Raw genomic sequence first — 71,327 nt, forward strand, 5'->3', positions numbered from 1 at the left:
ATTTTGAATAATTTAACTTCCAAGTCTAGGACATATTCACTGCATATAAATTGAATTGGCAAAGTGTCATAACCTCATATTGGTAGTATTTTTGCTCTTCAATTGTATGTTGTGGTTGTATGTTTAAACCTCTTTTCTTTTGAGGTTCTTTTACGCATCCGTTCAATGCTCTTTTCATTTATTGAGTTCTCTAGTTGAATATTATGACCTATTATAATAAGTGTGTGACAAACATTTGGAAAGGACCGAAAAGGTTGAAAATCTGTCATGCTCTGTTAACATGTCCAAAGGATGTAGTTTGAGAAATTATTATTGTTTGGTTTGTCATTTTGTTTTTGAAATATCGTGAGACTTCTTCACACACTGAAACTATTTTACTTTCTTTTTGCTTAAATACTGTCACAATTTATCTATTACTGTTCTTCCACACATTTAGACCTAATTTTGTTCCCATGTTTATTTTGCATTTGCTTCTCTTATCTGTTTACAGCCAAACCTTTATACTCTTGTTATCACCCTCAGAGATGCTTCAGGTGATGTAATTGACTGTGAATCGTGCCAAGTTGGTATACGTCAAATATCAAAAGCCCCAAAGCAGCTACTTGTAAATGGGCATCCAGTAATAATAAGAGGGGTAAACAGACATGAACACCATCCACGTCTCGGGAAGACAAACTTGGAGCCCTGCATGGTTAAGGTTAAGCCTTGTAATTGCTCGCTGCATGCTTACGTTGCAGTTGTTTATTTTGGTTCTGTTTTACTTATGAGATTCTTTTTATTCTTCTGCTTGTAGGATTTGGTTCTAATGAAGCAAAACAATATCAATGCTGTCAGAAACAGCCATTATCCCCAACATCCCCGTTGGTATGAGCTGTGTGATTTGTTTGGCATGTATATGATAGATGAAGCAAATATCGAGACACATGGTTTTAATGAATCTGGACATGCTAAGCATCCAACACTGGAGCCAAGTTGGGCTTCTGCTATGATGGATCGTGTGATTGGCATGGTGGAGAGGGACAAGAATCATGCATGCATTATTTCTTGGTCCTTGGGGAATGAGTCAAGCTATGGACCTAATCATGATGCTCTTGCAGGTCTCAGTTTTTTCATTATTATATCTTTTAGTTTGGACATAGATTAATGAACTGCTAACCACCACATTTTTTCGTAAAGATTTAATAATAGTGTCTGTTTATTTTTCAAGAAATTTATCTGGTGACAAAATAGTTAAACAGCACCATCTGTTTTTGGGAGAAGTGGAAAACAGATCATTTAAATTATTTTGTCGAAGTATGATGTTGAAGCTTCATGCCCATGCCCTTTTGTTGCACTTTCACCTTTATAACTGTCATGGAGAGAATGAATTTTATATTTTGCATTAGACTATATATAATTGTGGTGTTTATTGAGGTATTCTGCATTGTATATTGAAGTCATAGTCATAGACCTAGGCTTCCAAAATCATCCCAAATTTCAGAATTATTGACAAAAAATTAGGAAAAATGGTAAAATGTTCGAAGAAAACTTTAGGTAACGGGAGTCAGAACGAATGAAGCATGCAATGCGGTATTGTAATTGTTCTGGATATAAATTTTACTAATAAATCCAAACAATGCTCAATATTGGGGATATATGTGAGTTATTAATAATGAATTGGATTTTATTTGCTTGTCAACAGTCAGGTATGGGTCATATATTTTCTCAATTATTTAGAATATATAAATTGCAAATTGCTTCCAAGCACACTGTTTTCTTCTCTGGAGTCATTTATCGGTCTGACTTCAAAATTTCAGGTTGGATTCAAGGAAAGGATCCATCAAGGTTATTGCACTATGAAGGTGGGAGGTCCAGAACCTCATCAACAGATATTGTATGCCCTATGTATATGCGGGTTTGGGACATGGTGAAGATTGCAAAAGATCCAACTGAAACACGACCTCTGATATTGTGCGAGTATGTTCCTCTTTCATTGGTTACATTATATTACAACACTAAAACCCATCCTACTTAATTTCTTGGCGACGCGATTCGGTTTGCTCATGGACACTTGACGGACAACTGGCAGGTATTCACATGCAATGGGAAACAGCAATGGAAATATTTATGAATACTGGGAAGCAATTGATTGCACATTTGGCCTCCAAGGAGGCTTTATCTGGGAGTGGGTTGATCATGTTAGTTTTAAAATAGCCTGTAGTTAACAATTTAGAATGTTTCTTGAATTCACTTGATAAAGAGCGCCATAAGCTTATTGTTTAGCCTTTCCAATTTCATTTTTGCACAAACGTCATAAATCATGCAATTTTTTTTTTAAATCTTTGTAGTTGAATGTCTCCAAGTTTTCACAGTATCAGGCCCAGTAAGGTAGGTTTTTCCCATATCTTGATACTGGATGGTGTAGTTTTTTTGCTTTAAAGAACAACCTTAAATAAAATAAGATGAAAGTAGAGTAGATTTTCATTGCAAAGAAGAAAGATAAATAGATTCAGAGATTGCAATGAAATGGTTCTTGCACAGACACCTTACTGACTTTGACCTAAACTAAATATATATTAAGCCCTTCATTGCTTAAGTTTTTTCTGTTTATTCTTTTCTTTCTGCCTGAAAGTTTTACAGATCTCACCTTGTTTTATTTATTTTAATTTCTAAGTGTGTGTGTTTCACTTCATGTGGTTGGGGTGCGGACTCATTGGAAAGTCTATATTTTGCACTTTGCATTCAGGGGCTACTTAAGGATGGTGCTGATGGTAATAAGCATTGGGCATATGGAGGTGATTTTGGTGATACCCCCAATGATTTGAACTTTTGTCTGGATGGCCTTATATGGCCAGATCGAACTCCCCATCCCGCACTACATGGTAACTTGAATACTCCTCTCATATTTTCATAAACCTCCTTCTCAGATAGTGACTGTAGCCCATTCATGGTTCTTTGTTACAGTTGGTATTTATTTTTTTCAGAGATCAAGTATGTCTATCAACCAATTAAGGTTTCATTCAGGGAAGGCATAATTAAGGTACTATCGTATTTCATTCTGCTGTGCTATCTCCTTTATTGAATCCTTGTTATATTGTAACTGGATTTATACTTCGTGGATCATCTACAATGGTTTGTGGATTTTATTTATACAGATCACAAACACACATTTTTTTGAAACAACACAAGCATTGGAGTTTGGATGGACTGTTCATGGCGATGGATGCGAACTTGAATCTGGAATCCTCTCTCTCTCGTCAATAGAACCTCAGGGCAATTATGAGATAAAGTGGGAGTCGGGCCCATGGTATTCTCCTTGGGCTGCTTCATCTGCTGCAGAAATATTTTTAACAATAACTGCAAAGCTTCTGCAATCTAAACGCTGGGTTGAATCCGGTCATGTCATTTCGTCTACACAAGTCCAGTTGCCTGTAAAAAGAGAATTTGTTCCTCACGTAATTGCTCTCAACATATCCCTAGCTTGATATCTGTCAGTCTATCCCTGATTTACAAACAATTATGGTTTTCAGGTCATCAAATCTAAAGATGCCACCTTCCTCAGTGAAATTCTTGGGGATACAATTAAAATCAGCCAGCAAAACGTTTGGGAAATTAAATTTAATTCTCGAACAGGAGGCTTTGAAAGCTGGAAGGTATATTATATCATTGGGTTTTATAAAATTGGCTACTGTTAAATAAAATTTACTGATGGAAAAACTACATGTAAAATGCGTTTCTGATGTTACTTCAAATTAAGCTATGGTAAAAGTTTTGCCACTATTTCTGTCTTCAAATATTATGATATTGTGATATATTATAGGTTGAAGGATTTCCCGTGATGCATGAAGGCATATTCCCGTGCTTTTGGCGAGCACCAACAGATAATGACAAAGGGGGAGATGCAAATAGTTATTTCTCGAAGTGGAAAGCTGCCCATCTTGATAATGTGTTTTTTCTTACTGAAAGTTGTTATGTTCAGAATATGACCGATGATCTTGTGAAGATAGCAGTTGTCTATCTTGGTGTGCCAAAAGGTGAAGAAAGTTCTTCTTCATTATCAGAAAACTTAAATGTCCTCTTCCATGTTAATATGACTTTCTCAATCTATAGTTCTGGAGATGTCATTATAGAATGCAATGTAAAACCAAGTTCTGATCTTCCGCCTTTACCACGCGTCGGGGTTGAATTCCATCTGGACAAATCAATGGACCATATTAAATGGTATGGTAGAGGACCATTTGAATCTTACCCTGATCGAAAGGCCGCTGCCCACGTGGGGGTGTATGAGCAGAATGTCAGTGACATGCATGTTCCTTATATTGTTCCTGTAGAATGTTCAGGTAGGGCAGACATAAGGTGGGTGACATTTCAAAATAAGGAAGGTTTTGGAATTTATGCTTCCATATATGGTGATTCTCCACCTATGCAAATGAATGCAAGTTACTACTCCACTGCTGAGCTTGACCGTGCAACACACAATGAAGAACTTAACAAAGGAGACAATATTGAGGCAAGTGTTTCTTTAAAATTTTGGTTTTTGTCAAACTAATTTTTTTCATTTTGAAAGTTTCTGCACGAAATATCCTGAAAAAGAATAGAATATCTTGGGTATGAGGTTCAATTTAACTTTATAATTAGAAAATTTGTAGTTGTTTAAGATCTTTAATTAGGAAAGATGCCGAGTAGAGAGCAGAGAGCTTTAGGCCAATAGTAGGCTTCACAAATTTGGATCTTATATATTCTGTTTTTCTTTCTAATACTACATAAAGGAACACTGCCCAGTTGTGGTCTGGCTACAGCAGGCTTTAAGATGACAGAGTTCAATTGATGGACCGATACAACTTGAATACTGGAGTGAAGGTGACACAATTTGTTTACCATAAGCTCTTTTTGAACTCGTACAGCAATGGCATGGTTTCCCAAAAGAGTCTCCTCATTTTTTATGGCAAACTGCATATGCACCCTACCATGAATGTTCTTGTATCAAATGCTTTTTCATTTAGATACGTCTGTGGCTTAATTAAAGCATCTAAAGTTGATGAATCTCACCTTGTCACTCTGATCCATGGCATGTAGCTGGATCCTGATTAAATTGGGGGTAACCAAAAATCCACCAACTTTATGTTGCTTCTGAGGTAAAATGAATTGCAAATAAGCAAAAGATGGAGCAGATGCAACAAAAAGTTAATAAGGCTACCTTTTCATTATAGCCAAGTTTATGCTTGCTGGACGACCTAATTTAGGCTCCTTAATTTGACCGAGTATATGAGTTGAAATCCTTGTAAAATAATATGGATTCGAGGGAGAAATAATAGAAGGTAACTCATTATGGCATCCTCTTAGCTCTCTTTATTCAATACAGGGTTCTTGCAATGGTACTGGAACACTCGAATATTTGGGCATATTATTGCAGAAGCATGCTTATACATTACTAAGAGCAGAATGTCTCTTGTCAATGGAAGGTGATAACTTTAAAAGGATTGAAACCCATCTTACCAATTGAAAGAAAAAGTATCTGATCATGATAGAAGAATTGCTACAATATTAATCCAATCCAAAAGCATGCTAACTTTCCCATCTAAAAACCTTCGTGGAATAATTGTGGTCAATGTGGGGAACACTAGGATCATCTGGTAGATTGGCAACTGTGTCTTGCATTAAGACTTGGGGGGATTAGGTATTGGTAGTGGTTTTCCTTAAAAGAAACTTTGCTCCAGCTGGCAAGTGGTTGGAGAGATTTTTGAGGGAACCTTATAGCCTATGGAATTTGGTGACCAACGGCTTATATTGTTCCCACCCAAATATTGAGATGCTAAACCTGGAGAAAGGGACTCCAACCAGGTAGCTGCCTTTTTTATCCTGTGTTTTGCTAGATGTTAGCTCCAGTGATTAAGAGTCAGATCATGGGAGAAGCAGTAATGCTGCGATAGCCCCATTTTTTATTTTGTTTTTTCTGCTTTTACTGTCCTTTGTCCATATTGAGGAAGAGAAGGTGATCAGAGGAAAGGTTGACGACACACTACTGAATTGGTCTGCTCCTTCACGGTTTCACCTTGTCATATATTTATCAGACATAAGACAAATACAATAATACCTCGAGGGTAGTATAACCAAAGGAAATAATAACTCTAACAGATATAAAGGGGGACTCTCTTGTAATTTCTACTATTTCTATAGGGATACTCATGATCTGAAACATCCCTCAAACATTTTTTTTTTTCTTGAAGATGCTTAAATTTCCCTCTCAGGATTGTTTAACCACCTAAACCTGATGCAAATTTGTAGTGATTATTTGAAATAGTCAAACTTTCCTTTCTTTTCGGTGTTACCCTAATTAAATGCTCTCACTTGGCTGGTCGCTTATGAGAGATTAACAGGATATATGCTTCAAAAGGAGGAAATATGGATTCCTAATCCATTGTATTTTCTGTATGGAAGGCGGAAAAAAAAAATAAAAAAAAATAAAATAAAATTTAACAGTGCATTACGTGTTGTATAACAGTAATTTGGATGTATTTCTCTACACCTTGTCCATCAAGATTGGAGAAAATTACTATCATCCTCCCCATGATTCTGTTGTAAATTTGGTTTTTGGAACCCGGAAAGTTATAATTTAATGTTGATGGTTGTCTCTAAGAAATCCAGGGTATATGTCAGGACGCATAAGGAGGGAAACATCTTTGGTTCTTTTGGCCCTTTATATTTGTAACACAGTCGAGGCAGCGGTAGAGATTTATGAATGGACCTTAAGGAGTTCCATTTTAGGTCTTTTGAGGTTGGAAGATGACAAAGCTAACATCACCAGGTGCACAAAGTTCCATACCACCTGTCATCTCTTATAAAAGAAGCCATGAACGTTTTGAGTGTGGTGGTTGTTCCTTCACATGGTTACTTACATCAGGCAACTCTATAGTGGATTCAAAAGCTAAAAGAGGAGCTACTTTAAATGAATTCTACGTTAATGGCTCATGCTTGTGATGATTATTGCTAGTTTCAGGCTATTTATTTTGTACCTCAAGATAAAAAAAATTTACAAGGAAAACATTCTTCTCCATTTGCTTCTTATTTTTGCTTGAAACTCTTCACCTTTTACTTTAGTTTCGCTCATTTTCTTAAGATTGTCAAACTTTTATCGCTATTTCAATGCTCCTGTTGCCTTTTCTTTGGTTGGTAAGGTTGTCGGTTGTTTCAGTACTGTTTGTTCAATGGCCTAGTTTTCTTTATTTCTCTATTTCTTTTTCTGGTCATCTAGTTGGTACTCTCCATCTTTCTTTGTGACCTAGGTATATTGTCATCGCGGTGTTGCAGGTGCATCTTGACCACAAGCACATGGGTTTGGGCGGAGATGATAGCTGGACCCCCTGTGTCCACGAGAAATATCTGATTTCTGCCGTGCCATACTCATTTTCTTTCAGGCTGTGTCCACTCACTGCAGCCACCTCTTGCCATGACATCTACAAATCACAGCTTGAAAAGAAAACAGCATGATGTATGAGCCTCATATCAGCATATTATCTATGTATCTCATGTTGTTTTCTGAACTCTCTATGACTTGCACCATTCCAAGGTTTCCGAGGTTCACATGTAAGGCTTCTTCTTTCAGGATTCATATAGGAGTTCGAATCCCCCCTGGGGCCATCCCCAAGGAATTTTCCCGGTGGTACATGTGGGACAAGGAGACTATATGCGCCCGGTGGTGCATTATGGGTGTTCTAAGAGGCCTGATGTAATACCCCGATAATTTTAAAAGATTTATTAATTAGGATTAATTATTTTATTTTATTTTTCAATGATTTATTTTATTTTATTGAGTGCTAGATTAATTATCTTATTTTAATTAAGTTATATTTCGTGATTATGTATGATGATTGATTGTTTGTGTGGTTGATTATTGATTGAATTATTGGTGTGTTGATTTTATTGGTATTATATGACTTAGTTGTAAATTCTTGTTTGTTTATGTGCTTCATGTAATTAGTTATTTTAATTTCTGTATTTAATTAATTATCTTATTTATTTAAATTAATTGGATTGGGCTTAAGGAAAGTTGGACCAAAAGATGTGGTCTTGGGCTTGTATGAAACCTTATTGGGTTAATTAATGAAGGTCCGTGGTTATTTAATTATTTAAATGATCACTTTTGTATCAATTATATATATATATATATATATATATATATATATATTTATTGATATTTATAAGTATATATGATTTAATTAACTAATGAGTTAATTATGGAAGGAATATATATTTATATATATATATATGTTTATAGATATAAATTATTTAAAGATTATTATTTTAATTCATAATACTAGTTGGAATAGGATTTGGAATTTAAGGTGTATAAAAATACATATAAGGCTTTAGGGTTAAAGGTTTTACACGTTAGAAAAATAAAACAGACAGAGAGAGAGGAAGAAGAAGGGCTGACAAGGAGGAGGTCGGATCTGAAAAGGAGGACGTCGGAATTGGAAGAGATAATTAAAGCTTAAAGCGTCGATTTCGTTTCGAAACCTTCAGGCGAGTTTTCTCTAACTTTCCTCTTAGAACTCATAAGGATTTCACCTTGAGTATCAAGGCTTTAATTAAATTTATTTGTTTAAAAATTATGGTTAGATCGGAATAATTAAAAAGTATAAACTATTATATTTGATTTTTAGATTATTGGATTTTAATTGATATATATAGGTGTTATGTATATTTTAAAATCAATCTATAGGTGGATTTGTGACCCAAGAGAGTTAATTATGGTTTCTTTATTTTCTAGAATTGTTCTGTAATTTTCTGGAATTTTTCTGATATTTTTAGGAATTTATTAGGATTTATTTTCCTATTATTTGTTAGGAAAATAATTATATATATATATATATATATATATATATATATATATATATACTAGGTAACTGGCGCATGTGGAGCGGCGGCACAATAAAGAATTGATCCAGTGCGGCGCGGTGTAGGATAATAGGGTGTATACGCCAATTAGGGCCATTTGATTAATTAAACTTATGTGAATTGATATGGTGCATCGCGGCGCATAAAACTTTGGTGCGCATGTGTATCTGGACCATAAAAGTGGTCTGGTCAATTATGGGATTATTTGGTGTATTGCAGACCATGAGAAGATGGTGCACTCGCTGATCTGGACCTTAGATCTATTATAGTTAATAGAAAATAATCTAGTGTGAGCGTGTTCATTTGCGCACTCATTTATGACCATTGGATGCGGCATAAAGGAAGTGATGGATTCAGTGTGGTGAGCTCACGGTAGCTGAAAGAGCTTAGCCAATACCAGCACACAAGGAGGCTTGAATCCAGCGCGTGCAAGTGCATAGTAAGCACGTGGGCACGCGTGGGAAACTATGTTGGCCTAATTCGACACTAGAAATTAAAACGGTCATAACTTAGTCATTTTAAATCGAAATTTGGGTCATTCTTGAGCTCAAATTCAAGGATTTTTCGTCTTCTTTCCAATGGTACCAATTTCATTATCAGATTCCCATCCTACTAGGAGATATTTATGTTTTAGTGAGAAAGTGTCGGAAAACTATTTAAACCAATATGGAGTATTTAAAGGAAACTATTTCTGACATATTTAGTTGCACTAATTTGTGTAAATATAATAAATTAATAATTTGTTATGGAAGGAAGTGTGTATATATATATATATATATGTATGTATGTATGTATGTATATTGATTTTAAAAAATCAAAGATTATTAAAGAAGGTGTTAAACACATATATACATTAAATAACATATGTGTAGGTATATATATATATAAATCATTTAAGATGATTAATATTATCATTCTTATTTGGCATATCTTAATAGGCTGGTTGTTAAATTAATGATATGCGTATAATATGCATGTGATGGCTATGTATGATTTAGCGTATTGTTAATTTTAAAGTTAATTCATGGTTAAAGTGTGGGCATGGATGAATTGTCAAATGATTAAATATATTACCTAAATATTTGTATGAATAGAATACATATATGGAAAGCATGGATGAATTGCTAATTAAATGTATGAATAAATATACCTGTGGAGGCATGGTTGAATTGCCAATGTATAAATATACATACACGGAGGCATGGTTGAATTGCCAATGTATAAATAAATATACTTATGGAGGCATGGTTGAATTGCCAATATATAAATAAAAATATTTACAATGGCATGGTTGATTTGCCAAAGCATAATTACGTTGTTATGTGTTAGATGATTAAAATATCATCTATGGTTGTTGTATGTATGGATTGGATTAGGGTTAGATATTCTTAAATGAGAATAGTTTAGTACTTACTGGTTAGTGTATTATTTTACATTAATAAAATAATATTGGGGAAGACGTGGATGATTTGTCAAAACTTGGATTTTGGATATGTGATTTAAACAATTAAAATCATTATCGGGTTGGGATTAAATAGAGTATTTCTTTTATTATAATTTGTTGTTTAAATGATTAGACAACTGACTAGGATGGGATTAAGGTCAAAGGAGTTTTTATAAAATGAAATGGTAGATTGGTCTAGGTATGAATATTATTTTAATAATTATTTAATAGGTATGGAAATTTAATAAACCTATTAATGGATGTGATTAGTATAGTATATATAATTATATATAGACATGTATATCGTGCTTTATTAAAGTTAAAACTTTATTAGGTTTGGTTTTGATCAGAGATGATCTGCTTATTGATTTTCAGAGGCCTGGTAGAGTGAACTTACTCGTAGAGTTTAACCCACGATTTATTTTTCAGGTTATTAGAGGTTCCAGTCTCGAGGTTGAGGATCCGCAGCTGGGAGACTGTCATTCGTCTATTCATCTTGTGTACTTTTAAATAGTATTGGATTATTGGATAATGTTTTAAGGGGTCCTTGAGTTATGGGATTTTTGAATTGTAATTGTTGGAGAATCATTAAGTAATATTTATTTATTAGTTTTCTTCAGCGGTTTATTTATTCTTTATTATTCATCTTTGTATTCTGTGCTTGTTAAATACTTAAATTGTTTTGATATCCCTTGTTTTTGTGCGCGGACTTGATCAATCCGTGTTCCAAAATTAGGGGGTATCACACCTGATGCCACCATCAACTAACAATATATATATATATATATATATATATATATATATATATAGGAGGCTTCTTGTATGGAAATGTATTTGTGGCTACTGTTGGTTTCATTAGGATGATTGGTGTGCTTGCTATTTTGATGGATAGTTGATATTTGTAAGGTTGTACTTTATACATCGTCTAAACTTAAAAAAGATTGGTGTGTGGACCTTCCGAAAAAATAAAGGAAGAAGAGGAAAAGAAAAGAAAAGATCAGATCGGTGTGTGTTATAAAGACTGAAATTATAGATGGATTACATTTCTTGAGTTAAACTACTTGGTTAAGTAAAGTGGTATATAAAAATTGTGTTCAATTAATACTTAAATTTTACAAATTTCTTTTATAGTTAGTTATTTAATTCATTCAAAATATCCTATTAGAAAAAAAATTATTTACCTTTAATGGAGCAATCACAGAAGGAAAACTTACCCATATGTGTATTTAGGACTCAATTTAAAGTGGTATTGAAACTTTTAAAAAATTAAAAACTCTTTTTCTTTTTTCTTTTGCAATGGCAAGTAATTTACGTATTTACTTTTGTCCTTAACGAAAATTCTCCTCCTTTCATTTTAAGGATATACCACGTAAATGCCTTTGATTAATAAAATTTGCAGTTCAATGCATAAATTATAAATTAAATATTTATAGTAACGTATGAAGAAACTATAGTAGGTTGCTGGAACTAGAAGAAACATGCGCTCGTTTTTGGAAGTTACTAGATTGCCTCGCTTGTTCCAAGGTGGATCTGCTAGATCTGCAAATCCGTATCGTGGCCCATCGATATTCTTGGATGATGATTCGGTTCGAAGAAGAAGAGATGATCTTCGGTCGTGTCTGGTTGGGAAATTTGATAAGGAAGTGGGTGATGGGGCTCAGATCGCAGCTTGGGCCTCGCGTACTTGGAAGGTATCCTCAGGTGTAACGGTTTCGACTCTGCCGGATTCCTTACTGCTTTTCCGGTTCCCCTCCTCGACTGAAGCCTCTCGTGTTCTCAAAGGGGGTCGCCGTGACTGGGGAACGACATCTCTGTGTTTGGAGGCTTGGAGTTTTCGGGTAGGGTGCTCGGATGAGTTGAAAGAGAAGGGGCTGAAGAAGGTAACGCTGTACGGTCTTCCTCTCCACCTTTGGAGTCATGCTCTGTTCGTGACAGTCGGCGATCTTTGTGGTGGGTTTATTTGGGTGGATGCTGATGAAGCTTTGGATGCTGAACGAGTTCGCATCATCGTCTCTGATGGTCGAAGTTGCCCTCCGTTTGTATTCATTCACGATGAACAGTTTTGCTATAAAGTGTTTATTTGGGAGGAGAAGCCTCCCGAGCTTGTCCCCACGACTGATAGCTTGGAGGGCAGTGATGGTTCGCATTTGCTCAAGGAGAAAGAATGGTTACGGTGGGAATCCATGGGGAAAAAAAGAATGGCTGAATTTCAGAGGTGGGAAGAATGGAGAGATGCGCTATGGATACGTAATTTCGAATGCTTTAAACGGATTTTCAGACGTTGCAGAGGGGAGGAGGTCTCGCCGGAAATGGTCGTCGGCCTTTTGTGCAGCAACGGGATCATTCAAGACGATGCGGTGTTCTTCACGCCTTTCAGGCGCGTGGGAGGGGGTGGTTTCCTGATCGTCCACGTGGTTGGCGTTCAGGCCCTATACGTTCCCAGTGGAGAACAGCTGTTCCCACGATCATTTCAAATTCTAACTCTGCCGAGCTGAATGGTAGGCTTGGTTCCAGGGCTTTTGTTTCTTCAAATGTTTTGCCTAAGCCTGTTGGACTCCTTATTGGGCCTAAAAGACCTCCTTCAGTTTATAAGAGGCCTATTTCTGGTATTGTGGATGGCGGGCCGTGTCCCATTTACTCTAAAAAATTGTCTGTTGGTGGACAGTGTACCCAATCTTCTAAAGAAGCTACTGTTGGTGGGCCGAGCGTCCACTTTTCTAAAGAAACTTATGTTGATGAGCATTTGGGGGTTAAGGTTGGACAGAACTATGGATCTGGGTTGGGGTCTAACAGTTTCGAGCCCTTGTCTTCATTAGGTGATGTCTCAGGAGATGCCTTGGCTCCTTGTGCAACTGGTTCGATGAGAGCGAGAATCAAGGGAGATCGGAGAGTAAAGGAGCAGGTGCTAAGACATCGTTTGCCTAAGAAAAAGGTTATCCTTCCTGCTCTTCGCAAAAAGTGGTCTCGAAAGGAAAAGCAAAAATGGGTGGCGTCTTCGTAGATGGGTTTCGACTCTGGTATGTTTTCAATTCCTTCTGGTTCTCCCTCTCCTAATATGTGTTCTCCTTTCTTGGGGGGGTCGACCACTTCTTTGGGACTGGAGTTGGGTGGTTCTACTAATGTTTCTCACTCTTTAGCTTCGGTGGGTGAGAGGGAATCTGTTTTGACCGATAGGCCGGATGGTGTTGCTGGGAGATGTGATGGCTTGTGTGAGGGGGTTACAGTTTGTGTAGGTCGGGATGTAAAGTTGAAACTTGATGATGATACGGCCTCAATTCTGCTGAAGGAGTTACGTAACCATTTGGCTTCGAAAGGTTTTTTCTGTGATTCAGGAGGAGTTTTGACTGAGGAGGAGCCTGTTTCGCAGTTTTGTTCGCATTCTTCTTCTGTTCTTGATGATTGGGAGGAAGCTGCAGGTTCTTCTTTTGATGGGGATTCGGGCATGATTCCATGGGAAGACTTGGAACAAGCAGTGAATTTGGCTGTGCCTTTGGCTGTTGTCCCCCCCGGAGGGAATTGGACCAGTGCCTCGACAAATGTTGGGGTGAATGACACTGAGGAGGAGTGGGTAAGGGAGAAGAGTCTAGAAGTGGGCTCTCTGCTGGGTGTTTCTTTTGAGGGCAGGGTGGATGAGGCGATATGTTTGTTTAATGATGTTCTCAAATCTCATTTTCAGAAAAAGGAGGGTGATAAAGTTGGGTTGCAGGAGGAGAAAAGGGAGACAGTGATGCAAAGTCCAAATGACCTTATCACGTATGAGAGGAGAAATCGGGGGTCCAGATCAGGTGGGAAAGGTGGAGAAAGGGAAGGAGGGTTGGTTATTCCAAATGTTTCCCAATGAAGCTACAAATTCTTTCATGGAATGTTCGGGGTCTCAATGACCCGGTTAGGAGGAAAGTAGTGAAGTCGGTTATTCGTAAAGGTGGGGGCCATATGGTGTGCCTCCAAGAGACTAAGCTTGCTTCGATGTCTGACAGTATTGTGAGGAGTCTTTGGGGTGAGAGATTTGTGGAGTGGATTGCTTTGGATGCTGTTGGTTCCTCGGGGGGCATCTTAATTATGTGGGATAACAGATGGGTGTCTAAAGTGGATGCTCAGGTTGGGCGTTTATCTGTTTCATGTGTTCTTGCTTTGGCTGAGGATGGGGTTCATTGGGTTTTTTCGGGTGTCTATGGTCCTTCGGAGGACGGTTTGCACCATTTACTTTGGGAGGAGTTGGGAGAGATTAGAAGTCGTTGGTGTTTGCCTTGGTGTATTGGTGGGGACTTTAATGTTGTTCGTTCTCCGTTTGAGAGGTCAACGGGAGGTAGGTGGACATCTGATATGGAGGCTTTCTCGAAGTTTATTGATGAGTTTGGATTGATTGATTTGCCTTTGGTTGGAGGGCCATTTACTTGGTCCAATGGCCGATCTCCTCCTACCCTTTCTCGGATTGACAGATTCCTTGTGTCCGGGGAGTGGGAGGAGAGGTTCTCTGATGTTGTTCAGGCTACATTGGCTTGTCCTATCTCTGACCATGTTCCGTTGATGTTGGATTGTGGCGGTTTGTGCAGTACACGCTCTCCTTTCAGATTCGAGAACATGTGGTTGCGGGCTGAGGGCTTTCTGGAGAGGGTCCGTCTCTGGTGGGAAAGGTATGGTGTGGTTGGCACCCCTAGTCATGTGCTAGCAGGCAGATTGCGTCTTTTAAAGGATAATCTTAAGACTTGGAATAAAGAGGTTTTTGGGAACCTTGAATGGAGGAAAAATCGGGTTCTTGCTGAATTAGCGGCTATTGATCAGATAGAGGGTCAAGGGGATTTAGTGGATTCTTTGAAGGCTAGGAGGGCGAAGTTTACTGAGATTGCTGTCTTGGAGGAGATCTCGTGGAGGCAAAAATCTCGAGCTTTGTGGCTTAAGGAGAGGGATCGAAACACTAAATTCTTCCACAGATTGGCTAATGCTCATAGAAGAGGCAATCATATAGGGAGGATTCGAGTCGAGGGGGTCATTTTTTGTAAGGAGGAGGAGATTCGCAAAGGATTCTCAGAATTTTTTGAGAATTTGTTCAACGAGTCTGTTGAGTGGAGACCCTTGCTCGAAGGGTTGCAGTTTGACTCCATTTCTGAGGAGGAGTGTTTGGGCTTGGAGTTGCCTTTTTCTGAGGAGGAAGTTCTGTTTGCTTTGAAGAGTTGCAATGGGGATAAGGCCCCAGGTCCAGATGGTTTTACTATGAGATTTCTTCTTGAATGTTGGGAAGTGGTTAAAGGAGAGGTGATGGGCACTTTCCATGCTTTCCATTCTCGGGAATCTTTTAAGAAAAGCTTGAATGCCACGTTCATTGCTCTCATTCCAAAAAAGGGAGGTGCTTTGGATGTTAGAGATTTTCGCCCTATTAGCTTGGTGGTTGCATCTACAAGCTGATTGCCAAGGTGCTTGCTTCAAGGTTGAGGAAAGTGTTGGATGGCATCATTTCGAACTCTCAAAATGCTTTTGTAGGAGGCCGTCAAATTTTGGATTCAGTCCTTATTGCAAGTGAGTGTGTGGACTCCAGATTGCATAGTGGAACCCCAGGTGTTCTTTGTAAGTTGGACATTGAGAAGGCGTATGACCATGTAAGTTGGAGCTTTCTTCTGTACCTGATGGGGAGGATGGGGTTCGGCGATAGATGGAGGAGATGGATTCATTTTTGTATTTCCAGTGCTCGCTTTTCGATCCTTGTTAATGGTGCTCCTACTGGTTTTTTCTCTAGTTCAAGGGGCTTAAGACAAGGAGATCCCCTTTCCCCCTTCTTGTTCTTGTTTGTGATGGAGGCCCTTAGTAGATTGATAAGAAGGGCTACCGAGTTGGGTCTTTTGAGAGGTTTTCGGGTGGGCAGGGAGGCAGATTCTCAGTTGGAAATCTCTCATTTGATGTTTGCTGATGACGCTTTAGTTCTTTGTGATGCGAACGTTTCTCAGATTAGATATTTGAGATGTGTTTTGATTTGGTTCCAAGTTGTTTCTGGCCTTAAAGTGAATGTGGGAAAAAGTGTTTTGGTGCCGGTTGGGGAGGTCCCTGAGATTGAGACTTTTGCTGATATTCTTGGCTGTCGTACTGGTTCATTTCCCTTTTCTTACTTAGGATTGCCTCTGGGAGCTCCTTCGAGGTGTGTGGGGATTTGGGATCCAGTGGTGGACAGAATTGAGAGAAGGTTGGCGGGTTGGAAGAAGCAGTATCTCTCCAAGGGCAGTAGGGTCACGCTGATTAAGAGCACCCTCTCTTATCTTCCCACGTATTTTATCTCTCTTTTCCAGATTCCCTCTTCAGTTGCGGAAAGGATAGAGAGGTTGCAGCGTAATTTTCTGTGGGGAGGTGGAGGTGAAGAGTTTAAGTTTCATTTGGTGAGGTGGGACCAAGTTTCCTGGCCAATTCGCAATGGTGGGTTAGGTTTCCGTAAATTGGTGCCCTTTAATAAGGCCCTCCTTGGGAAATGGTTGTGGAGGTTCGGGGTGGAGAGACATCGGCTTTGGAGGAGGGTTGTGGCATGTCGTTTTGGGGAAATGAGAGGAGGGTGGAGTTCTTTGGAAGTTAGAGATCCTCGGGGGGTGGGGGTTTGGAAATTTATTCGGAAAGGTTGGGATGATTTTTCCAAGCACATTTGACTTCGTCTCAGAGATGGGGGAGGATTCGCTTCTGGGAGGATGTGTGGTGTGGAGATTTGCCTCTTGCCCTCGCCTTTCCTCAGCTTTACAGGATTGCTATGGATAAGTAGGCCATGGTGGTTAACTGTTATCATCTTGATAATGGAAGACTGGTTTAGGATGTTCGATTCAGGCGTTCCTTTCATGATTGGGAGATCGAGGAGGTCATTCATTTCTTGGAGTTGTTATATCGCCAGAGGATTGTGGAGGAGGATTCAGACTGTTGGTCTTGGATTGCAAACTCTCAGGGGCGCTTTGAGATGAGGTCTTTCTTCAAGTGCCTCTCTTTTGTTCCTGGAGTTCGTTTCCCTTGGAAGTCTGTTTGGCGATCCAAGGCTCCTCTTAAGGTGGCTTTCTTTGTGTAGACTTCGGTCCTGGGTAGGATTTTAACCCAGGATAATCTGAGAAGGAGAAGCCAGGTGGTGGTCAACCGTTGCTTTATGTGTCTTAGTGATGAGGAGTCTGTGAATCACCTTCTTATTCATTACCCTTTGGCTAGAGAGTGTTGGGTTTTGATACTTGGCTTATTTGGTGTTTCTTGGGTTATGCCTGGATCTGCTAGAGGGTTGATTGAGGCGTGGAGAGGTTGTCCTGTGGGGGCTCTCAGTCAGGATGCGTGGAGGGCTACGCCGCTTTGTGTGTGGTGGTGTTTATGGCTTGAAAGGAATAGGAGGTTCTTTGAAGGAAAGGCTTTGTCGATTTCGGTGCTTAAATTCTCGATTATTTCTACTCTTTTTTGTTGGGTTTCAGGAAGAGATCATTGTTCTTTGGAAGAAGTAGTTGATTTTTTAGCCTCTTTGAAGGCTTGAGGCCTTTGTGGTCTTTTATATTTGCATGGGTTTCGCTCCCCTTCTGAGCATTTTTTTATAAAATTTTTACTTATCAAAAAATATATATATTTATAGTAACGTGAAAATGTCTTGAATGGTAATCGGCTTATCGGGTATTTAATTCAATGGTATAATTGTTCTATGTTAATAGAGAATGGGGAGGGTTTGAGTCCAAATGTAGACAAAAGGTGTGTGAGAGTGAATGTGTGAATGTATTTGTTGTCAAATCTTAAAAGAAATAATAATAATTACCATGTTAATTTGTTAATACAATATTTTTTTTTTCATAATAGAAAATATTTTATTAAAATTGATATTTTTGTACACCCCTTCCATAACATATACTTCGTAAGTAATAAAATATTACCTTTTTTTTTTATTTAGTAGCTAAGAATACCAAACCATTAACTCGAAAACACCATTTATAACCTAAAAATAGTTTTTCCATTGTTAAATTATTTTTTTCTTTTTCAAGACAACTATCATTTATCAAACAACAAATGCCCATTCCAACATTCATTTGTTTGGTGTGCAAGATCATTCCATTAGAATGAAAATCTATTCTATTACTAAACCTATGGAATGATTAAGATTAAATATTTTTTTAATATTCCTATAAGCCCTTCATCACATTCCAATACGGCAAAAATCTTTTGTATAGCCAAAAAAATATTTCACATTCCATTTTTTGAGTATACCCAAGGCTGTCATTGACAAAAAGTTGCAGAATCGTCAACCAAATTGCAAATATTAATCTCTTTATCTTCTAAGTATATCACTTTTTTTTTTATTCTTATGTTTGTGTTGAAACGTTTGTGTGATTTCTCCATCTTTCTCTCTTTGAATATTTATATATGGAGCAATGATAATATAAAATAAAAATTAACAATCATTCGGACAAAAAAATAATATTTTATTTTATTTTAAGGTTTTTCTTTATTTTTTTTCAATGGTAGCATTGGGCATCTCATAACATTCCATAATTCATTGTTAGAATATTAATTAGATCTTTATTAAAAAGTAATGTAAGCTTTTGAAAAGTGTATTTTTGACAAAAATCGTTAGAATAATATTCTCAATCTCATTTTCATTTCATTTTCATTTCGAATTGCATTTCATTTCATTCTTGCACACGAAACGTAGCCTTACATCAAGAACATTATGTATGTTATATTCAGTAACATAAAATTAGTGTATTAAAATTGAAATCCAAGAAAAATGAGTTCAAGTACTTCAAGAAAAAGTTCCGAATGACAGTAAAATATATATATATATATATATATATACACTTAAAATGGGTATAGATGGATAGAGGAGATCCAATAACCGAAGCCTACAATATGAAGCTCAATGAAATATACATTTTGAGTCAGAAGACCCGTTACCTACCTTCTTCTCTCCTAGAGCTTTGCACTTCTAGAGAGAGAACGTCGTGAATGTACACACACACTCTCTCCTCTCACTCATGAATTTCTGCATAATCTTCTCCGCCTCAATTGTTGTCCTTCTCTCTATAGCCTTACTTCCTCTACTCAACACTAACTGTAACTATCAATTCCTAAAACCTCTTCACGCTTAAACCATTTCTGTATCTGATTCAAACACTGACGCTTATACATGTGTTTCATTGTGCATCTGTGTGTGCATATATTTGCAGATTTCTTGAATTGGAGACACGGACAATCATCTTCGTCTTCTTCAGTAGTTGCAGATTTGCTGGTGACCAATGGAATCATCTACACGAGCGATGACTCCTTCCCGTTTGCCGAATCCATGGTGGTTCGCAACGGTCGGATTCTCCAAATTGGCAATTATTCCTCTGTCCAGGTTATATTCAATTTCTCTTCTTCTTCAGGCTCAATTTTGTGTTCATTTTAGTATATCAGTGTTCAGATGCTTATGAGAATATGTTGGATAGTATAAGAATTGTTATTGAAGGGGACATGAGAACATTCCAGTCTAGTGTTTATAAGGCCCACCTATTTATAGAAGCAGATTGTTTTTGGATATGTACAGAATAAAGTGCATACAAACCATGTATTAGTTTGTAGGGCCTATCGTCACTCTTTCTGGGGAAATACTCTGATATACCATAAAATGCATACAAGAGCTTGAAAAGGCCAATTTTTTGGATACAAGGCAGTCATCATTCAGAATAAAGTGCATACAAGCCATGGATTTATCTTTGGATATGAGGACATACTCTGATGTACCAATCTTTTGGATATGTACAGAATAAAGTGCAAACAAGCTAGATTATTTCTATTTTTAACAGAATATAGATATCATTCTTGGACATTGTATATTTCATATATAGGTTTGTAGTAGTTCATTTTTTGCCCCAATTTAAGTGTACTTAATTTCCTAGAACTAATTTCCTTTTACATATATTTGGTGTGTTGGCCTAATGATAATTTAGGGACTACTATCAGATGAAAGCTTGGTTCAAGCTTCACCAACCAATTAATAGAAGTCAAAAAAAATCCTTTTTATATTGCTCTAGGTCAAATTTGATGAAATTGAAATGTTCTTATACTAATTGAATGGAAATGGTAAAATAATGATCTTGCCTTCTCTGTTTATAAGTAACTTTCATTGTTGGTTATACAATTGGGTTGTTTATTAGGCCATTAATCGTACCCTGGTGACATTTGATCCTAAAAGTTATTCTCTTTGGAAAAGGGTTTTGTTAGAACCCATTTTGACTGACCATCGTTTGCATAATTTCATAAGTTATTTACATATAGGATATCTCTTATGTACATAATTTTTTCTTTGCCACGCAAACAGTGAATAATTTTTTTACTATTTAGACATAGATCATGTCCATCTTATGGCAGATTCTACTGATTTTTTTGACACTTGTATAGAGAAAAGATATAATAATTTATCATAAAATGCTTCATGTTTAAAGCTGGCTTTGAAAGTTGTAAAATTGAGAACTACTTTCTTGTACTTCTCTTATGCATTGTACATATGAATGCAGGGTTTGGCTGGATTTGGGACTAAGGAGTTGAATCTAGAGGGGAAAATTGTGGTTCCTGGATTTATTGATTCCCATGTGCACTTGATTTTTGCAGGACTGCAGGTTTTGCAGCAACCCCACTGTATCGATTATGCATATCTAATCACTCCTGATATTTGTCTTTTCAGTATTGTCTTTTCCTTTTTAAAATTAGCACTAAATGTGCTCTTACTAAATTTTGGCTTTAATGGGTACTTGTTGGAGTGAAACAATCTCAGTTTTTTACTTTTATTTTTAAATGGAGAGTAACATGGAGTACAACATAATCTCTGTGGAAAAGAAGTACAATATTAACTCATTTTTGTTCTCATGAAAAATATATTTATCATGATATGTGGAACATTCCACTCTCACAATGCCCTTGATCGAAAAATTCCAATCTATCCATTATCCACATGACTTATGTGGATAGTTGGGAATCTGACAAGAGGAGAGGGAGGCAGAGCAAACAACTGTTCAAATCAGATCTTTTTTTGGATTGTTAGCTGCAATGGTTAGAATCATATGAGTATCACGTAGACTCGTAGTTGTAGTCAATAGATTTACTAAAGGCCATACATTTCTCTTAGTTACTTTAATAAAATCTTATGGTAATTTTTTTGTCTTTGGGATTAAGGGTGACAAAATTCAACAGGACACTACTTGAACACGACACGAAGTTAGCGGGTTTGGGTTGAACGTAATCGTGTTCGTGTCAATCCATTTAACTCATTTAATTAACCGTGTTTGTGTTTTGGAGCTCAACCCGTTGACCCGATTAGACTCATTTAATTAATCATGTCAAGTCAACTTGGTTAACCTGTAACCTTTTTTAACCCAATTACCATGGACATTTCTATTATTTCATTATAAATTCAATATGGATATTGAATTTGGATTTTTATTTTAAAAAAAAAATTTATATTGTCCCAAATATTCTCATTTTCATGAATTCAGTCATCCATTTCCGAATTTTTTTCATTATATTTGCATTGTATACTTAAGTTAATTAACGGGTTACATGACTCATTTAAGTTAAACGAGTCGTGTCATTACATGACCCATTTATTAAACAGGTTACATCGGTTGTGTAGTGTCACCCATTTGATAAATGGGTTGTGTTCTTGTTGAGGGTCCATGACACGATTATTAAACGGTCGTGTTCGGTCTTGACCTGTTTGAATACTCATAGGTCGGCACAACACAGTTATGACCCATCAACACAAATTGCCATCCCTATTTGGGAGTGATTTCAGCTGACAAGTAATGTATAAAATGGATGCCAACGGGCAAATTATTTTTGTCGGGCATTGCCAATTTGATTTTTCCATAAGGGCTTTTTGTTGGTTATATTTGATACTTCAAGGATTATGCCAAGCCTGATTTTGTTTATTTATTTTAAAGGAAGAGAGAATAGAGGCTTGAGGATGATTCCCTTGGAGTATTTTCTTCTTAACATCTCTTTGCTAGGAAGTGTGTAGATTCATGTTCTATTACAAGTTTTAGTGTTTAGGCTGATGTCCAATTTTTATTTTTATGGGATTTTTTTTTTTAGTATACTTTTCTGGGATATTATATGTAGGATCTTATACTTTTAGCACCAAATTTCTGTATGAGGTGGAGATTGGCTTATGTTTGGAAAACTATTCTAAATTGGCTTTGCATATGTTTTTCTAAACTTTTGGTTAGGGATTAAATATGATGAATGAAATATTGAATTGCCTAATAGTCCCTTTGGATTGAGGGGTTTGGTGGGAAAAGAAAGGAGAAGAATGGAGGGGGACCTTACACATTGTTTAGATAGGAAGCAAGAAAGAGAAAGGGAGGGGAACAGAGGGGTTTCTTAACCCTACATACCCCTTTTTGCTTTCTTTCCAAAAGTGGACGGCAATGGAGGGTAAGACCAAGCAAGTTAGTGATTGTTGGTTTTTTTCCTAGTTTTTTTTACAACCAAAGTCTTGATCTGTGCCTTTTGGTCTCAATAACAAAGCTTTTCCTTTTTTTTTTTAGGGAGAGATAGAGAGAGAAAGGTTTATTTCTTGGATTGTGGAGAGTAGTTATCATAGTAAATCTGTAAAATGAGGTTGTAATATATTGAAACATTTCAAGGAAAGACCAGGAGAGACCATATAGGTGTACAACTTGATTCAATAGAAATCTGCTGCTCTCTCCGTCTCAAAATTCTTGTCCCTTTTTCCATTTCTACTTGTCCCAAAATTCATGTCCCATTTGAAACTTTCATTTCCCAAAATATACTTAACTTTTGAGAACTTTTCCCAACTAACAATATGAACTATTAAACTTCAAATTGGTGGTTTTGGAATTTCAAGAGGAGATAATGTATTAAATGTATGTCTCCTTAAGGAGTTGGAATCCCAAAAAGGGTCAAGAATTTTTGGACGGAGTTATTATTTTTCCCTTATGTTTTCTTTCTCATGTTACAGATAAATGCTTCTACTACAAAATAGTCACAGTATTTACTTCTTTTTTTTTGGTAGATCTGAATTTAAATTTGATTTAGTATATGAAAACAGATGATGCAGGTGGAAGTCCGAGGTGTGAAAAGAAAAGATGAGTTTATCCAAAGGATCAAAGAAGCAGTGACAAGTAAGCTTACTTGTTAGCCGTACCTATGTGTATCATTGTCATGAGCTGTGATCATTGTTTCCTTTGACCCTTGAGTTTTGCAACATGAAACAAATGTTGGCATTTTTTACTGTCAAGAATTATCTTTTGGTTATCATGAATTACCAGATTTGGTTACTGCCAATATTATCCACATTTTTTTCTTCTTCCTCAGTCCCTTAGTGCTTGTGGAAAGGAGTTTTGAATGTAAAGCTTAATGATGTTACTTGATTTGTGGTAGTGTCAATCATAGAATGTGATAAAAGACGATGATCAAATATTGTTCTTTGGATGATGATATGTTGGCCCCAATACGTTAAATGGCTAAGGGTGCATCTTCTAGGGAAGTTTCAGGACTAATCTTTTCAAATTCTTAGCACATTTGCATCACCAATTCGTTCTTAGAACTTTTCTTAAATTTTATAGATGGTAAGTTAGAACTCCTAGACTACTGTCAATTTCGATGTTAACAACAAAGTAAATTTCCTGGAATAAACACACCCACATAAACAAAAAAACACAGTCTAGTTTTTTTTTTTCTTTCAAAAATATAGTTAATAATTTTGCGGAGATGTGCACTTCATTTTAACAAGAGTGAGGGCACAGTTATTAAATACTCAAGGTGCACTAAGGTGTGAAAGTCTCTTGGTCTTGGAAGCACAAGGCGCAATATAAGGCATGAGGCTTGATCGAAGTAAGGCGCATGTGTAAAATGAGTATAGGAAAAAATAAAAATAAAATATGCAACACATACTAGTCAATTCAATGGATTAGCTAGATAAACATAACTATCTTTTTTAGTTTGCACATTAATTCAACTAAATCCATGTACATGTGGAAAAGTTTAAGCTATGCAATACTACTAATCAAAAGTTTATTTAAAAAGAATTTTTGACATATAAATTTAGAGGATCAAGTTAATCAATGTGCATAAGTCCTTTCAATATGCATATGCATTAGCTAAATCAAATATCAAATACCATAAAAATTGTGCAACAATAAAAAGCAATAATCGTATAGATAATAAACATGTAGTATATTATAAGGATGTGGAATCAAGCATTGAAATCAATTAATATTAGTCACCATAAGCTCATTAATTTCGTTAAACAATGTGATCAATTGAATATGACCACGATGTGTGTAGAGCATGTAAATCAATGTTCTTTAAAAAGAAAAATAAAGTATAGAAATTAATGATTAAAAAATAAGGGCACCTTCTTTTAATCGCTCAGCCAGCTAAAAAGAGTGATCCGAGGGTTTTTTGTGAACCTAACTGAATGGTCTTGGCCTGTAGTAGGTTAAGGCACTCCGACTGATCCTTGACAAACCTAGGGTTTTTTTGGAGGCTAGGCATGCCTTTAACAATTATGAGTGAGCTGATTAGCCATTCACTGAAGCCAAAATTGAAGCATTTCAACATATATTAACATGAATCAGTTATGTTTCAGCAAGAGTGAAATTTTTGACAGCGTAATCTACAATCATAGTAAAATACAAGGACTAAAATCATGAAATTTTGTAGAATCTTTCCTTTCATGAGTAGTTTTTTAGAGTTGTCTAAATTCAGTATACTGCTTTTTATATATTGGATCAAACTTTGTAATTGTTTTTGGCATGGTTCTACTGAACATACCTTCCAGATATAAAACATGGATCCTGGGTATTGGGTGGTGGATGGAACAATGATCTTTGGGGAGGAGAGTTGCCAATGGCCTCTTGGATTGATGATATCACACCTCACAATCCTGTAAGAGATCATCATTTAACTAATTATATGAATTTTAATTTACATTGTTATTAATTATTTGAGAAATCTTCATTTTCAGGTATGGATATCAAGGATGGATGGTCACATGGGCTTGGCCAATTCATTGGCACTAAAAGCTGCAGGGATTACTAATTACACAGAAGATCCAAACGGTGGGACAATAATGAGAGGCACTGACAGAGGTAAATTTCAACGTCTTCTTTGTGTATCAAAGTGCTTCTTAACTGCTGAAAGTACCCAACTTTCCTGATAATTAAACTAACAGCTTTAGCTCTTTTCCTGATACCTTACTATGCATGTAAATGGGAGTATCTGCATCGCGGTCTGAGGTATCTGCGCTAATGTATGTGGGACTTGCCCAGGGTTCTACTTATGTGCACATTGTTCATAATCTTGCTATATTTGCCTAACAAAGTGACATGGAGTCTATGTGTTGACAACAAAATCTGAAGCTGAATTATGGTTAAGAGTATTAAGAGTGTATAAACATCTATTTCCTATCAATATGGGTGTAGATTAGTAAATGTAAAAGTTATCAGTTTCTGTTTGGTCGCTTTATTTATCTCTTACAGTCAAAAGTTTCAGAGTGTATCCTTTTGTCAGTACAGCCTTATTCATCTATTACAGTCAAAAGTTTCAGAGTGTATACTTTTGTCTACACCATATAACTTCATATATGATCATAAATTAGTGTGAACCTAGCAATGGTTCCAAATGGTAAAATAAATGAAGTTCTACGAATTGATACTGAATCACCAATTTGATTGAATAATCTACATGTATGGATTCGATCGGATTCTGTGGTACACTGTAGGGGCAAAAAAGGAAAAATCTGACATGTGATTGAATTAGTGACTACATACTTGGTGGGAAAAAAATACTGGCATAAAACATGTCGTTGTTTGGATTTGTGTGATTGTGAGTGAGTTCTTTTATGGTCTGTGTGTCTCTTGACTGATTGTTTACTAGGGTAATTCTTTTACATAATTAGCTATGTCAAGGATTTCTAATGTGATTTAAATATCTTTTAAAGAATGCCTACTGCAGAATACTTAGATTCTATAAAAATAATTAAATAGCATGATAGTGTGCATTTTTATGTTTAAAGTGGTGCCTGAGCTCCTTTTCAATACTTTGTGTTATCTTTTCAATTGATTTTTCTAACAATGCTTTACAGTCTCCTATTCACTTGTAGCTAAAGAAAAAAAAAATTTATATTTTTTTGTTAGTGTGTTTATGGTGCCACATGTAGCATCTTTGTCCTTCTCCGGGTAGCTTGAGAGAAACATTCATTTATAAAATAATGTAATATAAGACTTTAACTGTGATAATCAACATAGGACAATATTTAAAGTTGTTCGAGAGAATACTAAAATTGAGTGCGCAAAAGCTTGGACTCATCCTTTTTTTCGGTTCTATCAACGTCACACATTTTCAGGCTTCAGCTGTTGAGGTTCTGGAAAACACAATAGGAGAAGCACCAGTGTGCTCAACTTCTAGCCTTTAAACAAAAGCATCAAATATTTTATTGCTTTAACAGTCCATTGACATTTATATCTAGACATTTCTCGTGCAGTTACATCTACAGATAAATCATGGCATACCATAAGTTCAACATAGTGACTCTTTCTGGTTAGTTATGTATGTTTCTGTTTGCATGTTTTCTAATAACAAATCCTCTGGCTGTTTCATCATTCTACCATTGTGTAAGTTGCCTGTTCATATATTTATTAAGATGTTTTGTAACACAGGTCATTTATAGTTTCCATTTTTTATGTTGATTCTATGATTTTAACGTTCAAACAATTTTTTGGTGGAGATTTCAATTATACATATGGCATCACATGCAGAACCCACCGGACTGCTGATTGATTCTGCAATGAGGCTTGTCCTTGCCTGCATCCCAGAAGTTTCAGTAGATGAAAGGAGGGAAGCGTTGGTAAGAGCTAGCAATTTTGCCTTGATGAGGGGTGTAACAACAGTTGTTGATTTTGGGAGATATTTTCCTGGTGCATCAGCAGAGCATCCATGGGAGGATTTTTCAGGTTTAGCTTAAAATTGTCATGGGATGTTTGGAGGTTTCATGGAGTGATATCATTATTTGTTGTATTACTGTATATGTATCATTTGAAGAATATGACATTTATGGGTTGGTCATCATAATTATTAGTATAATAGGAATTAAAATTCTAAGATTATATTTCTAAGAACTGTTAAGGAAACAAAATAGACTTGTTCAGAATTCTAATGCTACAGAAAGAACAATAAAACGTGTTGAATTTATTCATGGAAACAACCAAGGATGGCGTTCAATCAATCGAATCTTTTATGCCATCCCAGATTAATTATTATCTTTGGGAAGGAAGGAATTCAGGGGACAACTCGTTCCTTTCCACTGGTTCTTAAAAGTTCTCAATCCCAGCTTCTCTTATATTTATTCTCCCTCTTGCATCAATTCTGCATTAGATGATGAACCCATGCGAAAACTCTCTCTTTCATTCGTGCGGACTATTATTTTGAATCGAAAGCCTACCAACGCATAAAGGTTTTGATCTCCATGAAACAAGACATTGCAACTCTTCAATATTTAACTTACTCCCGTGAAAGATTATAACCAACATATTCTTCTACTGCTTCATTAAATGAGTTTCTGTTGTTCAGGAGTAAATTATTTTGAACCATCATCTACTTAATTTGCATATACCTTGATTATTGCAGATGTGTACAGATGGGCTGATTCAACAGGAGAAATGATAATCAGGGCTTGCTTATTTTTTCCAATGGAGACATGGTCACGTCTACTTGTACGACTGTAATTAATGCTACTTTATGGTCATTGCAACTTTTTTCTGCTTAATTTTTTGCATTTTAATAAAAAAGCACTGTTGTGTGTGTGCGTGTGTTCCTGTATGATTGTTGATGGATGGGTTCAACTATTGTTGTTTGTCCGGCCAAACAACCCCTTTGCATGATAACTCAAGGATTAGATTGAAATTAAAATAGTGAGAGGGCAGGGTGCTTGAAATCACTCGGCCTCTTGATTTATCTTATTTTGGTAAGTTGGATGTTGAAAAAAAAAAATGTTTAAGATAAAAAAGAAATGAAAAAAATGGAAAACATCTCTTTTGTTTCAATGTTAGCTGTGTTTTGACTAAATTTGTGGGATTAAGTTGACGTCCTTATTGGCTCATTTGACCAGTCCAGTCCAGTCCTTGAGAGACTGCATTCAAAACTCAGTTTAGTTAGTAAAATATGGTGAAGCTTTGCGTGTCAAATTGGAAGTTGTTTATGTGAAGTGAAAATTCCTTGATGAGCACTGTTTGTCCATTTCTTAACGATTTTCATCTAGGATTGTTGTTGATCATAGTGGAAGATGATATTACCATGTAACCTTTCTGTAGGAGCAATAAGATGACAGCGTTAAAGGAGGAATTGTGTATGAAAGGTTTTTGTTTAAATTCATCATCATCGTTACATGTCTAAATTATCATTGTTTTAAGTTAAGCCGTAATATTACTGCAATAATTTAAGGTTAGGTTTAGAGATTAAAAGGAGCGACAGAGAAATGGAATTGAAGACTTCTTAAACGTGCTTGACCTTTACATGTTATTATGTAGCCTATAAAATGATAGAATCACCCTGTAATTTAGAATCAATGAGTGTATGAATTACTTTCAATATTACTTGACTAGAAACATAGATATCTATATATTACTTGCTTTAGGAAAATAACCACCATGATTTTTAGAAAACTTTACATAGGTTTTTTTTGTCTTCTTACATATGTCTTCAACAATGAGATACTCCACTTCCCTTAACATGATTTGTTCAAAGATTATTATATTGCCAATACTTGCAATATGTCTACCTTACTGTTACAATGCGTTCTTACTGGAACCTTATTCTTTTATTCTTCAACATGTCACTTCTTGAAGTTTCACAATGGTATGAGTTTGTGGAATTCTTGACATTAGGCCTGTTTGGACCCCCTTTTCTATTTATAAAAAATATTAATGGAATGTTGTACACATCATGTGGCCCATTTGCAATATTGACACACTAATTTTCCTCTCAGTAAGGGTTCGAGTAAAACGAAGTTTCTTTCACAATCAGTCTGCCATATTAGGCTGAAACATCATTTTATTTTGATAAATCAATGGAAAATTTTATTCACTTTATGTTTGTTCTTGCTATTTGATATTGTTCTCGTTGCTGTTCTTTTAAGTATAGCCATTGGACAAATTGAAACAAACTATCTTTTTAATTGTTGCCTTCTTGTTTTTTTTTTAGTTAATTGTTGCCTTATTTGCTTATGCTATCAGTAAAATTATTTTTGGAGATCTCTTTTCGGGCCTTTATTATTTACAGGTTTCCTTGGAGTTAATTCTACAGATGTTTCCTTATTTTTTTACTGCAAGGTCTTATTGTTTCCTGTTTAGGATCTTATACACAGGACAGGTCGTGAGCTGAGTGAACGGATTTACCTAGGTGGTGTTAAGGCTTTTGCAGATGGATCCTTGGGATCTAACAGTGCTCTCTTTCACGAGGTGAGATTCTTGAGAACAACAATATTTGGAAAAATATTTTTGTAAGTTGGGAACATAAATGTTAAATGCAAGCGCTATAACCACTTCCATTTTCTGGTTCTGGACATTTTTGGGGCCAAATTTATGCTAGTACTCTGTTTCTTGTAAGATAAATACTTGAACTAGAAAGATAAGGTTGTTAAACAATGAAGGCTTAAGGATGTAGACCCTTGGTGTTAACTCTCCTTATATTTTGTGGAACTTTACATGTAAGTCATTTTTGTACCTTTTTTTTTTTCACTAAAAGAAACAAACAAACAGATGTATCTTGATATGCTATGTGCCCGATCATGTTGTCATCATGTCAGATGCAAATATATACTCAAAGCTTTATATTTGAATACTGCATATACCCTGTCTGTGCTCTACATGTCAAAAGTGTGTTCCTGATGTACCTACATTTGTTCATCTACTGATTTAAGTAGTGGCACATAGCTGGTCACAAGCCTACTTATGACTTAGAACACTCGGTTAGAAATTTTTAGTTATTCTTTTAACAACTCTATTCAACTCAACAAAACTTTTCTCTAACTATTGGGGTCAGCTACATGAATCATGTTTTGCCATTTTGCTCAATCCAAGGCCATAATCTTACTTAAAACACATGCTATTTCTGTTATTTATCTAGTCAGTAATATTATTGACATAGTGCATTGATAATGGGTTTCTTTAGGCATATAAGGATGAGCCTCACAATTATGGCTTACAAGTAACAGATTTAGAAAGTCTATTCAACATGACAGTCTCAGCTGATAATTCTGGGCTTCAGGTGCTTATTTGTCTTCTTATATAAACCCCAATGTCAATCTTCACTTATATATATATATATATCCCTTACTAATTAGTTTAAGGCTTCAGATATATATATTTCTATATATAGATATTATATATTTTTAGTATTCTGATAGATATTTTCACTTTTTGATAATTTTAGGTTGCTATTCATGCTATAGGTGATAGAGCAAATGACTTGATCCTAGATATGTATGAGTCGGTGATTTCTACAAATGGAATGAGGGACCGAAGATTCAGGGTAAATCTATCTGATTAAAGATAAAGAGTTTCATGTGTTCAACATTGAATTTAATATTTTTTTCACGAAAGATTCAATTCAGTAGATCTTTTCCTTTTTCCATTTTGTAAATAAGTAGTATCTCAAAATATTGCTTTTCATGAGTGGACCAAATACTTGCAGGTTGAACATGCTCAGCATTTGGCACCTGGGACAGCAGGCCGATTTGGTGAAAAAGGAATTGTTGCTTCAGTGCAGGTTTTTGAAGTTTCTTTTTTTGTACTACAGCTTAATTTGCTCATTGTTTGTATATTTTGTGTACATTGTGATGTCAGCATTGTCGTCGTTATGGGATGTTCGGGAGTATTATAAGCTTAGGCTGATGAGGCTTGCTTCTGTAACGCGTTCTTTAAAAACAGTGAATGCTGCTGCCTGGCGCACCTTTTTTTTTTTGGAAATTAAAGCAAATACACACACCCTTTGTAACATGTCCCTTGTGGGACATGAATCCTCAACCTCCCCGTTTGGGGAGGAGAGGATATACTGTTGGGCTACAAGCCCTTTGGTCACCTGGCGCACTTACAGGGCCTGAGTTCCTCCAAGTTTCCTTCTGAACACTTCCTTTTTTATTATTTCCTTTGGATTATCAGGAGCAAACTCAAAAATTGATTATTCTATAATCTCTTTGAATAAGATTACGGACCATCCACTTATGACACAATTGAATCCTGATTCTTAACAGCCAGATCACCTGCTGGATGATGCGGATTCTGCAATAAGAAAACTTGGCATGGAGAGGGCTCAAAAAGGGTCTTATCTATTTCAGTCACTCCTGGCTGGCAATGCAATATTGGCATTTGGTTCTGATTGGCCAGTGAGAATCTTTAAGCTCGCTCTTTCATGCTCACATATATACATGTGTGTGTATTTATCAAAATTCAGATTTGTTCAGATTTGTTCTTACAACAACTGCAATATACAATATTTTATATTGTTATCATTGTCTCAGGTTACAGAAATTAATCCTTTACGTAGCATAAAGACAGCAATAAAAAGAATTCCTCCTGGTTGGGAAAATGCTTGGGTTTCATCTGAGTGCATTGAACTGAATGACGCACTAAAAGCGTAAGAGCATCAAAATATCACATTCTTCAGTTTGTGTATTTGATCAAATTTGTCTTCTCTCTGTTAATTGCTCATATATAGAAATATATGAAATCTGATTTGACATTGTTGAAATTTACCGAGCTCCCAAAACGGCTAGTGATACAGGCATGTTTAGCGGTGCAAGGCTTACCCACATATAAATGTATACAACCATTAGCAGATTGTCAGTAACAAAAAAATTCTATGATGTGATGATGCACTATTTTGTTTCCTGTATTTTATTTATTTTGTAAGGAGGGAGGTAGGAGATTCAAGATTTTTCCTTTTATTGCTCAACTAAAACCAGGTCCCTACTTTTATAGAACATTTGAAAATTCCTAGGTACTGAAAAAATTCTGTTGTCGTTTACATGCCAGATTGAAATGAGCTTATTTTCTCGTCATTGCATTTGAAACGAGGTTAATTCATGGGATCATTTTTAGAATTCAAGAGACAATAATATCAAATTCAGTTAATTTTATTGCCAGTGAAGCCTTAAAAAATTTTGGAATTTTTTTTTATTTTGATTCTTAATGACATTTTAGGGAGAGAGAAAATGATCATACTAGGAAAGAAATGGTATGCAAGCCCGATTTTACTGCAGAATATTCTAGTATCTCAATTATGCAATATTGTTTCTGTAAATTGAACCGTGCTTTCTGCTTGAATCGGATTTTGTGTTTGGCCTTCTAAAATGCAAACTGCTTGTCATCTGCTCATGTTGTTTTCCTAATGTTCCGGCTCACACTTGTCCCTTAACTGCAGGTACACTATCTCAGCTGCTCGTGCTTGCTTCCTTGACAAGGATGTCGGATCTTTATCTCCTGGTAAATTAGCGGACTTTGTTGTGCTGTCTACAGATTCATGGGATGAATTTGCATCAGAAGGATCTGCATCGATTGAGGCAACGTATGTTGGCGGTGTACAGGCCTATCCCTGAAAATTGCATGATTTCGGAAGGAAAGATGGCAGAAGCTTCTGTACAGAAAATAGACTCTACCAAGAGGCCAAAGGCTCGGTGAATTATATATAGAAGGAAAAAGTTAGAAATGCTGAGCTGAAATAGAAGTGCTTATATTATCTACAAGCTATCTTCGGGCAATTGTTGTAATAGACGTGGTTTTTTTTTTTTTTTTTTTTTTTTTTTTTTTTTTTTTTTTTGGTGTGATTTATGTAATTGTTGATTGCTTTAAATAATTGTTGCATTAGCTAGAGGATTGGGTACACCAATGACTAAAATATTCTAAAAAAAAAAAAAATCCCATCTGGCTTTAATTTCAAGCTTAATGCCATTCAGGAATATAAGGAGAGATGATGGTTGATATATATTTTGACACTCGAATGTTTATGTGTCCAAGCTTTGTAATTTTAAAATTATCAAAATCGAATTTGAAGGAATTCTAATTTACATTTTGCTAAGTTTGTTTTTGTTCTTATATTTTCTTTTTCTTTCCTTTTTTTTTATTTTTTATTTTTGATAGTAGAAAAAAATCAAAAAATCACACGCATATGCCTCCATGTTTGAAGGTCAAACTTCAAAACTCCTAACCTCCCCAAATGGAGGCTAAGTTTGTACCGATAAGTTTCTTATACTGTTAATATTTGCTTTTGTTCTAGTGGGTACGATATCTACCTTGAAGTAACAAAATTAAACAATTTTTGAGTAAAATCTCTTTGAACAATTTTATAGTTAACAAATTTGAATTACAAAATATGTTTATTATTTGTGCACTGCACTTTTTTGTACAAATAAATGGAGGAATTAAATTGAAGATGCAACAATGAAAATATATTGTAATATCTAATTTGATGGTTTTGCAGTGTAACAACACGTTAGTCTTCTATTTTATTTTATTCTTATTTTGAGACATCTGTAACTTGAAATGAGATTCAAGTACATATCACTCTTCATGATTTTTTCTTATGTAAAAATAATTGTGGAATATAATATTTTCAACTATGTTCAAATGAGCATTTTTTTCATGATACTAGTAGTCACAATAGTATTTTTATGAATACATATAGCATTTCATTTGAATGAACATCAGTAATAAATTAAATTAGGTGGGCATATAATTAATTTACAGATGTGCATGACACTTCATTTAAATGAAAGTGTGCTTCTGGTTACTTTGTTGTTTTAAGGAAATATTGGAGAAAACTAAAATCGATAAAAGAACTCTGCAATGGGGGAGAGAATTGTTTGATCACTCCCGGAATTCATTTTCAATTAATTTGTTTTGTTTGTTTTATTATTATTATTTTTAATTGTGTTGAATAAATCAAAAGTAGACGGTTGGAAGTTAGTAAAAATAAATAAATAAATAAAATTTCATATACTACTTAAAATGTACATATAACCAACAAAATTAAATAACCCTAAAATTAACCACCAAACTTATCACATTACTTTTAATTGAGTTGTACTATTCATCCTATTTAATATTAAATTAAAATGTTGATAATTGTTATTTTTAAATTACAAATTTAACTTCTTAATTCTAGTTGAAATTCAATATGTTCTTAATTTGTATTTGCTTCCAATTGGAAGAGACCGACAAAGGTTAAATTTATAATTTTAAATAATAATTATCACAATTTTATTTTAATATTAAATAATAAGATTAATTTTATAATTTCACAATTTATAATTTTAAATAATAATTATCACAATTTTATAATTATCACAATTTTATTTTAATATTAAATAATAAGATTAATTTTATAATTTCACAATTCAATCTGCACAATCAAAACTGTTGTTAGCAAACCATGTATTATAATGTAAATATATTGCATGAATGTTTCAATTTCAAAGTAAATACTGTATGTATAAGTGAAGATTTATGTTGTATAGTGTTAAATCTTATATTGCTAACTTCGATTTAAAGTTCTTTTGATTATCCAGCGTATAGAAGATCTTGATTCGTTCGTGGACAATATTTCTGACCGTAACCAAAAGTTGAATATAGATTTACAACCGCGAATAAAACCGAATCCTATCCATGATTACTGCCATCCAAACAGGGCCTAACAGAATTTAAACCCCACCTGACAAACACCATAAACCCTAATAACCGTTACCAAAATAACCAGCCCTACACAATGTTCTTCAATCAAACAAACCCTAGAAATCTGAATACCCTACTCTTCTTCGCTTCTCAATCATCAATCGTTTCCCTCCTATACAAACACCCACCTGCTTATATATACACCCAGAAGCACAACTATGTAGATGTGTACATGAAATTGAAGAAAGAACGCTACTTTGATTCAATCGAGTCCGTCCACAAATCCATCGAACTCAAGCCCATAATCGCTCTCAAAAACTGTATCACCGCCGCACACGACGGTTGTATTCCGATCTCCGCCGTGTCGAAGCGAGGTTACGAATTAGGGGTACCCATTAATGTTGCTAGGTTTCTTAGACAATACCCATCTGTTTTTGAGGAGTTCACTGGACCCCAATACAATCTTCCATGGTTTAGGCTCACCCCAGAAGCTGTGGAGCTCGATAGAGCAGAGTGTGAGGTTTATAGGCATTGTAAGGTTGATCTTCAAGCGAGGTTGAAGAAGTTGATACTGATGAGTGTCGAGAAAAGGTTGCCAATGAAGATAATTCAGGGAATGCAGTGGTATTTGGGTTTGCCGGATGAATTTTTGCGAGACCCGGAGGCGAATCTTGATGGGTGTTTCAGAGTTGTGGAGGTGGAAGATGGGTTGAAGGGTTTGGCTGTTGAGAGTGATGAAAGGGTTTTGTCTGTAATGCAGAAAAATGTGATGAAGAGAGGGGGATATAGTGGGGAACCAATGGAGGCTATTGCATTTCCGTTTTTTCCCTCAAAGGGTTTGAGGTTGAAGAGAAAGATTTCAGATTGGTTGGATGAATTTCAAAAGGTTCCATATGTTTCACCATATGAGGATAACTTGGATTTTAATCGGGATAGTGATATCGCGGAGAAACGGGTTGTGGGTGTTCTTCATGAGTTGCTCAGTCTCTTTGTTGAGCATGCTGCTGAGAGGAAGAAGTTTTTGTGCCTCCGGAAGTATTTGGGTTTGCCGCAGAAAGTCCACAAGGCATTTGAGAGGCATCCTTTCATGTTTTACTTGTCTTTGATGAATAAAACTTGTACTGCCATACTAAAAGAAGCTTACTGTGATAAGTCTGCTATCGAAGCCCATCCTCTCACGAAGGTGAGGAAGAAATACATTAGTCTTATCAAAGAATCCCAGGTTATTTTAAAAAGTAGGAGGCTGAGGAACCAGTCTGTCGATCATGGAAATGTGAATATGAAGTTGGACTTGGATTGTGTGGATGAGGACACGACTGAAGTGGCAGAGGATTCTTTGTAAATAGTTTTTGAAGTTCCATAGAACAGGTAGTATACAGATTTAAGAAAAAGGCGCCGTCTCTAGAATCAATGAAAGGGGGTTTATCAGTGGAAAACACAGAAATGGAGTCTTAGCAGAGGATATTTAGTTTGACCAAAAGTAAAGAAGAATGCTCAAACTAGAACTCATGGACAGCACTTCAAGTTGGCAATAGTGGGCTAGCTGATTTTTTGACATATTACACTCCTTGAGTACTTGATAGGAAGTGTTAGATCCGACTGGGCTGAAAGTGCAACACGGGGCAGCTGTCAATACTAATAATTGATCCAGGATAATGGTCGCGTGCCCCAATTTTTCTTCTTCTTTTCTTTTATTTTCTTTTCTTTTATTTTCTTTTCTTTTTGTAAGTCTGTGTGATTAGATGTATTTTGATGCTGTACACTTACTTTGTCAATTCAACAGTTTCACATCCTTGATATTCTGAGTATTTTTTGCTATAATTCTAGTACTTGTCCTTGCTATTAGCTATGTTTGTAGCTACTTGTAACTCTACCACCTGTGAATATTTGAGGTTTTGTATGGTGTTATTATGCTTTGGCCATGTCTATTGACTATCTGGTCCTATTTTGCAGTTTCTTCAATGCTTTTGATTCGAGTAAGGTTGTTCTTCCTTCAATTTTTTCCTTAATGGAAAATTTGATCTACAGTTATAGTGGAGTAGAAAGGGGAAATCTTTGTGGGTTTTTTATATTTTATAGCCATAAAACAGATTATTTGCATTGTTTGAATAGAATGAATATGAATTGTGATCAAATGTCCAAATATTCAGATTTTGTTATTTCTCGACTTTGTTGTGAACTGCCATGACTAGAATTTATTGTTGCTCCATCGTTGCTGAATCTCGGAGATTAGTTTTTAATTTATCTTTATTTAGATCATAAGATGGAGCCATTATGTATCTCTTTGGCCAATGAAGTAAAATTGAACTTCAATGGGAACTTCCCGTGTAATCCGGAGCAAGTTGAAATAGGCCCACGTTAGAGAAACCTTGGGAATGTTGTTTTCAATACTCTAGGCAGTAGGCACTTGGTACTTGAGATGCAATTTAAAGCAGAGAGTTTGGCCTTTTCAGAATGCCTTGGGGGAGCTTATCATTGTGGTTCATTCATCTACTGTTATTCGTAACATGAAAGCTGCCATCTTTGGTTTTTTTATGGACACTTGTTTGTTGCACAAGAGAAGTTGATAGCTTTTATGGGAACATCAATAATGATCATAATTTTTGTTCATTAAGTTGATTGCCTTAAAAATCATCTGCTTTAATACTTCGTAACCATATAGTCCATCGGTGAGAATTTGGAAGTACCAATGGTGGAATGGACGAGTGGATCCTGCAAATATGTTAAGATTTCCGACGGGTGATGTACATAGTGAGATTTCAGCCTGAACATTGGTGTTTGGGCGAGGGTTTGAAGGTGTTGTTTTGGAGAGCCTTAAAGAATGGAAAGTTTGAAGGTAACACTGCCTACCAATGTGGCTTTTTCGCCAATGGTGGCACTTCGAAATATTTAGACAAGTGAAATTTGGTTCTGCGAGGTTAGGTGCTTTTGAATTGTTGCGTGTGGAAGGAGGTGGATGTGGTTTCCTCCAAGATTTGATCTTGTTGGAAATATTGGCCAAAGTTGGTAAAAGTTAATGCCAAATATGTGCAGTAGACACTGGCCAAATGATTGAAATATGAGGCCAAAATTTAACATGCAAAAGTGATGGCATATAACCCAAAAGTACATGCCAAATTTCATTATCTTTATAGGACTTGATTATAGTTGGTATCCAGCTCTGCAACTTCTTAAAATCCTCCTGAAAGAATACCATGAAGAAATACCACTTTCACAGCAAACCAACAAGATGGTTTTCTTAATCAACAACCAAATCGGTGGTAGATTCTTGCATTAAAGACACATTGATGAGATCTGCTTCTCGTCATTGGTGGGCTTCACAATTACCTTCTTACTATTGTAGGACTGAGTTGAAATCAAGCTTATTGATTGATAGTTCACTGCAAATATAATAGAGGGTTTAAACTTTTCCCAGAAAAATTAAAATCATTTATCCTATATTATCTGCAGTTCTAAAGTTAGTGCTGCATTTTTATGTAGTTTGTTGGAGGGAATATTCTGAACATTTTCTTGTTCTTCTAACTGAGCATGTCTAACAAAGTTTCTTATAGTCAAGAAACATCTCAATACTCCGATTCTAAATTAAATTTACTTTTCACCATTAGTGGTTGATCACCTAAAGTGTGCACGCACACGCACACGCACCAAAAACCAGTTTTATTTGGTGAGTAGGCATAAATGAATATGAAGGGATCAAATGGTCTTTGGAAGAACATTTTATAGACATGTTCAGAATGCATCAGCTATTTGGGTTAGTCCTTCTAGTAAGGTTTCTGTATATGGAACATGATTTAACATGGGATTGGTGGATTAAAGTCAATTCTCTACTCAGCTTGGAGCAGACTATATTTAAGAATTGAGAGTTACTTGCGCAATATTAATACCAGAATAAATGTACTGAATACACACACCTTACCTTGACAAGACAATGTGAGAACTAAAACAAGTTAGAATCGAAATGAATTTGTTGGACCATACTCTTCCCAGAATTACTTCAGAAGTTGAAATTGGACTTTTTTTGACGCAAACAGAGAAAATTTTCTGACAGCAAGTTTGCATTCAGACTGATTCTTGAAATAAATGTGCATAGTAATAATAGAACTTGGCTTGCTAGTTTAGCTGATCAAGTCTAAGAAACCCGAAAAGAAAGGGTAAAAATTTTATCAGGTCATTGCAAGGATGAGTTTTAAGTCCTTAACATATAGAATTAGCTTACACCCAAATGCTGCATCCCGTATTTTTTGGAGTTCAGTCACATGTAAACATCTTCTGTATTAAGTAATTTATTTTTCTTATACATGTTTTGTCTCATTTATGGTTGTATCAGGATCCTCTCCTATGCAAAATTAGGTATTTGTCGTCTTGTGAGTTTAAATCAACAACGTAACAATTTTAAATTGATAACGTAAAGATGTTGAAATCTCGATGTAATAGTATTGCAGTATTGTAATAGCCCTCACCCTACCCGACACAATATTGTCCATCCCGGTACTACTCCTGCATAAGCACACTTAACTCCGGAGTTCTGATGTGTTCACGACCATTACGACTTTAAAACGCGCTGTCATAAAAGGGGTGTTGAACCTACATATAGTACTTCACCTTCCCCGGGAAATGTGAGAACATGACACCCATAGTCTGCCAGCGTGGTAGCTCGCCCAGTCCGCCCATAGAGATCGTCAAAATCACCCTCCCTTGGGGCTCAATGTTGTCGTTGATGGCCATGAACCCATTATAATTCCGCAGTTACGCGTGCTTATGCAGGAGAAGTAACAAGATTGGGTGACCTCCTAAGAAGTCTGGTCCAGGAGAGCCTAAAGCCAACAATATTATGTCAATAGGATGAGGATTGCATGGTGTTACGTCTTTGATATTTAAATGTGTTATACGAGTGTTACATGTGGTGTGTTGTGCTTTTGATGTGCATAGAGTTGGTGAGGAGGAGGAGATGATCCATGGGTTAGGAACTTGTCATCTCATGATACAATAATACTACTTTGTGTCCAACCTCGACTTAGTTCCAACCAGGTAGAATCTGAATCTACCCAATATTGCACTTCCCTGTGACATGTCCCACCTACCCTAGACAACCAATATCTCAATCCATAAATGGTGGGATATAGGTACCTTTATTTGGGACAACATGTCTGCAATATGCCACTGATCTAGAAAACTATGATATTTGTCCCCTACATGGCTGTGGGTTTGCAACCAGAGAATCCACTGGAGGTGTTCTATCATGGACCATATGGACATCGAAGGTTTCATGAACTGGTCAACAGGTGGTGTGTACACCACAAATTTCAGGTGCTAAAATCTTTCATGTTTACAATCATAATCAATGTCATAAGTGGTTAAATTCAGAATTAGCATCATATGTTGGAGCCATAAAGTTTTCTAAGTGTGTGTGACTGTGTGTTAATTAGATACTTGACACTCTCATGAGCGGGGAATATAATTTAGAGTTTAAGAGTGCGAGGTGGTACATGATTGATCCAACAAAACTTGCATACTCTCTCTCCATATACACGTGTATATATATATATATATATTGTCACGACCCTTACTACGTTGTGAGGATATTGTCTGCTTTGCATCTATACAGGATGGAGACTTCCCCTATCGTAAGTGATCACTACCTTTTGAGATTCAACTTCGCTAGTTTCACGATTTTCAAAATGCTTCTATGTAAGACTTAGGAGGCACTCTCTTAGCCAACTACTTCGTCCCTTAGCAATGCGAGACATCACATATATAATTCAAATAGAACCGACCTTGGTTGCAGAATTGATGCCTTTTGACATAGGACTTGAATTCTTAAGTTGTAGCTATACGCGTATGCCAATTAAACGTGTAACCCACTCATTCCACAAATTATCAAACTCAATCCACAACGAGCACCAAAATTTTGATCTATTAGTATATAATGAATATCATCACATTTATAGAAGTTGTACCTAGGACATGAAACTCTGCATTTCCATCAAAGAAATACACCATTGTACAATTTCCATTAGAACACACAAACACCTCTTTGAATCCAACAACAACAAAAAAGGTAAAGGTCAGACCAAGTGCACCGCACGATTCTACAAGGCTCCCACAACGGCAGCGGGGTTTTGGGAGGATCAAAGTCTTACCTCTTAGAGGTTGTTTCTTTGTTTCGAATCCACAACCTCCAAGTCACAATGGAACAATCTTATTGTTGTGTAAGGCTCAACCCTCTGAATCCAACAAGATAGCATCAAAAGAAGGAGATAACATACATGATATAGAGTTCAGGACACAAATAAACTCATAGATTGAAGAAACAGAAAATTGTTTTTGAATGTAGAACAAAATAGCATCAAAAGGAAACGGGAGATTCTTTGTATTGATCTTTTAAGGATTTTCATTCCCAATTCATTTCCTTCTGTACATTTTTATTGAGGGTCAAAATCCCAGAGACTCTTAACCTTCTGGGACAAAAAAAAATTGGGTACAAAAGAATTCCGACTCAGGTTCACCCATATTCATCCTTCATTTACAATTGGAACAGACCTGAGTATCTCCACTTTGATGTTTAACTATACCTGTACTAAAACATTCCTGTAACTATAAATAAAATGGGACTGTGACAATGGGAAAATATCAAGATGCCAAATTGCTCAAAACGCGTTTTCCTGGCAGCCATAATTAATCTCCAATGGCCACGCCAGCTGGCTGAAATGGTCATCTTTTGTGACGTCCACACATATAAGTCTCAGCAACTTCTTCCCCCAGGCAATGTAAGAGGTCACATCTTTTGCTGGTAAGCACTGTCATTTCCACTGATGATCGGCTATACATGGAAGCCTACCAGTTGGAAGGGGAAGATATGACTCAGTCTGTAACTTCAACTGTCATCTGTGAAAATTTTGAAGAGGAAATCTCTAAAACGTCTCGAATATTGCTTTGGGTCCACGGCAGAGATTGAAGTAGGGTCATATTGTATTGATTTATACGCGTGCTCAAGCTTCTTGCTAATATCATAATCTTGTAGTATATCTATTATACCAAAGACAAGGATGACATCGTAAAACTCTCCCGTTGGTTCTCCAACTAGCTGACACTCGCAATCAGGTCTTCTGATTGTTTGTTCCGCCCGTGCTGGCATGTTCACACCTAATTTAATGGATGCCCACCTGCAAAACACATTTTGTAAGTAGTGGGAAAATAAAGTCATTGTGTTGCTTACTGAGATTAGAAATGATCATCGAGTAGTTTCACAAAATTGGAGATGGATTTGAGATTTGGTGCTATCGAGCCTGATAGTAGTAAAGTATTTACTCTTTAGGAACTAATTAAGAAAGTATCACAATGGGGGAAACAAGTGCCATTGACAAGTTTTGAGAGTTTCAAAACTAGTTAACCCCAAAAAAAAAAAAAAAGGAAAGATAAAAAATAAAGAATAGGTTTCAGTTTAGGTAATGCATGTCATGGGGGGAAGATGATCAATTTGTCGTTATAGAATTTCTCAATAATTTAAGAATTACATTAACCATTTTAATGGTTTTGTAGTTTGGGACTTGTTCAAAAGTTCTGTTATCACAAGGGTTCACAAATTTGTTTACCGGTCAGGATCAATGAGAAACTGATCCATGTCTGCTCTTGAAAGTCGGGGGGCAGATCCTTCACTGTCAAGGTCTCTGTTTGCTGCAAGTTTTGGAAATCAAATAGAGCTGTCAGCAACAAATTTTCTATATGAACGGTATAAGAATTATGGAAAGGATAGACAAAAACCTGTAGGAGTGCGAACTCCTGAAGTACGACCCTCACTGTTGAAGGATTCTGTACCGAATGAAGTTTCTCGAAAGTGAAGACCAACTAAAAGACTGTAGTCCATAATTCTCTCCTGTTCAAGAAAATCACAATCCCTATCCACTTGCCTGCATGAAGGTAACACTTACATTTACACAAAAAAAATTGTATATAGAAGCAATTGGCATTCTTCAAAAGCATCCCTATTTTAAACTTTTAAGTGTACAATTGATTCGGTCAATGAGTGGATATGAGAACACATGTAATTCTTGTGTGCATAAACACAAATTTGCATATATATATATATATACACACACATATAAGATATGGAGAGTTACATGACTAAATAAGAACTTCAAAAGGGTCTGCTTTACACAACCAACATTACACCCCTTCAAAGTATGGGTTTTCTTCAAAATGTGACTTCACCAAAATTATAAGCATTTATCTGCCTCTGCCAACCTTACTCAACCAATTTTCCTCCTATAGCAAGAACCATGGTGTAACTTTTCTCTCACTTTCTTTCTTTCAGTTCCTGATACTTTTAATTATAAAGTAGTCTCTGTCATTGTCAAATTGAAGGCATCCTATGTAATTAAGCTTTTGGAACCTTTTCTAGCTTCTTCCTATCATTGAGTAATATTTTTCTTTAAACTGTTCGGGCAATTTATACACTCTTGTCAGAGCAAAATTGCCTTTTTGTGCTTCTGACACAACAATGCTTGCTACATAAGAGCAATTCAAGAATTAAGAAGTTGATGCAATATAATGCAAGTTATTCATGAACTAACGCTTTGTTGAAATTGAGTCGCAAGGTCAGCGACTGAGCATAGGTCTATCTAAATCACTAGTATGTGAGTGATGAGACGCAGAATATTTGTTCCTGTGAAATTTCCAGGAATATGGGAACAAGAGCAGGAAGCTCTAATGCTGTCACACTCTTCTTTGGAGTATCCTACTTTCTTACTACTTGCAAAAGGGTGGGTTATAAAGCCCTATCACTCTTCTGGATGTCTCCCAGTTTCTTGCTAGTTGCCAGAAGTTAGGAGTGATTTAGCTCCCACTGTTCAAGGAAAGTATACATATTTACAATATATACATGACAAAGTAATTAAAAAGGAAGTTCACCTGCACAACTCTTGGAACCAAATTTTCTGCAATCGGAAAATGAAATTGAGATCAAGGTCCTTAAGGGTGGTTGTGGCATCAATTTCGGACTCAGGTTTATCGGTTACACGACCATGAGAAGAACCTTTCAAGTCGAAACGTCTGTGAATAGGATACTCAGTACAGAACAGATTCCCCATTATAACAAATCGCACCTGGATATCCAAAAACAAGAATTCAGAGTAAAGTTGCTGACTTCACCATGGAGATTCATACATATCTTGATATTCAAAATTGGAGTTTTTTTATTTTCAACTTTACCTTCTTTTGGTTACTACCAGTTAACCTCACACAGTGAAGACCATAAAATTTGGTCACGAGAGTGTTCTCAAAGGCACGAACGTGATTATAATAGGCTGGGAGCATCCTTATTAGAACCTGTAGTGGTGTAGATCAATCAGACTTGGAGTGTTATAAGGCTTCATATTCAGCACTCTGCAATTACTTGTGAAAATCTCATGAAAGGAAAACCAAATTAACTTTGGCAACTATTTTGAAAAAGGGTTTAGAAATAAATTTCAATTGTGAGAAAATGAGAATGCCCAAAATAGTTGGGAAAAGATTTTGTTGAGTTGAGAAACTGAGAATGAATGTTTCTGAAAAAGTTTACATTGCCATTCATACTATCTTCTGCAAAAACACATAAACTTGGCAATTAATTTAGAAATTGTAATTTAGTAATTAATTTAGGAATTGTAATCAAATTTTGTGAATTGGTCATGGAATGAATACCAGGTTTTAGGGAAATTTAGTAAATTCAGATTATGGAACAAAAATATCAGGCATAATTCTGGAAGTTAGAACCATTTAGAAGATTATGTTGCCAGTGCTTATAATAGGATTTGAGAAGAAATTGAGTTGAATTTGAAACTCAGTAGTTAATCTCAAAGTCAGATGCATGCAAGCACAAAAATGAACTCACTTTAACTTCTGCCTTCTTCATGGTCTTTATCATGTACTTGTCGTCATTGGTCAAATAAAAGAAGCTTCCACTTTTTCCAGGAGATGAGAGCTCCCGAAGGGCATCATTCCCACATATTGATATCATATAATCAGCAGGATCCACCTTGAACAATTTCCTTAAAGTCCTGAAAATATATATAGTGAACCATGAGGTCTCTTTTATTTAAATTATGCTTTAAATATAGGAATAAAATTATGCAGTTTGTGAGATGAATGAAGCATGTCCAGGGGAAACGTCTACACTCATTTATGCAAAGGTACTCATTCAATTTGACTTCAAATATCATAGTATTTGCTACGAGCGAAATATCAATCTACTTGTGCCCCCAAAGACCACGTTTTCGTTAACTTCTACCGTTTCCCAGGCTCTACTTCCTAAAAGTACCATGATCGCCTTAATGAGAAACTATGTTACATGGATTCAAATACATTTCCAGGGGGTGGATATGTATTTAATCATATCAAATACCCATCTCCAGTGACATGGGGACACAACTAATATTCCAATTTTAAATATTATTGGGGACACAATAATATAAAAAAAACAATAAATAAGAGACCTTTTTTTTTTTTAAATCGCGGCAAGAAACCCACTCCCACATTATCCCTATGGGGACTTGATTATAGGTTTAACTTGAATTATTGGACATTCTTTCCAAGTGTACGTCCAACCAAACATGTATGACACATATCCTACATCCATAACCAGGTTTCGTTTGTCTGATACAGGTGCTTCATACATTTAGAGAGAAATGCACATATGGGCACACAATGCCAAACAGAACCAATATTGAAATTCTGATTGTTAATTTATGAAAGAGGGATAATCCATTGCAAATGAAAAATGTCTGAGGCCTGACCTGAAAACCAATGGGCAGTAATCTTTCCATTTAAAATCAATCGATTGGTGAGGTGGAGTATGCTTGGATCCTTCTGGAGGAAATTTGGTCCACACTTTTTCCCTGGGATCAAAAGCTGAAGCCTTCAAATCAAGGGATGTAGTTGGGGCAGGCCTTCCAACCGAATGTCTGTGCAGTGACACTAGAAATGAATCACAAGACGAAACTTACAATTATAGATAGAGATCTAATAACACGTTTTAGAAACATAGAATCATTCATGGTGAAAAAATAATAATTATTATAATTATAGCGTTGATAATATTACTTATCACCCAGTCCAGAAAATAGAAAAAAATATATATATAAATAAACTTTTCCATTAAACACGCACCATATAGCTTGTTTTTGTCAGAAGTCAGAACCTGTTTCAAATCACTTTTAAAATTGTTACTTCAACGACCCCCCTTTCACACCTTAATTTTCCAATAATCAGTAAAAGGTTATACGCATCAATATTTTTCCTCACACTTCATATTCACCTTTACTAAGAGGCGTACCATGTCTCCCAATCTTTGATTTGTAACTCTACATTTCATCAACATATTGTGTTGGAGAGAGACCTTTCAAAAAGTTATGAGTGGGAAGTAGAAAGAAACCTTTTGATAGATGGAGGATAGGGGAAACACAAATGATGTGAATGGACATGATGGCCAAGTGGGATGGTTTAAACCAACAGAAGTGCTTGATAGACCTTTAGAAACAAAAGACAATGATCAAAATGGAATGTCTAACCATTTGGTTTTAGAGGTAGTTTCTGCAGAAAAGAACATGATAATCATCTTAACATGAAATGTATACACCAATTTCTTCATAAGCTTCAAAACTGATTTCATTTATCCCAACTGATAGAAAGTTAATTTCTAAGCATGCATAAATACACGAGATTACGAGACTAACCACTTTGTGCATAATAATTTCAATATTTAGATATTTATTCACTCACCAGCACCCCATGTATGCTGTATGCTGCAACGACACTGGGTAATGACCTTTTTTACTAAATCTCAAGAGCTTTCTAAACCATGGTACTCATTAGAAGAAAGGGCATTATATATGATAGGTAAATAACACAATTTTTTCTTTAATTTGAGCTCTTACAATTAACATCTCAACCATCATTCATATACCATTTATATGAGATTAGAACGATAAATCCCACAGAATGGATGAAACTCAACACCACACCAATCATAAAAGTTTGAATATAACAACATGGTGAGATTGAAAGGAAAGGAAAACTAGCTGTAACTCGTCAGTACCTTATTCCAAGCTGCAGATTAAGCATAAGCTCGTAATTTTTATGCCCCTTAGCTATTGTTGTCCCCTGTCTCTTCATCGGCTGTATTCTAATCGGCTGATGCCAGCTCCTATCTGAATCATCAAGTTGGAAATTCCCCGAACCTTCTTCCACCTCTCTCCCACCCGTCGAATATCTATCAACGGTGTCACAACCAAATTCAGTATCAGAGCTCCAACTATACCCACCACCTCCATTGCTCAGCCTCCCATCGCTCAGCCTCCCATCCACTGACATTCTTTTAGGCCTCCCATCATTCAATTTTAAAGAGCTCCACATTGGCTTCTTCTGCCAGAATTCCCCCTCAATCCCGGAATTAAGCATCTTTTGCGAAGGAAATATTGATATCTTCTCGCCGGTACAAATGTTGCAATCATTCAAATGAACCGAAAACACTTCTTGAGGATCCCAATCAATGTTACCAATTGGTGACCCTGAAGGGTAAAAAGTCCCACTCTGCTCTTGGGGGTCCTTACTCCACACACCCACGTAAAAACCCCCATCTTCTAACCTAAATGTGCCATTTCCTTTGGGCAATCCATTCTCCCAACACCCATCATATCGATTCCCATTAGACCAAACCATTGTACCATGGCCATTCATCTTCCCATTCTTCCAATGCCCAACGTAATGGTTCCCGTTCGTCCATTGGTACCGGCCTTGCCCCTCCTGCAACCCGCGGTGCCAATCTCCATCATAGAAGTCTCCATTAGTATAATGCTTAGTCCCCTTTCCATGTTTCAAATTCATCAACCAAGCACCTTTATATGTATCATTTGAACAACCTGTGTAAGTCCCTTCACCATCCATATACCCAGTCTTGAATTGGCCCTCATAGGTGGCTCCAGAGGGCCAACTAAACCTACCCTTTCCCATGGCAGTGCCTCTGAACCAATCACCAACATACATACACCCATCTGGCCAAAGGTACTTTCCATGGCCATGTGGTAGGTTATCTGCCCACTGGCCTGCATAGTAGTCTCCATTGGAGAAGATCCTCTCAACATGAGTGACCTCGCCGGGGCCAGCACCGGTGTCGTCGTCGTCGGCGTGGGCTACAGACATTGTTGCGAAAATGCTGTTTGCCCTTTTCTTTGGAGCTGCGTATGATTTGCGTACCGCTATTTCCCAGGCCTTCACAATGCCGCCAGATTCTCTGCTCATTCTCTCTCTAAACCCCCCTCTTTCTCTCTCTATACTACCTCCCTCTCCCTTCCTGTATCTCTATGGCATTCTGTTTCTTAACCCAGATCATGTTCTCTCTGTATCATCAATGTGACCTTGAAAACCAAATCAAAAACCATTTTTACAATGAACCCAAAAGACCCACCAGAAATATTGGATTGTTGAACCAAAAACACAAAAACCCAAAACCACCAACAACAAAAATATGGCTCTGTTTTATCCCTTTCTTGTGTTCTTTTGTTGATTTGCTGAAATGGGTGTCTGTTTTTTGTGCTTTCCCGAATGTCTGTTAACAAAAAATATAATAATTTTGAAAGGTGTTTGATTGATGGGAAAGCAAAAGGAAGAATGGAAGAAATGACTGGCTTTTTTTCTTGGGTAGAGGGTATTTTTCCTCTTTTTTTGCTTCTCTTTTTTTTCTTTGCCCTTTTTTTTTTTTTTTTTTTTCTGAGTTGGTATGAACCAGAGATTCAACAACAACACATTGTTCTTTGATTCCGTGTTTGGCTCCTGAAATTAATAACAGACCGAACAGTTGGAAGGATGAGAGGAATGGTGGTGGTGATGTGAATGACGTGTTTGCCATTTTTGGTGTCTCAATCAGACCAAATACCTCAAATACAACTAATTTTAGTATTATATTTCAGATTACAAGATTTATTATTATTTGCCTTAACACTCCCTTTTGTCCTTTTTCTTTTACCTAACCCCCTATAATATTTTAAACTTGCATTTCACCACCATTTGTGTGTCTTTTTTTTCTTCTATTATTTACAGTTTGATATGCCTCCTTCAAAATCTAATTCATATCTAGGCTTGTTGATTTTGTATTGTAATGTCATGTAAAAATAGCAGTAATAAAAGAAAAAGATCCCACAGCTCTATGTGAACAATTGTACTTTATTCTTTTCTTTTGTTCTTTTGACTTTTTGGTTGGAACTTGGGAAAGGGTGGACTTTGGAGTTTAAGAAGAAAAAAAAATTAAAATTAAAGGTAATCTTGTACAGATACCACAATTTTTTCTTAGTTGGTTTGAGATATGAATTTTTCTTTTTTTTCTTTTTTTTTTTTTTTTTTTGACACTTTTTTCTTTTTTTTCTTTTTCTTTTTAAAGGGGGGACTGGGCAGATAAAGAAATAACACTATAAGACAATGGCCCTATGATAATGAGGTCATTTTTTTCTAATTAAGGATGAAAGTACTTTTGGAGTTATGGATGAAACTTGAAAAATAAACTAAAGGGGATATACTATTAGGTTTATGGAACCAAAAGATTTGATAATAAAATAAATTTGAGGAGAGTGAGAGAGCAATTAATATGATGATACAAGAGCAACTTAATGTGATACTACTACCATCAAAAGTTTAGTCCTACCAAGTTGAAAGTTCATAATGCGGAGCCTCGATCCGTTATTGTAGTAGTATTTATTTTTCAAAATTCATATTCGTATATGTATTTCAACACACTATATCTATTTTTCAACATATTATATTTAACTAAAAAATTCAGATATAATGGTGTTGAAAATCACTACGTCATTATTGCAACACCAAATTTTACTATCGAGAATTCAAGTGCCATATTACTTACGTGAGAGAATATAATTTGGAATACAAAATTGCACAGCTAATAACTTAATATTAAATATTTTACATTACCAAAAGTTTAGTCTTTCTCACAAAACTTTCTTCCACCATAACAAGTATTACAAAATATTGAAAATTATGTGCATGTTGTAATTTAGAACATGTTTTTGGCAAATTCATAGTTTCTCTCATAATCGTGGACATGGAAATGAAATTAATTAATTTTAAAAAAAATATAATAAAATTAAATGAAAGCAGTCAAAACAACTCTGTTTTAACCTGAAAACACAGAGTGACTGCTCTTAAATAAATTCCCCATACTTGTGCCCTACTGCCCTACACGTGTGTCCATCACAATAGCGTATATAGCTAGCCCTGAACAGCCATAGAGAGTTATTGTGTGGTCAATTTGGACAGAAGGCGTGTAAAATGATAGGATCATACATAAACCCACCACTTTATGAAATGTTGGATTGCCCATTTGTTTTATGTGTATCATGTTAAAAGGGATGTCTCCCATTGGGTGGTTTGTTGTCAGAGAAAAAATAGGCTCTTGCCTTTTCTTGTCCACTCTGTCTCTCCATTACAAAACCTGAATTTATGCAAATTTTAAGTGTCTCCTTCTTGGTTGAAAGAAAAAGAGGAAATGGTGGTGAAAGTAATATATACTCTATATTGTTTTTTTAAAGATACATCATCGTGATATCACATATTTGAATTAGAAAATAACATCTTAGGCACAAAAAATAAAATAACGTACATTTAATTTTTTACGAATCTTACAATTAAAGATATGTTTGGACCATGTGTCTCTTATTATCCTCACACTAAGGGCCTTTTAGGTTGGTTTGAGGTTTTAACAATTTTAGGTGGTTATGTTATTTATCACTTGTAGAGGCTCAAAATTTGAGATCATTTTGGAGATTTCTGTAAATAAACGCCCTCTCATTTGTGTTGTAAATATAAGGCCGTGTAGTGACAGATTAAAACTTTTATCGAATCTTTAATATGTATTGTTCTTCTTAATTTGAAGATTTTCAATTCATTGTTTGAAATTAGACTTTACTAGCCGTACTCAAGTTACTTCAATCTCATATATTTGAAGAGTCCTCCTATAACCTAAATAAAAATCTTGTTTTTATGAATCTATGGATTATTTTCTTTTTCGATTAAGTGCATAAAACACCTCTGTAATAATGCTAATGTAACGGTAAGTCCTAAAATTATATTGTTGTGTGATTGAGCCCCTATTTTTTTTTTGATAAAATAACAAAGTACACCCTTCCTTAGCTTTGTCAAGACAATAAATAAATAAATAAATTGTAATGTTTAACATGCGACATAAAATAAATGTATAATCTCAGTTTTGCTCTTTTAAACATGCTGAAAATGTCGGCAATTGTTAAATACAATTTGCAATATTTAACCTCTTTCTCAACTCTCTCCATGGCAATCTTTTTCTAACCACTCTCCACTGCACTCCAAAGTTTACAGAATTGGACTGTCTCCTTTCCAAAAATCAATGCAAGTACAATAATCACTACATGGTCGTATCAGGCGACAACAGCGCGCCCATGTAAAAGAAATGCATAGTCTACCATATTTTTTCACATTCCGTGAACATTATTGAGCTGAAAATTTCGAACACATATGTTGTATCACATTCAACGAATTCCAGTTCATACACGTGTGACTCTTCACGCAGCGTAAAGATTTCAACTCGGATCTATAATTTCCACTGCCATCTACTTCGACCACTGTCAACCTCAACTTCTCTGCCACCAAATTTTCATTTTTCGTCCCCTTCCCTCCATTATTGATGATGCCCGATATCAGTACCGAAATAGAAATCCATGAAAAAACACCCAGCAACAAATTCATCTCTCGTAAGCTCAATTAGACAATCAAAAAGCTTGGATTAGCATAATTAATTAGCCAATCCATCAATTGTTTGGTGGTTTTGGGTGTTCATTGTTTGCATATCAAAATATTTGTGAGGGTTACTGTCGGCATTGTCTTGGATAGTGATAGCAAAAGCATAATAATGCCTAAGATTAATGCCATAATCATATTACAATTTTGGAAGATGATTGTGCCCTAGAGTCGAAAATCTCATATTTGGTAGACCCAAGGGCAGTTAAGTCTTTTTACTTCTCATAACTTCTTCGTTTTGTCTCTTCTTTGAGTTTATATATATATATACATGTGATTTTAGAGATCTAAGCTCAGTCATGACCAAGATTATGATGACAATCATGGTAATTACCAACATCATCATCACCAAGAAAATGATTATATTTGTAGTTTAGTAATGTTTCTCTTTGCATGTCATATTAATTCGTAGTCTGATATATATATATATATATATATATATATATATATATATATATATATATATAGTTTTCTTTTTAGAAGATGATATTAGTGATTCTAAAAAAATTCTAATTTTAATGAAACTTTCTATTGGCAATATCTTTTTGTGAGCACTAGAGAAATATTAACTATGCTAAATTAATACAGGGCAAAATGCAATAAATTCTCTCAATTATTTGTGTTTTGCAATAAATTCTCCTTGATTATTATTATTTATTATTATTATTTTTTTTGTCAAAAAAAAACCCTTCTAACTATCCAAAGGGTAACATAGTTGATGGAAAATATTTTTGAGACGAAAATACCCCTATTCCTATTATATAAGGAAAATTGCACAAAACCTCCCTCTACTTTGAATTTTTGGCAAGAAACCTCTTTGATCAAAAAAGTTCACATAAAACCCCCATTAAGTATCCAATTTGTTGCAAAGTGATGTTATAATGACTAAAGCGACCTTTAATATAAATTTAGTAAAATGGTGCTCCTTAATATTAAATTAAAATTAATACAAACTCATTTTGCATAGTGTTGTTATAAAAAAATTGATATTTTTTTTTTAAATGGTGAGTTTATAAGAAAATGAAAATAATTTTCAAAAATTTCTTAAATTTTCATTTTCAAAAATAAAAAAGAAAATACCTTTTTTTTAGATTTTCTTTTCTTTTTTATTTAAAAATATGAAAATGCCTTGAACCAATTTAAAAAATATTCTTAAATTTTTATTCCTAAAAATAAAAAAGAAAATACCTTTATTTAAAAATAAAAAATAAAATACGTTTATTTATATTTTCTTTTCTTTTTGTGATTTAAAATGAAAATACCTTGAAACAATTTTCAATTTTTTTATTTAACTTTTCTTTTCCTTTTTATTTTTAAAAATAAAAAATTAAGAAATTTTTGAAAATTGTTTCAAGGTAAATTTATTTTCTTATAGACCCACCATTTAAAAAAAAAATTATAACAACACTATGCCAAATGAGTTTGTACTAATTTTAATTTAATATTAAGGAACATCATTTTATTAAATTTATAATAAGAGACACTTTAGTCATTATAACATCACTTTGCAACAAATTTAATAGTTAGGAGGGTTTTATGTGTACTTTTTTCTTCATGTAAGTTTCTTACAAAAAATTCAAAGTGGAGGCTGGGGGATTTAATGCAACTTGTTTTATATAATAGGAATAAGGGTATTTTTTTCCCAAAATTATTTTACATCCACTCCCATCCACTATGTTACCCCTTAAATAGTTGGAGGAAATTTTTTGGCAAAAAATTAGTCTAGGGGAGTTTATTGCAAAACGCAAATAATCGAGGGGAGTTTAATGTACTTTGCACATTAATATATGCATGTGTAAAGGGTAACATAGTTGATGGAAAATATTTTTGAGACGAAAATACCCCTATTCCTATTATATATGGAAAATTGCACAAGACCTCCCTCTACTTTGAATTTTTGGCAAGAAACATCCTTGAACAAAAAAGTTTACATAAAACCCTCTTTAAGTATCCAATTTGTTGCAAAGTGATGTTAGAATAACTAACGTGACCCTTAATATAAATTTAAGAAAATGGTGCTTCTTAATATTAAATTAAAATTGATACAAACTCATTTTGCATAGTGTTGTTATAAAAAAAAAAATTATTTATTTTTTAAATGGCGAGTCTATAAGAAAAGAAATAATTTTCAAAATTTTCTTAAATTTTTATTTTAAAAAATAAAAAAAAGAAAATACATTTTTTTAGCCTTTTATTTTCTTTTTTATTAAAAAAAATGAAAATACCTTGAAACAATTTTTAAAATATTCTTAAATTTTTATTCTTACAAAAAAAAAAAAATGCCTTTATTTATATTTTCTTTTCTTTTTATGATTTGAAATGAAAATACCTTGAAACAATTTTCAAATTTTTTTATTTAGCTTTTCTTTTCTTTTCTATTTTTAAAAATAAAAATTTAAGAAAATTTTGAAATTTTCTTATAGACCCTATGCCAAATGAGTTTGTATTAATTTTAATTTAATATTAAGGAACGCCATTTTATTAAATTTATAATAAGAGGCACTTTAGTCATTATAACATCACTTTGCAACAAATTGGATAGCTATGGGGTTTTATATGCACTTTTTTCTTCAGGTAAGTTTCTTGCCAAAAATTCAAAATAGAGGAGGATTTAATGCAATTTGTTCTATATAATAGGAATAAGGGCATTTTTATCTCAAAATTATGTTACATCCACTCCCATCCAGTATGTTACCCCTAAATAGTTGGAGAGAGTTTTTTTGACAAAAAATTAGTCCGAGGAGTTTATTGCAACCCGAATAGTCAATGGAAGTGTATGCACTTTGCCCATTAATATAGGCAAGTGTAAAGGTTGTTAATTGTCTAAAAGTTTATTAACCGAAAAGAAAAACTTGTATAATTTTTTTTTGTAAAAGAATTTAGGATAACACATGCGTTCAACTTGTATAATTGTTCATCGAAGAATTAAACAACTTTGTTTGTGTTTTTTTTTTTATTTTATTTTAATTAACTTTAAGTTCACTCCAAAGAAAAGGGTGATTACGAAACATAATCATCAGTGTGCATATATATATATATATATATTAAGTACTTTGTATTTGTTTATTATTATCTAGTGCTATTATATTACAAAAATGAAAAAGAAAAAACTACTAGCGTAAAGGGTGTATGGGAATCAATGATGGTAAAATTGAGTGCATTAATGGTATAAAAAGAAAACCATAATCGTGCTAGATTTTCACGTTGTATAAAAATTGTGCAAAAATGCTACAACATTTGAAGCCTTTAGCGATGGAAAAAATCTGTTGAACGCTACGTTCAGCTTTTGCGACAATTTTTATAGTCGTCGCAAATGAGAGTGACACAAGTGATCCTTACACCAACCTTAGATTGGTTTACTCATGCGCATGAAGAATTCTAAAATTGATATAAATATGTGAAAATTTATAACTTTATTCTCAAGAAATTAAAATTTATAAGGATGATTATATAAGAGATAAGACTTAAGAAAAAATAAATAAATTTATAAATAGGTTGATCCAGTGACGAACCAAGGATTTTTTTGAGGGGGCGCCATTGAAGAATTTTTTTTTTTTTCGAGTGGGGGTATTTTTGCAATTTTAACTAAAACTTTAAGTAATAATACTGTACAAATTAGAAAATTTTATTGGAGAAATATGTGAGATAAAAATGTGAAGGGGGCATTTTAAATAATTGAGTGGGGACATTTTTGAAAATTTAACAAAAACTCTAGATAATAATACAATTTAGAAAAAGTTCAATGATGCCCCCACTGGGCTGAACTGGTCCGTGCCTGGGTTGATCCCTATTATAAGTAAGTATTAAATTAAATATATATATAATTCAATTAGAGCTTCTTTGAATTACATTTGAATTGAATTTAAATTGACCGATATCTTACCTCAAGTCCAACTTAAATAAAATTCAGATAGAAAATTTTCAATTCAAATCCAACCTTAACTTAGTAGTAAAATAATTGCTGTAAAAAATTTTGGTTGGTCGACCCAAAGTTACACCACACGTGATGTCATATACTCTTCCAATTTTTTCCTTTTCGATTAAATGAACAAGAGCATGAGGTTTAAGTGGCAACACACACACACATATATATTAAACCTTTTCGGAAAAGGAAAAATAAAATAAAATAAAATAAAATTTTGGAGGTAAAATTCTGTTCATCCCATCCTTTGTTTTGGATACCATGTGCGTGGTTGGCATTAGTGTAGTTTCTAATAAAATCGTTACCTAACGAAATTGTTACTTTTGAAAGGTATAACATTTGAAAATGCAATACTGAAATCAATTTCCACAAATATACCTTTTTAGTGAATGTTATCTCCACTCACAAGCATACCCACACAAAATACCAAAATTTAATGTCCACCTAAAAGATTTGGAACTTTCAATTTATTTATTATCAGTATCACAAAAGATACTCTTTTGTGAGAGAAATTAATGCATCATCGTAAATTATGTGATTGTCGGTTTTATTTAAATTTTTACATGAATGTCAACTAAGTGACACTGAATCATGTAATATTAATTTATCAATTACACGCCATTAAAGCGACTTTCCAAACTAAAGTACTTTGATAAGGTTACTATGGGATTGTAATTTTCCTAATGGTGTTTTAAATTTTGCTTATCAAGATTGTACTGTATTTTCCATTAATTTTCTATCAATAAAATCTTTCTTGCCTGTCTTGGTTTTAAAAAAAAAAATTATATCTATATATATATATTTGGGCTTCTGTTGTTGGGCTATAAAACCTAGGCCCATGTAGAGACGGGCCTGAGCAACATGTTTAGGCCTAATTGAATCCGGGTCATGTCTGGAACCCACCCGACCCACTGACTTTGCTATCCGTTTACTCTCTCTCTCTCTCTCTCTGTGAGTCGTCTGACTGTGTGTGCATAAATTTCAGATTGTACGTATCTCCTTTTTCCTCTTTTCTATTTCAATACCCACATCTGTTGCTTGGATTCTGTTACATCTCTTTTAACTTTTAGTACTTTCTTCACTGTCACGTCTCACACACTTTGTTTTTTGTCTGATCTAACTTTTCAATTCCGTCTCTCCCTCTCTCTCTCTATATATATTCATCTGACTGAATTTCTGGGCGAAGAGAAAATTTTCTGGGCACCCATTTCGTTTTAGGTACGATTAAAATTATGAATTCCTAATTTGATATGCAAATTCTGTTTTTTTTTTTTTTTCAACGGAACCCAGAATTGATTTTTATGTCCGTGTGCATTATTGAAGCATTTGCCCTCCTTTTGAATATATGTTTTATGAATTATATATATAGTTTTTTTTTTTTTTTTTTTTTTTTTTTTTTTTTTTTTTTATAACATTTTGATCTATAGTGAACCTTGCATGACTTGATTTAATTTGCATCGTCTTAGTTTCGTCGCTTAGATGGCTGAAAATGACTTGTTTGACTTTAAATTCTTGTGGGTATCTCTATGATAACGATTTCTACATTTGCTGCTACGTTATGCTTCGGACTGGTGAATTGGAAGAGTGTAAAGGGTTTTGTGCGTTTAACGAATTTGATGAGTCTTTTTTAATATTTCGGGTCTGAATTAAGAGAGGTTTTCGTTGTTATATGTGTGTATATATATATACATATAATACTTATATATTGCATTTTGATTAATAGGGAACGTTGTATGCCTTGATTTTATTTGCATAACATTGATCTCAGTTGCTTGTATGCCTGCAAATTACTTGTTTGACTTTAAATTCTTGTGGGTATCTCTTGAAAATTTGTTGGAAGTTCTGTTATATGAAAACGAGGTCTATAAGTGCTGATAGATTATGCTTTTGGACTGGTGAATTGGAGGAGTGTGATGGGTTTGATGCGTTTAACCAATTTGATGAGTCCTTTTGATTGTTTTGGGTCTGAATTTAGAGAGGTTTCCTTTATTCTACTCCTGAGAATTTCTTTCATGTTGAGTTATCGTGCCTTAGCTTCATTTTGATGATGTTGATCTTCTGTTTTCATATTATTTTTGTTGTTTGTTATAGCTTGCGATTAAATGGTTTCTCTCTTGAAAAATTATATGGAAGTTACTTCATGTTTAAAAAATGAAAAATTGATTGCGCAACCACATTGTATTATGGATTTAAAAGTTGGATGACTGTATGGTGTTAGTATAGCAAGTTTAGTGAGTCTTTTGGATATCTTTTACCCCTATAATGTTTCATGATTATTAATTTCTGTTTTTTTCTTCTTCTTTTTTTTCTGATCTACTTTGATTTTTTCAAGCCTAAATTTAATCTGCATCATGTTGACATTGTGTCTTGTTCCAAATGCAGATTGCTTTCTAGAGTATGAGTTCTTCCTGCCTTCTCTTGAAATACTGTTTGTAAGTTATGATACAATGTTCCGGTGTTTCTAACTGCTGCCACGTCTTGTTTTGGACTCATCAGGTGGAGGATTTTAATAGGTTTCATATGTTTTGGTTTAACATCTCTTACACATAGAAGTGTTCATTTGTTTTGAGTTCAGTGGCAGTTGATTCTATATTTATGACAAATTATGATTGGAAGGAAGAACATGGGACGGGCATCACCACTGTTTCTGGTTCTTTTGGTTATTGGGTTTTTCCTTGTGACATATAATGTGCTAACAATGATATATCACAATAGAGCAGCTGGTTCAAGGAAATTGGGCGGTCATGATACAAAGGGTGGGTTGTTGATTGATCCCATTATCGAGATGCCTGAGAATGCAAGGAGAGCAAAGAATGTCAAGTTGCCCTTCCATGTTGCCCTGACAGCAACTGATGCTCCTTATAGCAAATGGCAGTGTCGTATCATGTACTACTGGTATAAGAAGAATAAGGACTTGCCTGGATCAGAGATGGGAGGATTTACTCGGATCCTGCATTCAGGAAAGCCTGACAACCTGATGGATGAGATTCCTACTTTTGTGGTTGATCCTCTTCCAGCAGGTCTGGATCGGGTGAGAGACCTTCAGTGATCGTTTTCTTGTATCTGCCATCTTCTTTATTGGATTTTGTGTGCTAACTTTTTTTTTTCTAAAATAAGTAGTCATTGGTGAGCTCCTCATGAAGTGGCACGCTTTTATAATAATGAACAATTGCTTGTGTTTTCCATGACTTGTGCCATGCTTTTCCTTTATCCACAACTTTTGCCAATCTGCCCTTAGTTAGATTTGGGGTTGAAGAATCCCAAGTTATATGGCTAATATATAATTCAGGTATTGATGGGGAAAAATTGAAAAGAATTCATGTGTCAGTGTGTGGAAACAAAATTGAACCTTTAAGAAGAAAGGTATTGGAACACATTTTCCAATTTGGAACAAAACTAGGTTATCAGGACTTGATATAGGGATTTTTCTGTCCAATGTATAAACCAAAAACAAGGTAAATTAAACTTGAGAAGATATTTCCCTTCCCTTTTCTTTTTCTTTTTCCCCTTTTCCTTTTTATTTTTTTATCTTTTTGGGTTTGTGGGTAGGGAGTTTTTTTTAAAACATCTTGAAAATTGTTTCATGGAATTTAAAATTAATTAAAAGATATGTGCAATCTTGCTTTACTGGTTCCTTTAGACACTGATTGTGCAGGATAAATAATGAGGCGTGCTATGCATACTTTACATCTTCAAATCATTTTTTAATGAACATTGTGTGAGGGCATCTATTTTCAGTCATTTTTTACTTTCCATGTATTTCTATGGTTTTCCACTTCTAGAGGGAAATTTTCTTATCAAATTTGAAGTTTATAATCCCATATATCTGTTGTCATGGTTTGGTTTTGAGTTTCTGTGGACTACAGTATATATATTGTCTCAAGTAATTGAAATTTTAATTGGACATCAAAGTTTTAAACCTTTCTTGTTGCTGGCCTTCCTGTCCCCTTGCCATAATGTGTCCATTTTAAAGTTTTGTCTGTCTTTTATCAAATATATGGACGTGACAACTGTATTGTTTTTCTTTCATGACATAGTTTTAAAATGCTATATCCAGGGTTATGTTGTTTTAAATAGACCATGGGCCTTTGTGCAATGGCTGGAAAAGGCTACAATTGAGGAAGAGTGAGTTTCTATGAATTTAACAATGAGAAATGGAGTCACTTTTTAGATGCAGTAAATATTAAAGCTTGTATCATCTATTACTGGGACAGATACATACTGATGGCAGAGCCCGACCACATATTTTTAAGCCCACTGCCTAATTTGTCACATGGTGGTTATCCTGCTGGCTATCCCTTTTTCTACATCAAGCCTGCTGAAAATCAAAAGGTTATAAGGAAGTATTTCCCTGAGGAGAATGGCCCTGTAACAAATATTGATCCAATTGGCAATTCTCCTGTTATTATTAGGAAGGTAAAGTCTATAACTTCTACTGATGTTATTTTTTCTGCATCTTTAAACTCGGTTTTGTTGGCTGTCAAATATCTTCACATTTGGGTTGAAATCGTTTAATTCAGGATTTGCTGGAGAAGATTGCACCAACATGGATGAATGTCTCATTGAGAATGAAAGAAGATCCAGAGACTGACAAAGTTTTTGGATGGGTGCTAGAAATGTGGGCAGAACTTTAAGAAACACAAATTCCTGTTTAATTTGAATATCATCTGATAGTTGCAGGTCTAGATATTGATGATGTTTTTGACATTTCTGTTTTCTTGCTTTGAACTAGGTATGGATATGCTGTGGCTTCTGCTTTGCATGGTGTGCAGCATATTCTTCGGAAAGACTTTATGCTACAGGTTTTTGCATCTGAACTATCAAGCTCTTCTCTATCTCAGTAGATTCGTTGAATTTCAGAAGATTTTGATTGCTGAATTAATATTCATATATGCACATATAAATTGTTCTTAAGAATCTTTACAATAATATTTTCAGCCCCCGTTTGATTTCGCAACTGAGAAAAAATTTATCCTCCATTTTACTTATGGATGTGATTACAACATGAAGGTAAACTCTTTTTTTTTTTCTTTTTTCTTTTTTTTCGTTGCATTCTACTTTATTTATGAACCTTATATACCAAGTATGGCCATGTACTTGTTTGTATCTTGTTTCATTTGCATTTGATTTAAGATAATATACTCAGTGTATCTTCTTGTTCATTTTTATTTTGGACTAGGCTTGAGATAATATACTCAGTGTCCTATATAATTGCTGGTTCTTTGGTTATCTATTTGGAGTTGCTTGGTGTTTAGGGTGAGCTGACATATGGGAAAATTGGAAAGTGGCGATTTGACAAGAGAGCATATCTCTATGGACCTCCGCCTAGAAATATTCCCTTGCCGCCTCCAGGAGTTCCTGAAAGTGTGGTACGTATATCGAAAATTAGCAACCTCGTCAAAAAATTGCATCTTGATACTCGAAATTGATCATAGCATGTTAATTTTTTCTTGTTTTTTTCTGTATAACACCTTTTCTTTGGGCTGTTAGCATACAAATCCAGTCAGACCAGTTACCCTGTTTGTATTAAGAATATGCAATTTTTTTTTAGGACATGGTTGATAATTGTACTTGTAATTTATTAAAACTTTAGCTTGTTAATGCTCAAAAATTCATGGACAAGTTTACTGTCAGGAACATCAAGGAGGTGCTGATTTTAAAATTTTGTGGAGAAGTTCTGTGTATCGGCTGCAAATTAGCCAAATCGTAACGGGCTTGATCTAGCCTGAGTCCAATAGTCACTAATATATTGGTGGGAACAAAAATCACATGAGACTCGACCCAAGTATTGTCCAATTCCCAAGGGAATCAACCGAGTCTCTTTTGAGTCCCTAGGAACTTGACCAAGTCATCTGATGGTATCCAAGGTCGACAAAAGTTCATGAACGTGATAAACCAATTTCGTTATGTTACCCTGTTACAAACCTGCTCTGTTACACAGCATCCATCTCCATGTAAAGAAAGGGGAAACTTTCTTTTGAGGTGTGATCCTATAATTTTTCATTTTTCTTGCTTCGCAAGATTTCCAAATAAGAAAGTGGGCTCTAAAACTTGGGAACATACTCATATGGCTAGCACGCCATGTGGAATGCCTAATTCATGGATTAAAAATGTTTTACTGCACTAATTTGAGAGATCGAGATTACAAAATAATAATAAATAGATTGAATGAATTATTATTTCCCATTTGCTTTCATTAAATTCATTTGTGCAGTTGAAAAAATTCTAGAAGTTATTTGGAGATACAATGTATAAGATTCAGATTTTTTTTGGCAACGAAGAACCATTCCAACCAGCGTCCTTTAGACTCGTGGCTACAATGTAATATAAAGACAGAATGGTTGGATCTTCTTGTGATGTTTTTGTTTTTTATTTTTATTTTTTATTTTTATTTTTACACTTGAACTTTCTGAATTGGGCCCATCAGAATGTGAATTGCAATATAAATGTGTGCGCCATGCGTTATGGTAATATGTAACTTGAATGACCATATGCGCCTTCAATGCCTCAAAGTAGATCCAGAAATGTGGAATTTCTAGAATGGGTTTTCAATAGAGTACTTGATGCAGATGCCATTTATTTATCGAACAGTTAATGCAGGAAGAACACGCTAACTGCTTTGTCTGTTTTGATACCAATTGATGCAAGGGGAGAAAGAAGAAGGAATAGAGAAAAAGAAGAGAAGAGAGAGCGAGGAAGGTAGAAGAGATTGAAGCTAGAGAAAGACAAAAATTAAAATATTGTGTAGTTTATCAATTTTCAAAATGTAATACTTTCAATTGCATGTAGACTTATATAGGACTAGGAAAACACTAAACAAACAAAAGATAAATATCAAAAATCCATAAAATGAGAAACAACGCTGCAACCTAACCCTAAATTTTTTGTGTGGCCTACATAGTTGTGAATCCTGTATGAAACATAGGTCCCATCATGATTTCCATTGCCTATCCTTCTCAGAAGCCTATTACTAGAGAAGACACATGTTTTTTGCATTGTTGAGATATAAAAATTGGACCAGGTGATACTCAAGAAGACTTCTTTGCGAAAATGTTCATAGTAGTTGTTTTTTGTTCTTTTATTGGTTTGTGTAGATTTAGAATGTTTTGAGGGTTTTTGTCATTTATAGATGAGGAGTATTTGATGTTGAGTTTATTAGTCCTTTAGTTGAGTCCTTTTAAGATTTGAAGGAAAATTATGGGACTGTTACCCAAATAGATGACCGTAGACATCCTTGCTTTTATGAATGGTAATGGCATGGGACAACCCATCCCCCAAAAAAGGAAAAGAAAAGTGGCTGCCCAGCCTCATCATCTTCTTCCCACTTAACTTCCAAACACATTTTAAACATGATATTTTATATACTATTCTACATGTTTGATTGTAAGTAGCATTGCCAGACATGGGACATGAATACATGTAACTTGGATAGGTCAACACATCAAATCCTAAAACAGTAGGACAGGAGCACACATAGGCACGACATAAATATAAAGTTTTATTTATATACATCTATTGAGCAATAAAATTACAGAACTTTTCTTAATTTTTAATTTATATATGGAGAGTTGCATAATTTAGAAGATGATTCTTTGTGAATCTGGTGAAGATTATTATGCTATTTATTCTACTGCTCTCTTACTCTGTAATTACAACTATATTTCTGTCCTATATATGAAAAATGCTAACTTTTGCTTACCATATGTATAAATATAATGTCAATTCTTCTTAAGGAGAAAAAATTGGATACCTTGAGGTGTGTTCATAATGTTTCCAAGATTGTCAGACTTTGCTGCTTTTATATATGTTTGTGTTACAAAATACTTGTGTTGGTGAGTGTTTGGGATGTATTAATTAATTGTCTAGAATGTGTCAGCAAGTGTTTGGAATAACAAATATATTTTTAGATAATGGAAACACCTATCAAGTGTTTGACATGTGTCCACCAGTGTGAATTGCCAATGTCTGAACAGACATGGCACTTTCATATACGTGTTCTTGCTTCTTAGGTTTTATTTTTTTTGATTAGTAAGGTATGTTCTAGTACCGAGAAATGAATATTACAATGAAGACCTAGACTCAAACTCAAGCTAAGAGAAATCCTAAAGCTGAAGAAAAAAAAATCTGAAAGGAAACTACCATCCCGTCATCCCTATTGGGGTCAAAAAATACCCTCACCCAATGATAATATAGGGGATGTAGTATAGCTATTAACACTACCTCTTATATGGCCTCCACTATTTAGACCCCTATATGGGATCTCAATCATCTTATATGAAATTATCCTTGAATTTTGTTTATATTCTTCTATATGTTGTTTTGTTATTGATAAGTAACCTATTTTTATTCTTGATTTCCACACATCGTAGTTACTAATTTTATCTCCAAAATTTTGAATTCTTTCTGATGTTTTCAAGGCTTCTAAAAACACCATTCCTAACACAATGTATCAGAAATTTTGTATATTGACAAGTCATCCCTCTTGATATCATTCTTCTAAAAATATTACTTTTTGTGAGATTATTTTTTGTTCATTTCCAGTTCTATAATCAACAACTTCTTTTGTTGGTGTGCACACTGTCACAGTTGGCCGGCTCTGTATCCAAAAAGACTAGTTTTTTTTAGGGGTTCCCAGCACCCATTTATAGTTTAATCATGAAGATGATGTTGGTGTTGGACCTTTAATTTATATAGTACTATAAAGAATAATACTGAGGCATGTATGTATATATTATATGCCCAATTGTGTGGGTGACGTTAGTTTGCTTTGTTGGTCATGGATGTTTTGACTCTTGGCTCTTGCCTTTAATAGTTTTGGCATGACACACATATAAGGCATTTAGCACAGGATTGAGGTGTTACCTTTCATTTACACCTTGAGAGATCTGGAATGTATACGTGGTAATTAGCCAACAAAAGGTATTCAACAAAAAATAGAAGTAAAAGGAACACTTTAGGAAAACTATTGAAAATTGTTAGAGTTGAAAGTATAAACTTATACAAGTCAAATTATGAAAATTACAGCTAAAATGCTTATAAAAAGGCATATTTGGTTATAGCAAATTATAGTAACAACTTCCAGAAAAAGAAAAAAAAAAAATCTATAGTAACAGGACAGGACTGCTCAAGTCTATCTATTAACTGCCATCAATGTGTTTTATCATAACCCCGAGAAATACTTGTTAACAAGCCATAAACTTTGCTAACTTTTCTAGAAACTTCTAGTATAACTTTTAGTTTCTCATTGCAAATCACTGATGTCTGACTGCTATATTGTGTCTTTGCTCCACTCAAATATTCATCTATGGGGAGCCGCAATTGTCGTGTTACTTGGTGTTACTTATTAGTATATCCCGAATATTATAAATGTATCAGGTTGATAATATGGTTAGATGCACAAATCTGAACTACCCTTGGGTCATTGCAAACATATAGGATCCATAAGAGACAGAACAACCCCCCACCCACACACACACACACACATTTTTTTTCTTTCTAAGTTCATAGAATCTCTATAGACTATTTGTGATAGTGTTTTTAACGTCAAGGTAGTTATGATTGTCTCTGTTCTCTCCTCTTAATCCTCTATTCACTTGTGATATTTTGCAGGTCACTCTTGTAAAGATGATAAATGAAGCTACTGCTAACCTTCCAGGGTGGAGCACTGAATAAAGACATTTCTGTGGTTGATGGGCATAAACTCATGAAACCCTAATTTTGAGGAGAAAAAAAAAAACAACTCTGATCTCGGTGGAGCTTCTTAGATAGATTAACAAACATGAACCTCAGGTTAAATTCTTGTTGTCACAAATAGAATATACAAATGGAAAGTAAGGTGTTTGTTGCCTTAGATCCTGAAGACATTTTCTTTTAAGAAGAGTAAATTTACAGCAACATGAACTTTTTTAACCATTTAAATTCTTCATCACAGTCTCTCAACGTAATGCTGCATGCATCTAGTATACATATAATTGGGGATGAATAGTAATTCTTCTGCATTATTGTTATTGCCAGTAAATCATGACTGTTAACTTTAATCAGATTGGACAATGATGAACTAATTTTGTTACGATTGAGATTTGCAAGGTATGTCTGATTAATTGAGTGATATTTTGATATCCAGACTTGTTTGTTTAATTATTTGATCCCATATTTATGAAGGGTTTGTCCAGTAACTTTGAATGCAGTGTGGCAATTTGAAGGTAAGTTTCTTTTGACTGTATAGAGCAGCTCTCATGATATGTACATTTTGTTTAGACATGTTCCTATTGAAGCTCTGTTATTTTCTTTTCCACTTTGTTAATTTTGGGTTTTATTACTATTAGCCCTGTGAAGGAATAGTGTTAGAAAGATCAGATGAATGTATTTGCTTCAGAGGAGTGAAATTTTGGGGGTTTTATTTTTTAAAAGTTTTATTAAGACTGTGATACAGTTTCTGAGTCCATCTGAAAGACAGATTAGGCTAACAGTTGACATAAAATTGATTGGGCTAGACTAGGCACAATTATGTGCCAATAGACTATACATGCATATGGACCATTTCAGGTGGGTCCAACCATTGGTAGAGAGGACTAAAAGAGTAACATGGCTCTAGTCTGACAAAACACAGCACATCAAAAGCTACATTTCCTTGTGGAGACTGTTAGTGATATTTTTATCCTACTCGGACATGCTCCTCCACTCTTCCCGGATAATTTCCTCTACAAATTGATCAAGACACTAATCAACCCTATCAGTGTTAAATGAAGAAAATCCAATCTACATTCCACAATTTTCGCGGTTTGTCCTGCTCATCTTCGAAGCAAGAAATTTTTTGTTGTTTGCACACCATCCCTGATTTCCGCAGGTTCATCAATGTCATATCATAGCAATGACCTATGTGGGCAGGTGTGATATGGGCATGGGCGGGCACCGCAGGCTACAGGGTGTTATGATTCCGCATTGTTTAGGAAAGGTGAAATATTGTATGTGGTTCCACTCTTTTTACATAACACAGTTTTAAAATCGTGAACATATTAGAATTCCGGAGTTGAGCTTGGTAAACCTATAGTAGTACTAGAATGGGTGATTCCTTCGGAGCCCTTCGGAAGTCTCTGATCCAGGAGAGTCAAAAGCGGACAATATTTTGTTTGAGTAAAGATTGATCATTATTCCGGTGAAAATCAGCAATTAGTGGAGGAGATCCCGATCCAAATACTCAACGCTTGCTTGTGTATACGAGTGAATGAGTTTTAACCATAGAATAGCATTTACTGTCCAGATTGATGTGGTTTTTGACATAATTTTGTGAGATACAATTGAACAGTGAGTTGTTTGTATTTGTCTTGGAAGGCAACCAAACCCCAAACCTCAGAATTCTATGTGTTGAGTTTTGAACCTACAACCAGGTACAAAATATGTTGTTCCAAGGCTCTCCTTAAATTTCCTATTCCCGTCCCCACAATTAGCCCTCATGTATACTACAGGCACAAGGCCCAAAGAAGTCTATAAAACTAAGAATATATTGTTTTGGATTAACACTTCATGAGATGTTAACGGCTATTTTTTTTTTTTTTTTGTTTCTTAAGGGACACCTTTTGAGTTTTTAAAATCTTGTATCTACAACCCCTTTCGGCTAAGAAAAAGACCTAAATGTCCTTTTACTAATCGACAATTACTTTTGATCACGAAATGACGAATCCAGTTTTCTAACTAATTTTAGTGGAGCAAATTAACCCATTATTTACCACATCATGCCATCATCTATCATCAATATCATGCTTGGCCGTGCCTTCGACTTCGATCCTCATTGGTTGACTGGTTGTGCTTCGTTTAAGTAAAAAAAAGTAAAAAATTGAGAATTCAATTTTTTTTTGTTTGAATTCTCATTTTACCGACACTAAAAAAAAAAAAAAAAAAAAAAAAAAAAAAGTATCAATTTTTTCCCTTTTTTTTTTTTAGTGTCGGTAAAATGAGAATTCAACTTTTCATATGAACAAACTAATTAAGTGCATGACTTTGTAAGAAGACAGACGAAATTTGATAATCACACTTCCAAATAAGATTATTGTTATTTTAAAAGAAGTAAATAGAGTAGAGTGCAAATAAACAATCATATGCGCTTTACATCTATGACTAACACTATCATGATCCTATATCCTATTGATCTTAAAGTAGTAGTATGCAATTTGTTATTTGAAAGAGCGCACTTATGCTAAAAGGGTGACACTAGCATAGGTGTAATTCCGCCGTACACCATATACTGCCTACCATACCCATTCAAATATATTCAATATTATTTTCATTTGAATCCGGTGCAGGACAGAACACACCTCCTAGAACTCTAAAAAAACTAATGTTAAAATTCATAATCAAGAATTAGTATTTATTCCAATATGCTTTACAATTTTGTTTAAGAAAATTTCAAAATTAATAATACATGATTAGTCAAATGCTTAACATAACTATGAGCTTCACTTCAATAGTAACGCAAAGAGAAGTAAATAGTCACACCGAATGTTGTCTAATCGAATGTCTCACATAACTACGAATTTCACTAAACAACAAGACATGGGCAAATAGCTGCGGGATATATTCGATGTCAGGCAAAGATGTACTGTGGGCCTACTAAAATTTTTTATTATTACATTTTATATTCTTTAATTTATATTTTTTTTGTATTTATATTCATAAAATTTTAAAATTACCCTTACTGAAATTATGAAAAAATCTCTTTATACAAATTTGCTCTCCTTTATATGAATTTTTAAATTCGTCCCGACAATGTTTTCAATTGTAGCATTACTAGTTTGTTTAGCTTGTATATGTGCATAAAGGAAAAAATAATTGTGAGAATTGATTCTTAATTGTAGGATTATGAGATTGAATTCCTATAATGAGTGATTGTCGGCAGCATCTCTATGGCTTCCAAAGAACAGCAGTAATTTCCACTGACAATTGGGGACAATCATAAATTAACATAGTGTTGGAGAAGATATTCAATTAATTGTTGGACCATTTTGTGGAGAATTTTCTCCAGTGGTGGTGGTGATAAGGAGTCACATTGGGGAGTTTTGTCGGCCAACGTAGAGAGAGACCCCATACAGAGATATACCCATATAAACGTATAATAGTACATACAGAAAAGCTATCTCGTGAACTAAAATAGTTTGGAAAAGTGTGCAAAGGACAGTGAACAAGAGGACAAACAGATAAAAAAGTTAAAACCGCCTGCAGATGTATGTGCAGAATTTTAGTGCATCATTCACGGAAAGGAAAGCTCCCCTTCCCGTCTCTCTCTCTCTCTCTCTCTCTCTCTCTCTCATCTCTCTTTCTATACATATATATGTGTGTATATATATATACACAGTATATGACAGGAGGTGTCAGAAACCTTTTCCTTATAGGACTTATGGCTCTTCCACTTCTTGATTCTTCCATGGTGATCACGTGGGTTGTTACTGGAAGAACAATAATTAAATGAATGTACTCCAACAGAATATAGAAGAAAATAAAAATTAAATGGATACTCCAACAGAAAAGATATTATTTTTTTAGTTGATATTTAAACACTCTCTTTTAGAGAATTAATCACAATTAGTAAAAATTAATTTTAAAATTTAATACTTCATGAAGCATGAAATGAGAAAAGAATCATTATAAAGAGGATCATTTGCTTTCGACACACACAACTCCGTTGTGTTGTACAGAGAAAGTAATGCATAATAATTAGTGTTACATGTGTTTTATTCTCGATTTAATAATATTATATTTACTGTGATTTAATATAATAATTTAAAAATATTGTTTTGTTTTTATGTTAGGTCGTCAAATAATGTCTTTTTGAGTGTGGAGGCTGTTGAAAGTACAGGACCTCAAGAGAGGATTGAGAATCAGTGACAAATTTTTTCTTTACAAGGAGAATGTCATAAATAAAAATAATTTATATTAATAAATATTATTATTATTATTATATGTCACATAAATAAATAAAACGTATTAAAGTTTTTCAAAGAACCATGGCAAAAACCTACCTCTGGTATTGAAACTGGGGCCCACTCTAGCGAATGAACTTCATTTACTACTATTCTTACACTTTTACCATTTTTATATAGTAAAATTTTCCTACTTCCTTGGAGGGACAACATTGTTTGAGATCACATGCATGCGTGATCCACTTTTCTTGTTTCTGAATTTATGTTGAGCCAAAAGAATCCAACCTTTCATTATTCAAACAATATGGAGTGTGTGTGTATATATATATATATATATATATCTATTAGAGTAAATACGCAGTAATAATTTACCATGGAACAAATACAGGGATTTGATTGTGCATACACCAATGTGGTGGTGGTGACCCCAATTATGGTGAATTTGCAAAGTTTTGTCAAAGTAAATGAATGGCATGCAGTGAGTGATTGACACATGCAATTGTGTAAGGTCACGTCCCTTTCCCACCATCAAAAGGACAACCACGGGCAGAGGCAAAAAAAAAAAAAAAAACACTTTATTAGGATGAAGATGGTGTTGTAATTAAATCTCACCGACGGCTATAGAAACAAAACTCTACAATTACTCAATTGAAAACAAATATTTTACTTTGGAGTATGGTTTGGCGTGACGGTGATACATGATTATTAATTTTTTATTTTTATTATTTTTTTTTAAACTCTGATGAGCTATTGTATCGATCAATTTACACTAAAAATTTATTACTTTGCGATTTCAATTAATAATGCCGCCATAACCATAACTTGCCAATCATGCTTTGAAAATAGTTTATCCATACCATTCCAACAAAAAATAATTATAATAATAATAACTAATGGAGAAGTTCACCAAGTGCTTGCTTGTACCTTTAACACAACACATCAAAAAGAATGAAAGATGATGACATATGCATGCAAGTTTACTTTTGTCTACTTCCCTTCTTGGTGTATATATTTGAGTGAGAGGTGAAAATGTTCGGTATTTGGGTGACAAATTACCCCTTCCTGTCCTGTCTTTATTGGAACAGATGTGAAATAATTTAATTAAAAGAGAGTAAAAATTGGGGCTAAGCAAAATTATCTTAACCTAAGTAACATAAAGCAAGACTGAAAACGAGAATACGAAAATAATAAAATTAAGTTACAAATAGTGAGAATCGAAACAAGAGCATGCAAAGCGTGTGACCAACATCTGCTGAGAAAAATTATATGACTTAAATTTTAACTCGTTTTTATTGCATAATTACTTTTTATTGAAAGGTTACATAATTACTTAAATACTCTTGTATATTACTAATGATATCAAAATAGCCTTTCATAAATTAAAACACCAAAATTCTATCTTATCCATTTATCATTTCATAAACTATTACATTTTCTATTGTATCGTATAAGAGTTTTTTACTAAACGATTTTTTGCAAAGACAGAGTCTACTTTGTTAAACAGGATGAAAATAAATAAAAACTACTCAAAACTCGCCACATTACCATCTCTAAATAAGTAACTAGTTTACACACTAGCATACACGCTATGTATACAAGAGTTCTCACATTTTAAAATTATTTGACCAAAACCTGTTTGCTCAGGAAACTCTCTTAATTAGTTGGAATGCTCTATGTAGAAAATAAATAAGAAAGAAACATAACTAATCGGA

At 34.8% G+C, this 71,327-nt stretch overlaps 5 protein-coding genes across 13 annotated transcripts in view; 4 read left to right on the top strand and 1 right to left on the bottom strand.

The window, feature by feature from the left end:
* The window catches only part of LOC132299419 (uncharacterized), a 27,794-nt gene extending 20,000 nt beyond the window's left edge, over positions 1-7,794 (top strand). The window contains exons 9-19 of the mRNA XM_059796015.1: positions 491-697; positions 794-1,097; positions 1,797-1,956; positions 2,069-2,177; positions 2,726-2,861; positions 2,964-3,019; positions 3,135-3,434; positions 3,510-3,632; positions 3,800-4,489; positions 7,288-7,468; positions 7,583-7,794. Of these exons, the coding sequence (XP_059651998.1) occupies positions 491-697; positions 794-1,097; positions 1,797-1,956; positions 2,069-2,177; positions 2,726-2,861; positions 2,964-3,019; positions 3,135-3,434; positions 3,510-3,632; positions 3,800-4,489; positions 7,288-7,467 (2,265 nt within the window). The 3' untranslated portion in view covers position 7,468; positions 7,583-7,794. The remainder of the gene's footprint in view (positions 1-490; positions 698-793; positions 1,098-1,796; positions 1,957-2,068; positions 2,178-2,725; positions 2,862-2,963; positions 3,020-3,134; positions 3,435-3,509; positions 3,633-3,799; positions 4,490-7,287; positions 7,469-7,582) is intronic.
* Positions 7,795-19,122: 11,328 nt separating this feature from the next.
* On the top strand, positions 19,123-33,395 carry LOC132299420 (protein LONG AFTER FAR-RED 3). 5 transcript variants are annotated; one of them, XR_009480111.1, is made up of 15 exons: positions 19,123-19,357; positions 19,471-19,640; positions 20,800-20,901; positions 23,352-23,424; positions 25,086-25,192; positions 25,272-25,395; positions 27,064-27,258; positions 27,932-28,017; positions 29,653-29,760; positions 30,473-30,568; positions 30,734-30,832; positions 30,995-31,069; positions 31,554-31,729; positions 31,821-31,936; positions 32,723-32,864. XR_009480111.1 is itself a non-coding variant. In XM_059796018.1 (15 exons), exons 1-15 carry the CDS (start codon positions 19,279-19,281, stop codon positions 32,895-32,897), a joined length of 1,737 nt encoding a protein of 578 aa, XP_059652001.1. In that variant the 5' UTR covers positions 19,124-19,278; the 3' UTR covers positions 32,898-33,395. The 5 variants fall into 5 exon arrangements, 4 of the variants coding, with proteins under 4 accessions (XP_059652000.1, XP_059652001.1, XP_059652002.1 ...); XM_059796018.1 differs by having other exon boundaries at positions 19,124-19,357; positions 31,554-31,685; positions 32,723-33,395; XM_059796017.1 differs by having other exon boundaries at positions 31,554-31,936; positions 32,723-33,395.
* Positions 33,396-34,902: 1,507 nt separating this feature from the next.
* LOC132299421 (protein WHAT'S THIS FACTOR 9, mitochondrial) lies at positions 34,903-36,765 on the top strand. The gene has a single exon (XM_059796021.1). The coding sequence runs from the start codon at positions 35,063-35,065 to the stop codon at positions 36,308-36,310; it is 1,248 nt and encodes a 415-aa protein (XP_059652004.1). The 5' UTR covers positions 34,903-35,062; the 3' UTR covers positions 36,311-36,765.
* Positions 36,766-41,273: 4,508 nt separating this feature from the next.
* Positions 41,274-48,877, bottom strand: LOC132299422 (phosphatidylinositol 4-phosphate 5-kinase 6-like). The gene is made up of 8 exons (XM_059796022.1): positions 47,039-48,877; positions 45,738-45,905; positions 44,837-45,002; positions 44,176-44,292; positions 43,876-44,069; positions 42,730-42,875; positions 42,561-42,642; positions 41,274-42,131 (listed from the first exon to the last, which is right to left on the bottom strand). Exons 1-8 carry the CDS (start codon positions 48,238-48,240, stop codon positions 41,843-41,845), a joined length of 2,364 nt encoding a protein of 787 aa, XP_059652005.1. The 5' UTR covers positions 48,241-48,877; the 3' UTR covers positions 41,274-41,842.
* A 7,788-nt stretch (positions 48,878-56,665) lies between these two features.
* On the top strand, positions 56,666-65,641 carry LOC132299423 (hydroxyproline O-arabinosyltransferase RDN2). Of its 5 annotated transcripts, XM_059796026.1 has the most exons (10): positions 56,697-56,920; positions 58,085-58,198; positions 58,278-58,733; positions 59,760-59,827; positions 59,917-60,118; positions 60,223-60,320; positions 60,435-60,504; positions 60,641-60,712; positions 60,958-61,071; positions 65,312-65,641. In XM_059796026.1, exons 3-10 carry the CDS (start codon positions 58,308-58,310, stop codon positions 65,372-65,374), a joined length of 1,113 nt encoding a protein of 370 aa, XP_059652009.1. In that variant the 5' UTR covers positions 56,697-56,920; positions 58,085-58,198; positions 58,278-58,307; the 3' UTR covers positions 65,375-65,641. The 5 variants fall into 5 exon arrangements, with proteins under 5 accessions (XP_059652007.1, XP_059652009.1, XP_059652006.1 ...); XM_059796024.1 differs by lacking the exon at positions 56,697-56,920 and adding an exon at positions 56,666-56,690 and having other exon boundaries at positions 58,085-58,733; XM_059796023.1 differs by having other exon boundaries at positions 58,085-58,733.
* The last annotated feature ends 5,686 nt before the right edge of the window (positions 65,642-71,327 follow it).

The sequence above is a fragment of the Cornus florida genome, unplaced genomic scaffold (genome assembly GCF_030987335.1).
Source record: "Cornus florida cultivar Cherokee Brave unplaced genomic scaffold, ASM3098733v1 CherokeeBrave_3.0.0_Hap2_Chr03, whole genome shotgun sequence".
NCBI lineage: Eukaryota > Viridiplantae > Streptophyta > Magnoliopsida > Cornales > Cornaceae > Cornus > Cornus florida.

Excerpts from the sequence above, each read along its gene's own strand:
- LOC132299420 (XM_059796017.1), top strand. The coding sequence starts at position 19,279 with ATGAATTTCTGCATAATCTTCTCCGCCTCAATTGTTGTCCTTCTCTCT. Across the intron at positions 19,641-20,799 it reads GCAATTATTCCTCTGTCCAG|GGTTTGGCTGGATTTGGGAC; the intron begins GTTATATTCAAT and ends ATATGAATGCAG. Across the intron at positions 23,425-25,085 it reads GATCAAAGAAGCAGTGACAA|ATATAAAACATGGATCCTGG; the intron begins GTAAGCTTACTT and ends CATACCTTCCAG.
- LOC132299422 (XM_059796022.1), bottom strand. The coding sequence starts at position 48,240 with ATGAGCAGAGAATCTGGCGGCATTGTGAAGGCCTGGGAAATAGCGGTA. Across the intron at positions 45,003-45,737 it reads TACTGCCCATTGGTTTTCAG|GACTTTAAGGAAATTGTTCA; the intron begins GTCAGGCCTCAG and ends ATATATTTTCAG. Across the intron at positions 44,293-44,836 it reads TGAAGAAGGCAGAAGTTAAA|GTTCTAATAAGGATGCTCCC; the intron begins GTGAGTTCATTT and ends ACACCACTACAG.
- LOC132299421 (XM_059796021.1), top strand. The coding sequence starts at position 35,063 with ATGTTCTTCAATCAAACAAACCCTAGAAATCTGAATACCCTACTCTTC.
- LOC132299423 (XM_059796024.1), top strand. The coding sequence starts at position 58,308 with ATGATTGGAAGGAAGAACATGGGACGGGCATCACCACTGTTTCTGGTT. Across the intron at positions 58,734-59,759 it reads TTCCAGCAGGTCTGGATCGG|GGTTATGTTGTTTTAAATAG; the intron begins GTGAGAGACCTT and ends TGCTATATCCAG. Across the intron at positions 60,505-60,640 it reads GGAAAGACTTTATGCTACAG|CCCCCGTTTGATTTCGCAAC; the intron begins GTTTTTGCATCT and ends TAATATTTTCAG.